Source organism: Typha latifolia, chromosome 14 (assembly GCF_019914945.1).
Source record: "Typha latifolia isolate L0001 chromosome 14, TyphaL0001v2, whole genome shotgun sequence".
Lineage (NCBI taxonomy): Eukaryota > Viridiplantae > Streptophyta > Magnoliopsida > Poales > Typhaceae > Typha > Typha latifolia.
In genome coordinates, this window is record NC_133099.1 from 4,113,275 (window position 1) to 4,185,363 (window position 72,089).

The 72,089-nt window shown below is 36.3% G+C and overlaps 2 protein-coding genes and 1 long non-coding RNA gene across 3 annotated transcripts; all 3 read right to left on the bottom strand.

The window, feature by feature from the left end:
* Positions 1-16,160: 16,160 nt before the first annotated feature.
* LOC140800648 (protein IQ-DOMAIN 17-like) lies at positions 16,161-17,988 on the bottom strand. Its single transcript, XM_073155410.1, has 5 exons — positions 17,865-17,988; positions 17,508-17,771; positions 17,180-17,422; positions 16,974-17,090; positions 16,161-16,879 (listed from the first exon to the last, which is right to left on the bottom strand). Exons 1-5 carry the CDS (start codon positions 17,955-17,957, stop codon positions 16,313-16,315), a joined length of 1,284 nt encoding a protein of 427 aa, XP_073011511.1. The 5' UTR covers positions 17,958-17,988; the 3' UTR covers positions 16,161-16,312.
* Positions 17,989-30,718: 12,730 nt separating this feature from the next.
* Positions 30,719-33,477, bottom strand: LOC140801364 (uncharacterized). The gene is made up of 3 exons (XR_012111417.1): positions 33,376-33,477; positions 32,127-32,228; positions 30,719-30,956 (listed from the first exon to the last, which is right to left on the bottom strand). It is a non-coding gene; the product is annotated as an uncharacterized lncRNA (long non-coding RNA).
* Positions 33,478-35,664: 2,187 nt separating this feature from the next.
* On the bottom strand, positions 35,665-36,641 carry LOC140801061 (uncharacterized). The gene has a single exon (XM_073156061.1). It carries the CDS (start codon positions 36,466-36,468, stop codon positions 35,803-35,805), a length of 666 nt encoding a protein of 221 aa, XP_073012162.1. The 5' UTR covers positions 36,469-36,641; the 3' UTR covers positions 35,665-35,802.
* Between the last annotated feature and the right edge of the window lie 35,448 nt (positions 36,642-72,089).

Here is a 72,089-nt window from a genome sequence, read left to right on the forward strand (position 1 = left end):
CTTCGTGTAGTAGATGTGAACTTCACCTTATATGATGGCGTGTCTAGAAGCCTATAAATATTTCTTATTTCTAGAAATGATATAATATACATTGATGAGGTTTGGACGAATAGATAGTTTTTTTCTCAATGACAAACAAAGAGGTTTTCTATGTTAATTAATAAAATAATCATGGCCGTGTTTTTCATGTTTACTTTTCATTTCTTTTCTCAGATTTATATTTTTTTGTTTTATTCAATGTGTAACATTATTTCGTTGGCAATTAAGTGAACAAAATCTTATATTAATTGTGTTGATATATTTATGTAAAGAGCATGATGTAAAAGATTAGTTTAAATAAATGTTTTGTTATGTGTTCTTGCATTCCGACATTTGAATGCTCTTGCCCGAGGACAGAAGCCAATGTTAGGCATTCGACCGACCCCTTAGGCATTCAAACGTGAAAGCTTGAGATTCTTAGGTGTTCAAACAATCTTTGGAGATGTTCGAATGCATTTCTGGAGAATAGTGGGCTTCCTTTGGCATTTGAAATAACCCTTTGGCACTTGAATGCGTTTCCCTAGGAACAAAATGACTTTTAGGCTTTTGAATGGTTTGGGATGTTGACTCCAATTTATTAAGGGTGTTCGATGGCACTTACGAAGCTGACTTACTGACTTAAAATAGGTTTCTAATTTATTTTGCAAATTTATATAACTCTATGAACCCTAGAAAAGGTTGACTTGATTGAAGAACAAGAATTGAAGCCCTAGCAAAAATTTTGTTGAGAGTTCTTCATTGATTAAGAATATAAAGGATTTGAGCGATAAAGATTCTTCTTAAATGCTTCATCATTAATCTTGATACAATTCATTATCTCGAGAGTTATTGAGACAAGTTTGTACGATCTCAAGCGTCAAAGAGATTGGTACAATCTGATACGATCTCCTCTTAGGCTAAAGTTCGATCTATCGCGCTTTTTATATTTGGACAAGATCTGGCATGAAATTTTAAAAATAGATCTCGGAAGATATAGTCGTCGGATTGATGTGAAATTTTGATATGTTGTAGCCCTAGAAAAGAGCTTTCCAAAAAATCTAGTGTTAGAGAAATCGGACGGTGGAATCTCAAGATATAATCTGAGAAGTAGATGAACGTCAGGGAGTTTGTCTATGGATCCGTGGATGGAGGCACGAGATCCTAGATGATGATGGATGGTGGTGGATCGGCGATAATAGGGTGACACCGGTGAGTAAGTGGAGATGGAAGGATAATGGAAAGGGGAGATCGTATCAAGAGTGGTATTAGAGCTACCGTTTCTTGGACACGCGCTTTCGATGACAACCACCAGAGTTATGGTTGCATAGCGAAACGAGGAGGAAGAGATCTCCCTAATAGAGGAGAGGGAGATGGCTACAAGAACTTTCACCCGCGGAACCGCCCAACCAAATCTAAATACCAAAGAGCCTAGCGTTCAAGCCATGATTGGGTCTCTTTCCGAGCAAATGGCTATCAATAACCAGATGATGATGGAGATGATGCGGGAAATACAGGCAACAAGAGAAGCCATGGCGAACGGAAATGCACCAACGACCTCACGACGCGAGTCCACCCTCATGAACTCGCCGCCACCGATTCAAAATTTGCACCAACAAGAACCTTTGCTGCCACCACCCTATGGGCAGAGGCAAGCAAAGATAGTTCCACTAGGCCCAATTGCATGTGAGCCCATCCGACGAGCGATCAAAGATATTTCGAAAGTGTATCCATGCTCGAGACGACATCGATGAAGTCCGAATCGTATCACAATCAACCACGTGAAGTAATTCACCCAGGATCCAGCGAACAAGAAATCTTCAAATATAGCTGTGGGATTTAGTGGGTAATTTGTAAACAGTTCTTGTACTTACTTTTTATTGGTGGTTAATTTGATCCTAGTGAAAAGGATCCGTGTTTTTACCATAGTTTGAGGATTTCCATGTAAATCTTGTATGTTTGCATTACTTACTATTTATTGTTCATTATTTATAGTCAAGTTTTCTCATAAGAGGTTGTACAGTTTAAATTAGGGGTTTGCCCTAGATTTTCCATGATTTTTTCTTTCTGAATTGAGCTCCATTTTCATAGTTTGAGTAGTATTCATACTTCTATGTCCTACGTGGTTCTAGTTCTTAAATTATGACTCTTTTAAAGTATTTTTCAGACCTAATAGGATTTTATTTTTGATCTTAGATTTGATTTTTGACTTTGACTTAAATTTTTACCTTTCATATCTCTAACTCTAGTAGAGCTTTTACATCACAAGATAATCAGTGAGCAAATTCAGCATAATTATAAAGTGTGTTACAAGATTGGTTTATTGAGATTACATGCCTAGTGAGTTTAAATATAAGAAGACTTCTCACCAAGAGAGATAGGGCATCATAGTCAATAGCTAGTAGAAGATAATGCTCAAGACTGGCCGTAGCCTCCTTCAAAGCCTAAGAAAGTTTGAGTGCATTTGTTTAAGGGATATAAAGATGAGATTTAATTACTTATCTCGTAGGCGTCACATAATTTCATATTTGGTACAAAACTAATAGACAAGATTAAGGATTGGGATCGAATGCTATATCTCTTTTAGAGAAAATAAAGCATCCTATAGGGTAGTATGATATATCCAAAGTGAAAGGATAATAATTTTATTACTATATTGCTCTTATATTAAGAAATAATAAATTTAGATATATAAATAATAAATTAACAGTCTTAATTACTCAAATTTTATTTTTATTTTTTTGTCTTTTTCTTAGTATTTTATATTTACATTTATCTTTTTATTAGAATTACTACAATACCCTTTATTTATCTTTTAATAATAGACTTTTTATTATTAAACATTTTCATATATACTCATTCTATTATTTGTATTATTTTTTGTTTTAATTCTGATTATTTTGAATTGAACATGATTAATTTTGATAATTAACATAATATAAGTTAATGATATTTAATGATATAATGTAAATTTGAGGTAGTCAACAATAATTTAAAATAGTAATTGACATTATTAATTTTCTTTACTGAGGATAATAATATGATTTTATTTAGTTATCCTATAAATAGTCTTGTATGAACCAAACGGTAGACTAAAATTATAATATGAGATTAGTAATCCCAAGAAATATGTAATCTTTGGAATAAGCCTAGGGATGACTTATCGCCTTTTATTCAATTCGAAAGGAAAGTGAGTTGCAACACTAGCCAATCGTGTTGGTACAGTGGGTTCCCATACCCACTAGTCAAAAAAAATAATAAAAAAAAAGCTTGCCAGAGCAGCTCAAACCTCCGATCAGGAAACAGGAGTGATAATTGGCCCTATGAGAGTGGGAAAATGCGAAAGCTTGCCATGACAAGGAAACTTATCAAGAGAACGAAGAAGCGAGCCAAACAAAAAGGAGTAAGGACTCATATAACTTGAAACCCTCATTTTGTATTGCTAAGACATACACATAACGAGAAATTACAATCGAATCCTGAATTTGAGACTTTCTACACTAAAACTATTCTTTTAATTTTGTAGTTGGATCACTCTAAGCCCAACTCACACGTAGTAAAGCAAGCGTACAATCAATCGGTGTATGGAAGTTTAATGAAACTATATGAAAACAGAGGATTGAGGGGCACAATTAATTCCTTGGCCCAGATCCACTATTGGAAGGAAGAAGGAAGTCTATGAACCGAAAATTCAAAGTTTGGGTCTTATACAACCGAACACACCCTAATCACTCCTACCTTTTATCTCGTCTCTTGCCACAAACATGCAAGATAGTAAAATATTTTAACCAAAAGTAGGACTACTAAGCTGGCCAGCTGGCTTGAAGACTTCTAATTTTTTTTCTCAAAAACTTAGATCAGACTAGGCCAAACCAATCCCTACTTAGAGCATAATCAATTGAGATTTTATTTACCATTTCTCATCCCAACATTCTTTGCATCTCTAAGGACAATAACAATGACCGACGAGTGTGGAGATAGCAAGGGCACCAGCAAACCAAAGCAATACAAATCCTACCCCTAAAACTTCTTATATGCTAGGGTTGGTGCCCCCTAGTCGCGTTCGAGATTCAAATTTACATTCTACATATCGAATAACCCTCGAGTTCAACATAGGCCTGACCTAGGCCCAAAATTGACTCGATTTTTCCCAACCTAAACTTGGGTTGGCTCATGAACACCCCTAATCAAAATAACAAATTGGATATATGTGTATATATACACATACATATATATGTAACATTATCCAGAGTCTATGCGTAGCTTTGGTTTGCTAAACTATGCTTTTGTTCTTGAACGAGATCTTCAATTCAAGGAAGTGTGTGCCCTATTCATGGAGTTATCTCTACTTCTACATGCTTGGAGAACTGGTATAACTTGGTCGAAGTTTTATCCACACAGCTGTAGAAATGTTGAAACAATATTCCAAAATGGTCTCTTGTTTGAACCATTTAAGCTACTAAATATTATTACAGATGACTAATTATGATTCAATCATTAATTAATCAATCATTTATGAGCATTTATATTTTGTAGATTAAATAGTTTACATCTTATAGCTAAGGAAGGAAAGGGGAATAAAAGAAATTATATTTTGCTCAGCTTAGCATATCAAAGAGACCTGGATGAACCCAAGATTTACTAACTTTTTCCAACTATTCGACTAGGGTTTCAATCCATTGACCACCGCAAGCATGTCCACCAACACGGATCCAACACTGACGGTGACCTTGTCTACTAGGAGACCACCATCAACCCCTATCCATGACGACTACCATCGATTGTTTCCGGGGCTTATCCATAGATTGATTTATCTCTTCCATCAACATAAGATTTTGGTTGATCAACGAGACCTCCGAGTTGCCTTCAACCAATGAGCAAAGTTTGAGGAGATCCACTGGGTGAGGGTTGTGGAGATGGAGAAGGCACAGGATTCCAACTCGGCTCGTTATGCCCCGCTCAAGCTCTACATTTCGAGGGCTAGTGGATAGTAGCAGATTGAAATATTCTAGTCTGGTGCAAATAATTAGTGGGTGAGCAAGCAAACAGAGGTGAAAAACACCTAGACACACGTATGTATCTATACCCTAAGCAATGATATCACTCCTTTGCTTAAGTAAAAAGGAAAAGAAATATTAAAAAACAAAAGCAAAGATGAACGCCAAGATTTTAATATAGAAAAACTCAAATGGGAAAACTCCACGAATCCAAACTCTGATCAAAATCAATCACTAGAATAATGGCAGTTACAAGACTGACTCACAAAATAACCCGTCAATCCCCATGACTTTGTTCCTCTTAGTCTTGCTCGCTAGAACCCACGATTCACCGCTTCTCGTGATTGATATCCAACCTCAGTAGCCTTCAAAATTGGTCTTTCATCTAGATAGCCATTAAGATGAAAGTGTAATGCCTTGTAGAAGAGTCAGACCTTGTTGGTTGAAGAAACAATTAAGCCTAAAAAATTCTCCTTTAATTTGTCTTGACCAACCACACTAGAGTTAGGGCATCACAATGCTTATATATGTACTCAAGATAGAGCCAAATCTAAGTCATCTCTAAACTCACGAAAGTCCAAAATTTGCATATTACGTAGGTGCATTCAAACGCGGCCCTAGTGCGTTTGAACGGCCTGACTTGTTCTCAAGTGCGTTCGAACGAGCCAAAGTGCGTTCGAACGCGGTGGCTTGATTTTCGCAGGTTGCGTTCAAACACACAAAAACACTCCTCTGTATGTGTGAACATGCTGTGAACATATGCAGGGTGTGTTCGAATGACCCTTGACTGCGTTCGAATGGAAGAAAACGTTCTCCTGTATGTGCGAACTCCTACACACGCGTTCGAACGGCCCGAACACGTTCTCTATATGTGTGAATGTCTGTGCTTGTGTTCGAACGACCTAAACGCATTCTCTATATATGTGAACTCCTGAGAGCGTGTTCGAACGCAGAGTTCGAACGCAGTGGTGAACGCGAAAACCTTTCTTCTTTGATCTTGCAATTCTTCAATCCAAATACTTTCTAGACTTGTATAAATGCTCATATACATGTATAAAAATACTAAGAATAGTTTATACACAATTGCCAACACTAAAAACCTAATAATCTCCCCCTTTGACAATTTGTGACAAAATATCTAGTTTACAAAAATTACAAGGAGTCCTAAATAAGCATTCAACAAGTCTAAAAGTTATAACACTTCAATCCCTGCAACTAAAAATAAACCAATCGAAGATCAAGTGAAAATAACTTGAAGTAAGTTCATACAAATTTAAAAACAATAAACGCATGTGATCTAAACTTCAAATATCTAAAAACCGCAAAGCAACACATGTTCAGTTTAAACAAAGCATTCAGCACATTACAGAATAATGCAAATAAGATCAGTACTAATGCAAGTCACTAAACAATTCAAATACAACTTACTCCCCCTAAACTCCTAAACTCACTCCTTACTCTCCCTAAACACACGATCTCTAAACTAACACTCCCTCTTTTTGACACAAATTACTAAAGGTTAAGCACTAGGAGGAAACCGATGATGGAGGATAGATAACACTGAGTCGAGCACTGTCCCCTGACGAGCTTGCTTAGCCCGTAAGTCATGCATGACCAACTGTAAGTCATGCACTTGAGTACTAAGCTGATTAAACTATTCAGTGATAAATAGAAACTCTCCCTCAGGTTGATATGATTCATCATCGGAGCTATCCTCAGAAGAGAGTTCTCGGTGTGATTGACGTTCAGCGACGGAAGAGGAGGTCGGCTTGTAAAGAGATGGTGGATCATGAGCTTGACTCCTCTTAATGGTGATCCGATCCAAGGGTTTCTAAGCTATAACCAAAGATTCTGTGGAGTCCACCTCACACCACTCTGCATGCACAGTTTGGTGATAAAGATCCCAAATGGCAAACCTTCACAAGGGACTTCCTTTTGTGCAGTTGTCATAATGGAATCATATATAACACCAGCCAAATCAATCAAAATGCCTGATAGCATCGCATGAAGAAAGAAGGCCCGGTCCTAACTAATACTAGAATGCCGAGTGAAAAACCCCTAGATGCAATTATGTATCTAAATACTAGGCAATGATATCACTTGTTCGCTTAAGTAAAACTCAGAAGAAATATTAAAAATGAAAGTAGAGATGAACGCCAAGATTTTAACGTGGAAAAACCCAAACGGGAAAAAAACCACGGATCCAAACTCGGATCAAAACCAATCACTAGAATAGTAGCAGTTACAAGAATGACTCACAAAACAACCCGTCGATCCAAACGACTTTGTTCCTCTTAGTCTTGCTCGCTAGAACCCATGATAAACTGCTTCTCGTGATTGAAGTCCAACCTCAGTAGCCCTCGAGATTGATCTTTCATCTAGATAGCCCTTAAAATGAAAGATAAAGTTTTATAGATGAGTAGAACCTTGTTAGTTGAAGAACCGATGTAGCCTCAAGAAGTCTCTTTCAATAATACTTCTTCAACACCCTTAGAGATAGGGCATCACAATCCTTATATATAATCTCCAAGATAAAGTCAAATCCAAGTCTTATCCGAACTCACGAGAATCCAATATTTTCAAACTTCGTTGGTGCGTTCGAACGCAGTCCGGGTGCGTTCGAACGGCATGACTTGATCTCAGGTGCGTTCGAACGGGCCCGAGTGCGTTCGAACGCGACAATTTGAATTCTTCAGTTTGCATTCGAACGCGTTTGTGAACGCAGCTCTCGATCTATATGAACACAAGTACCCGCGTTCGAACGCGTTAGTGAACGCAGCTCTCCATCTGTGTGAATGCAAGTACTTGCGTTCGAACGCGTTTGTGAACGCAGCTCTCGGTCTGTATGAACGCAAGTACCCGCGTTCGAACGCGTGTGTAAACGCACCGCGTTCGAATGCGTTTGTGAACGCGGTGTGAACTCAATAGCTTTTCTCCAATAATCTTGCAATTCTTCAAACGAGAGATATTCTAGACTTATATAAAGCTCATATACATGTAAAAATACACTTAGAATATTTTGTACACAATTGCTAACAATTAAAAGCCTAACACCGAGGAGTGATGTTGTATAGACAAATGAGATGTAACATGCGAGCCACATATGTCAGGTTCGCATGTGGCATCATGTTACCTATCCACTCTTTTCCCTGTATTAGGACATCACTTGCGGGAAGAGGCTCAAAAGAGGGATATTCAAAGTTGCCATCAAGAAGTTGTAATTCTGCACGGATGACGTCAGAGTCCAAGTACACGGATACATATCGGACTGTGGACCGTATACACCGATCCAAAATAGTGGCATTACTGTAAAACTCTCGGACAACCTCCACATATGCTGTCCCATCCATCCTACGCACTAACAGCCACCCTCGCTCAGTGAACATCTTTTCAATTCCCGAGGAGACAAAATTTGAGATAACTACAGGCCTCTCAAAAATTATCGGACGAGTTCCAAAGTTGTGTTTGTATCTACCTACAGCATTTGATGAAGAGAACTTTGGAGTAGAAGATGGTGAAGAAGGCGGCCTTGGCTTCTTGGAAAATGCAGCTTTTTTAGTCATTCTATAGAGAAAAACATATCTCAACATTCAACACATACCCAAGGCATAAAAAATATAACATGAAAACCAAAAATTCCTAGAAACCATAAAAACACTAAGTAAAATCCATCTTCCACTAGAAAAAGCAAGTTTGTCACGTTCAATCACTTAAGAAACATCAAGATGTAAACTCTATCGTGATCAAAACTTGAAAACGCACAAAATCAACCAAGATCAAGAGGATAATTTGAATAAAAAAATAAGAAAATATTCACAATCATACCTCACAAAAAGTGATGAAGAACTTGAAGATTCGACCAAAAAACACTAGATCCGGAGGAGAAATATCCTTTGAAAGAGTATGGAGTGAAAGATTTGGTGAAAAATGTGAAGATCTTAAAGATTTGGGGAGTTAAAAAGAAGGAGTTTTAGGGTTTGGAGGAAGATGAAACCCTGGGTTCGGATGCAATATTTAAAGAATCCCCGAGTACATTCGAACGCACCGGTCCGTGCGTTCGAACGCGCCAGTCACTGCGTTCGAACTCAAAAAGCCTGCGTTCGAACGCCATCATTTTTTTTTATTTTAAATCAGTAAAAAATATATAAAATATTTTTGGAGATGCACTTCTAAAAATTCATAATAGAATCAAGACATAGCATATGACAATCAAATGAAATAAGTCATACACAGATCAATCAAATCATCAAGAGCATATTATGATCAACTCTAATGTATTACTCAAATTATAAATTAATCTTGATTGATCATAACAATATGCATATGCAAGTTGACCATGGACAACATGAAATAATCTTTTTAAACAAACTCTCATATTTAAACAATGATGCAACACAATAGTCAAACCAACTTAGTATATAATTATGCACTTTTTGACTTATTCTCCAGAACTTGACAGGAATTTTTCTTGTATTTTTTTTTCACTGAAACCATATAGGTGTAATAATGGCTTTCACACATGAGTAGGTAGCCATTTTCTTATAGTACATATTGAACAATGTGTAAATAGATATTTAAATATATCACCTTTTTTTAAAAAAAATTTCAAATAATGTACTCTTTTATACTAACTTATTATAGCCATTTTTATTGATCTTTTATAAATACATGATGTCGAATATCAATGTGTTTTGTACGCAAGTGTTGAACATGATTTTTTGATATATTAGTAACACTTATATTGTCACAATAAAGCATCATAGTATCTTAGTCAATATCATAATCCTTGACCATCTGTTTCATCGACAATAACTGAGAGCAACAACTGCCCGCTGCAATGTATTCAGCCTCTACAGTAGATAAAAATATTGAGTTCTGTTTCTTACTGTGCCAAGTAACCAGATTATTTCCAACATAAAAATATCCACCTGATGTATTTTTTCTGTCATCACATTAACCTGCCCAATCAGAATTTGTGTATCCCGATATGATAACACCCGAGTCATAAGTAAACTAGATATCCAAATCAACTATGCCACTGACATATTTTATAATACCTTTCACGACAAACAAATGTATCTCCTTAGGTTCATACTAAAACCTAGCACACACACCCACGCTAAATGTAATGTCTAGTCTACTAGTAGTTAAGTACAAAAGACTATCAATCATGCTCCTAAATAGTGTCTGATCAACACTTTTTTCTTAAATGTCCTTTCCTAGTTTGGTAGTTGTACTCATAGATTCTAACCCGAATTGGTCATAAGATTCTTAGCATATACATCTTCATTCAAGATACCATTCAAGAAAGCACTTTTAACATCCATTTGAAATAATTTAAATTTTAAATAATAACCCAATGGTAAGTAGTATACAAATAGACTCTAATCTAGCAATAGAAACAAATGTCTCATCAAAATTTATACCATCAATATAAGTGTATTTCTATGCTACTAGTCTGGCTTTATTTCGAACTATATTGTCATGTTCATCACTTTTATTCTTATATATCTATTTTATTCCAATTACATTCACATTCTTAGGTCTAGGAACTAAATATCAAACATCATTCTTAGAAAATTGCTCTAGTTTCTCATCCATAAAATTGACCCATCTGACAATGCTTCCTTGACATTTTTATGTTTAAAAGTAGATGTATAGCAAGTAAATAATACCTCACTTTGGATTTGACGTCTTGTCTTCATAGGTTCGTTCATTCACGTCTCCAATCATTTGTGACAGTGGATGATTTAGTTTCACTCTGGCTGATGGTTCTAGTACATTGCGATCATCTTCGTTCATTTCTACCTTGTCCTCGTCCTGTTTTTTAATTGATAGATCAAGCTCATTTTCCATGTCTTTTTCATATGTACCTGTAGAAACAAGAATAGGAGTAACTTCAGTTTTGTCAGTAGTAGATTCATCTATAATAATATTAGCAGATTCTATAACAGTAGAAGTATCAAGATTGAATACTTTATAGGCTCTGCTATTATTAGAATATCCTAATAAGATGCCCTCACTACTTCTAGTGTCAAATTTAGTCAAGTGTTCTCGATCACGCAAGATATAGTATTTGCTACTAAATACTCAAAAATATTTAACATTAGGTTTCTTACCTTTTCAGATTTCATATGCAGTCATTTTTGTACCTAGTCTTAGATAAACACGATTTATTACATGTACCGCTGTATTGACCGCCTAAGCCCAAAACCTTTGAGGAACCTCTTTAGCATGAAGCATAACCCTAGTCATTTCTTGCACAACACAGTTTTTTCTTTCCACAATCTCATTCTGTTGTAGAATTATAAGAGCTGAAAATTCATGCTGAATACCAAGAGAGTCACAAAATATGGAAAAACTTTCATTTTCAAATTCTCTACCATGATCAGAAAGAATCCTAACTAAGGTAGTAGATTTTTCATTCTATAGTTTCAAACACAGTGATTACTTCAAAGATTTTAGACTTCTCACGTAAAAAGGCAACCCAAGTATATCGGAAGAAATAATCAACCATTAAGAATACATACCATTTACCTCCAAGACTTTCTATTTTTGTTGGACCCATTAAGTCCATGTGGACTAATTATAAAACACGGTCAGTGATAGCTGCATTTACTTTCTTGTGAGATATCCTAATTTGTTTTCCAATTTGACACGGACCGCACACACCTTTTGATATTTCCTTCATCTTAGGTATTTCCCTTACCACTTCTTATTTGGACAAATTAAATAATTCTTTGTGATTCACATGTCCAAGACGTTGATGCCAAAGATCTGTAATGTCAAATAAGCACTGTTACATTTCAGATTATGTGAAGTTCCAACAACATAATAATTATCAAATGTTCTAAATCTAAAACATATAACATTACCATCATGATCTAGAATAGTATAATTATTTTAGATAAACACGATTTATCACAGGTACCGCTATATTGACTGCCTAAGCCCAAAACCTTTGAGTAACCTTTTTAGCTTGAAGCATAACCCTAGCCATTTTTTGCACAACACGGTTCTTTCTCTCCACAATTCCATTCTGTTGTGGAGTTATAGGAGCTAAAAATTTATTCAGAATACCAAGAGAGTCACAAAATATGGAAGAACTTTCATTTTTAAATTCTCTACCATAATCAGAACAAATCCTAACTAAGATACCAAGAGAAGCACAGTGATTTAAAAACTTCAAAGGTTTTCAGACTTCTCACGTAAAAAGGCAACCCAGGTATATCTGGAGAAATCATCAATCATTAAGAATATATATACCGTTTACCTCCAAGACTTTTTATTTTTGTTGGACCCATTAAGTCCATGTGGATTAATTGTAACAAACGGCCAGTAGTAGCTGTATTTACTTTCTTATATGAGATCCTAATTTGTTTTCCAATTTAACATGGATCGCACACACCATTTGATATTTCCTTCATTTTAGGTATTTCCCTTACCACTTCTTATTTGGACAAATTAAATAATTCTTTCTGATTCACATGTCCAAGACGTTGATGCCAAAGATCTGTAATGTCAAAAGAAGCACTGTTATATTTCAGATTATGTGAAGTTTCAACAACATAATAATTATCAAATATTTTAGATCCAAAACATATAACATTACCATCATGATCTAGAATAGTATAATTATTTTTGGAGAATTACCTCATAATCTTCATCACAAAATTAACTGATGCTCAATAGATTTACTTTCAAGCTTTTAACATAAAGGACATTTTCAAAAATAGAAACACCTAGAGTACTTACCTTCCCCTTACCTATTACCTTGAATGAATTACTATCTCCAAATATTACAACTCTCCCTTCATGTTCTTTGAGATTAAAAAATAAAGATTTGTCGCCTGACATATGTCTTGAACAGCCAATGTCTAAATATCACAAGTCAGAATTTAAAGCTTTCAAGACAGTATGCACAATATAACATTTCAAATCACTTTTCTAAAACCATATGGCCTTCTTTTCACCCTATAAATGAAGGAACTCCTAGGTTTTTATAAAAATTTGCAATAAGGTCGAATATGCCCTAGAATGCCATAATGAAAGCATGTCAGAACAAACCTCTTTTTTCTCACCTTTTGTTGAGGAGTGTGTCTAAATTTACCTTTGGCGCCATTGAGATTTACTAGTTTGTTGATTCAACTTTTGTTTATAGACTTTCATCAAGGATTGATTTGTAAATATGGTTGATGTTCTCAAGTTTTCTTCCTTTTGTAGACCTACAAAAATAAAAACAGTTTTATTATTATTTGAATTACTAGTGTATCCAACTCCATACCTGTCTTTTCTAGAAATCTGAGCATTTAAAATCTCGTCACGTTTATTCTTTCCTTTTAGAAATGTTACTTCCTTTTGCAATCGCTCTAGTTCAATTTATCAGCCTTCATCTTATCTTTTGCATCATCAAGTTGTTGAATAAGGTTTTTGACACGTTCAAGTTCCAATTTATACTTCTCCTTAAATTGATATTTTTTTGGTTCAATTACCTTAAGTCGCTAAAGTAGTCTAAGATTGCTTTTCTTGAGTTTGAACGACTTCAGGTACAAATCATTATATGTATTTTATATTTTTGATTATTTTTCTTCAGGTGGTAATACTTCTTATTCATCTGTACTATCAGAATCAACAACAGAGTCAGTATTAAAAATAAAGGAGACAAAAGCTACAAAGTTATCTTGGTCTTTCTCAGAATCATTATTAGATTTATCTAAGTCATCTCAAATGACTTTCATAGCTTCACCCTTCCTCTTAAGACAATTAGGGCATTCTTGTGATTTGTGTCCAAAATTCAAACATTCAAAACATCAAACTTTATTATCAGAATTCTTATTTTTCTATTTCACATTGTTGTTACTGACCCCAGTATTCAAACTCACATGATTCTTATTTTCAACAAAAATTTTATTTTTCTCAAGTTTTTCAGCATTTAACTTGTTTGGCTTTTAAAAAAATTTATTGAACTTTTTAACAAACAATGCCAACATCTCAACATCTAAATCATTTTCATCATTAGATTCATCTAAATTTTGTTCAACGGTGGTTAAGGCCATACCTTTGGGCTTCCTAGGTTTTGAAAGACTAGACTCAAATATTTGTAGATTTCTACCAATTGTTCAACCTTCATAAAATCGATGTCCTTACTTTCCTCAATAGCTGTAACTTTCGCCTGAAACCATTCTGGGAGAGACCTAAGGATCTTACGAATAATTCTGTTTTCTGGAATTTTCTCTCCTAGGTTGAAACTAGAGTTTACTATATCATTTAGCTTTGCATAAAACTCATCAAATATCTCATTCTCCTCCATATATAGAGTTTCAAAACTAGTAGTCAACCTCTAAAGTTTTAAAAGTTTTATAGCTATGGTTCCTTTGTGAGTAGTTTTTAAAATCGACCAAGCTTCTTTTACTATCTCACAGTAGAAATTCTTCAAAATTCTTTCAAGAAAACACAACTAGAAATTGCATTTATTGCCTTGCTATTCCATCCAACTTTTTCATAATCTGCCCTATCACAAAACTCAATCATTATCTCAACAAGCTTATTATTCACCATGTACACCGGTGCACTCTAACCGTTCACAACGGCAATCCATACTTGCTCATCTATAGACTTTAGGTAAGCTCTCATTCTAGCTTTCCAATATCCATAATTTGATCCATCTAGAATAGGTCTAATAGACGATTTTTCATCTCTATGAAAATCTATGCCTATCTAATCTCTCTCTAAGGATGAGAGAACCTGCTCTGATACCAATTGAAAAACACCTAGACACACGTATGTATCTAAACCCTAGGCAATGATATCACTCATTTGCTTAAGTAAAAAGTGAAAGAAATATTAAAAAAATAAAAGCAAAGATGAACGCCAAGATTTGAACGTGGAAAAACCCAAATGGATAAATCCACGGATCCAAACTCGGATCAAAACCAATCACTAGAATAATGGCAGTTACAAGACTGACTCACAAAATAACCCATAGATCCCCACGACTTTGTTCCTCTCAGTCTTGCTCACTAGAACCCACGATTCACCGATTCTCATGATTGATATCCAACCTTAGTAGCCCTCGAGATTGATCTTTCGTCTAGATAGCTCTTAAGACGAAAGTTTAATACCTTGTAGAAGAGTCAGACCTTGCAGGTTGAAGAAACGATATAGCCTCAAGAATTCTCCTTTAATTTGCCATGACCAACCACACTAGAGTTAGGGCATCACAATGCTTATATATGTACTCAAGATAGAGTCAAATTCAAGTCATATCCAAACTCACGAAAGTCTAAAATTTGCATATTACGTAAGTGCGTTCGAACGCAGCCCAAGTGCGTTCGAACGACCTGACTTGTTTTCAAATGCGTTCAAACGGGTCGAAGTGCGTTCGAATGCGGTGGCTTGATTTTCACAGGTTGTGTTTGAACGCGTAAAAACACTCCTCTGTATGTGTGAACGTGCTATGAACGTATGCAAGGTGCATTCAAACGGCCCTTGAATACGTTCGAACGGAAGAAAAACGTTCTCTATATGTGCGAACTCTTGCACACACATTCGAATAGCCCGAACGCGTTCTCTATATGTGTGAACGACTACACATGCGTCGAACGGCCCGAACACGTTCTCTGTATGTGTGAACGCATGTGCTCGCGTTCGAACGGCCTGAACGCATTCTCTGTATATGTGAACTCCTGAGAGCGCGTTCGAACGTGTTATTCGAACGCGGTGTGAACGCGAAAACTTCTCCTTTGATCTTACAATTCTCCAATCCAAATACTTTCTACAGTTGTATAAGTGCTCATATACATATATAAAAACACTTAAAATATTTTGTACACAATTGCTAACACTAAAAACCGAACAAGAGGCACAAGCCCATTTGACCAATCTGATGATCATATCTCACAGATTATAATTGTACTTGGGACGGAAGCACTCTTAGAGCAACTCGTATAAATTCTGGCCTCAAATGTTAGTTAAGTATTTTGTAATTGGAGTGATTAATTTATCTAGTCCTTTTCTTTTTTTCGAAATATATACAGAAGTTGAGATGGGCTTTAGCTCTGAATTGTACGTCAAAGGATTCGCCCCCTTTCTATTTTAAATCCACTATTTGATTTGTATTACTTACTATTATACTCAGTTCAAGTCATATACTAAACTTTCAACTATATAACAAGTGACCAGGACCAACAAAATCTCCCACCAAATTCCAAACTGCAACAAAGTAAATGCTCCATTCACCGCCACCATTACCAACTCTGATAATAACAAAAATACTATGTATCACCATCTTCATTCCTTGCTCACCTAAGCCACCTCCTCAGCTCAGCCATCGACGACGACGGCGACGCGTCTCCACCGCCGCTCTCATTGCACAGGGACGGCATAGCCGACCTCTGCTCGGAGATGTACTCAATCACGCTCTTAAAGCTGGGACTCCTCAAGCTCTGCGAGTAGTCTTCGCAACGCCCTTGGGAGTCCATCTCTGGGAAAGATAGCCTCTTCTTCGCAGAGCCACTCTTCTCCCTCTCCGGCGTAGCCGGGCGCTGCCGTGGCGCGCTCTGCGAGCGGAGCCTCGCCTTCGCCGACTCCGTCGACGCCATGTAGTTCGGCAGGCGAGGGCTCGAAGAACGCACCTGCAAAGACGTGGACTTGGAAGGGGAGGGGGTTGCAGGGCAGCGGAGAGGAGAGTTTGGTTCTTGTTCTTGTTCTCGTTGTTGTCTTCTTCTTTGGTTGTCGACCTCCAAGGTTTTGATTTGGTCTCGATGGTCGGTGGAGATCCTTCTAATGGTGCTGCTCTTGTTGTCAAAAGACGACCTTGATACGATCCAAGCTTCCTCGTCAATCGAGGGAGATGGGTTTTTCCACATCTTTAGAATGGAACCAAAACTAAGTGTTAAAATGGAATAAAATAGAGGGGATAAGAGATTAAAGTTTTAAACTTTAATAAAGTAGATATTTTACCTGATGGGAGAATGCACAAGAGATAGCTTTCTCGCGTTTCAAGGTGGCATCTTTTCTTCTCTGTATCATAGCTTTGATCTCCTCGACTGCAAAGCTACTCACATCTCTTGACCGTTCCTTAAACAAAGAACCCAGCTTTTGAAATCAGAAGAGAAGAAAAAGTTCTCCTTGAGTATATTAAACAACTAAAGTAAAGGATTCCTTGCCATGGATCTCCTCTCCGCGAACTCCTCAATGTTCTTGGAATCACTGCTAATGGAATAATTGTTACTGCTACAAGAAGCGGCTTCTTGGTATAACCTCATACGTTGGCCCCGCACTCGAGCTTGGACTCTCACCAGAGAACGCATGCATCTCAATGTCATATCTGCTTGCTTCCTTACATTGTGGCCTCGAACAAGAGCTTGGAGCTTAACCAAACCTTTGAGAGCTCTCAATGCCCTCCTCGCCTTAATCCCCATCAACCAACAAGAAGCTATAGTTATGACCACTATTTCTAACTAGAAAAACCCAAATGGGTTCTTAGTTTCTTACCAAGTAGCCCCTAAAGGAAGTCTGGATCACAATGGCGGCGTAGTGTTCTCTAACGGAGGAAGAAGGCCGAGCGAGGCGGAGCATGTCCGCCGCCGCTTGCGCGGTGGCGACGGCGGCCTCAGCCGTGGCCGCCGTCGCCATGGCCAGGGCAATGGCGTGCCTCTGTTCTGGTGTAAGATGGGCGGCCGCCCTCGCTTGCTGCTCTTGTTGGTTCTCGTGGGAGGTAGACTTGCGGAATAGCCATCTCCTCTTATCTCTCTTGTGCTACGAACGCCATGGTTGGAAGAGGAGCAGAGAAGGTAAATTTAGCGAGAGAAGTAGAGGAGGTGGGGAAGAGGAGAGTGATCGACTTGATACCTTCTCGTCTTCTTCTTGGTTCGGCTCCTTGGTGGGAGATCTGAACACTCTTTTGACGGCGGTTAGCCATGAGCTCCCACCCTTCTTCCCCATGACCAAAACGACTTCTTGAACCCCTCCTTAGAGGCCCTCCATTCCAATACTTATTTGGAAAAGTTTGCGAATAAGACCTTACAGTTAACAATATTTACAGTTTGAAGAAGAATATTGTATATTATGCAAGTAAAATGAGCAAAGCACCTGGGTTATGTAACTACGTAAATAAAGTCAGCTATCACCTGACTAGATTTTATTTGGTAAAGTATGCGAATAACACCCTACATTTCACCTAATTTACAGCTTGAAGTAGAACATTTCACATAATGTATCACCTTTTCATCCTTATTTAGCTTAAGAAACCCTGGCGGAGTCTGGTGGTGTCGAATTCATCCTACATTGTATCGTTTCCAAACACATGTACCGTTTTGTAACTATAGTGACTAGCAATTAATAGTCATTTTTATTTAAAAAGAATTATTATCTTTTCAATGAGATAAATGATTCCTAAAAAAGACAAGCTAATAATATATATTATATTTTTAACACCTCGATCATGTGTGTATATATATATACTCTAGAAAACCACTTGACTTAAAAAAAAAACTCAAATTATTAGATAACAATATATATATTATGCTTTATATTTAACATTTTGAAATTAATATCTAAGATAAATAATTCAACACCTTTCTCCAATGCAAAAAAATTACATGATACTCCATAAGAATGATCAAAATAGATAATCCACTAACATTTGAAGAATAGAATAGTATATTATTTTCTTCCCTTATGTTGGTCACAAAAATCAAAGCAAACTTTAGAGCAAACTTTAGACTAATAATTTAGTACTTACCTCTAATATTTCATAAATCTAAGACTATTGCAGCCGTTCAAATTAGGTGACGGTCAATTGGTTAAGTGCTCCTTTATTTTAAGAGACCACAAAGGAAGAGAGAGAGAGAAAAAAAAGGAACAATCATGATAGAAAATAATGAAAATTAACACTAGTATATCTTATGTCTCTGGGGGTAACCGGTACTTCCGGTAATAATAAACGTACTCGTGCAATCTCGAGCATTGGATTAAAAGAAAAAAGAGAAACTAAAGGTAAATACTGAATCATTTGTCTCTAAATGAATGATTACTTATGACTATGGTGAACTTCCGTACAAAAAAGCAAAGGAATGGTGTATTGGCATGATTATGGAGGTAAAAATTATATTTTTATCCCAGTCGTTACGCATAAATTTATTTTACCTCAGTAGTTTTATTTGTATCACTTTATTATTTTTATAATTTAAACTAAATAAAATTATTATTTAAAAAAATAGTTATTAGATAAATTTTTCAATGCATCTAATATTCAGATTTTAAATGACAAAAAAATATGACAACTATATTACATAATATTTATTTTTTTGTTATTAGGAAGATTATTCAATCTTTGGCAAATTTATCTATTATTCCACCATTAATTGGCCAAATAGGATGGAAAATAGTGGAAAACTTCTTCAATTATTTATAATTTTGTGTTTCACGATAATTTATATTTAAATATAAATAGGTCAAATTTAGGGCTGACCACGAGGTTAAATGTAATTTTCTCGTCTGATGTAACTTTACTAAACAGTAGGGGTGATCTGCAAATAGTGAAACTAAGGGTTGAATTGCAAATTCGATCTAGTATTTGTTGTTTTATGTAAATTCGGCTGCTACCTATGAGCACGAGAGAGCGGGATCGAGGCGACGGTGACACTCCTTTTGGTACAGTCAACAGTAAATGGTTGGCTGACAGCTGGGCCCCACAAGAAGTACACGGTAATTGATGCAGATTGGCTATGGGCCGGGGTGGGGGGTGGTGGGTTTATATTATATATATCGAGCCTTCCTTTGGTTCTTTACTGCGAATAAATTAATTGGCCAGGAGATTTTTGTGACTAGTTAATACGACTAAGATGGAAATATTTTGGGAGTTTTTGACTTGAAAACTTAATACTATCTCAAAAAGGTGTATATTATAAAAAGAAATTAGTAAACTTATTAATATGTAACTAAAGCACTCGAATAAATTTTAGCGATTTTACTTGATATATATAGAAAAGAGAAGCACCTCCAAAGCAAAAGGTCAGAGGTCTGCTTTTAAAACGAGAGGTATGATTAAAAGATCAAATGAAGCTGACACACATTGAGAGGGGTTTGGAAGCGAGGAATAAATCAGTCTGACTGCACGTGATATCCCAGTGGCCTTAGGGTTTACTTCTTCTGTTTTCCGTCTTTAATGGTTTCCCTTTTCTATGTCAAGCCTTACTTAGATGGGTTGGTTCCTTACCCTCTATTTGTTTCACAAGAATGATACTGCCGTTTTTATTACTATTATTATTATTATTATTGATGAGTTCGAAAGCTAAATATGGGCAGGGCAAAGAGTTAACCCTCTCTAAAAACAGAGGCACTTAGATTCTACCAAACATTTAACTATTATAGTAAGTTGTCTAATTTAGGTTTTAAGCTATGTGCGTCACCGAATAATTGCTCCGAACCAAACGCCGTCGAACAATTGCCAAACACCGCTGAGCTACTTCTCTAAGCCAACCGCACTATTGAGTCATTAACCGAGTCGAGCCAAGTCACTAAACTACCAAACAATTTCTCTACAATATTGTTTGAAGTTAGAGTTAAATCTATGACCTCCTTAGTCATGGGAAGATACATATGTTATTGTTGTATTATTATTTTTTGTTTTCTTATATAAAAGAGCAATAACTGAGCTTTATCACCGTATTTATTTTGGATAAAGAGGTTTTACCTCCCCCCCTAAATAAATTGAACAAATTACACAAGATTGAATTGGAATATTAGACAAAAACACGAGATTATTAAACAAATTACACGATGAACCTTGTAATATTATGTAAGGTTTTAAGGTTTTAATTGGCAGATGTGATGAAAATATTTTATGGATTGATCTAGTGTTTCGATTTTGTGTAATGAGCATATACACAAGTTGGATGTAAGATTTATTGCAAGTTTTAAGTAGAAGATGAAATTCAAAGATTTTGTTCGAACACAATTTCGAATGTTTGCAAATACAAACACTTTTGTTGATGCAGGCGTTCACAAGTCATTTAAAAATTATGCAAATGTAATCGAGATTATGGGCTTTTATGAAAAAAAAAACATTCAAATGCAAGATAGCCTATCATCATTATCATTTGGAGAGACTTTGGAAAATCACTTGTGGCTTAAAACAAATATTGTAGATCACTATCTAGCTTTGGACAGGTGTTGAAATAATCTTCTGCACATTGTATCGACATCCAGTTTGGATAAATTTTATATCAAAGATCACTAAGACAAAAGTATCAATCTTGAATGTGACTTAAATTTAAAAATCGATCAAGGCAAGTGGCACATCATGAATTTTAATGAGATTAAGTCATGAAAATAGATAGGTGATTTGTTAGCTTTTTGTAATTGCTATTATTATTAGTGACAGGTTCTGACACGAATTTGGCTCCGTAGTTATTGGGATTTTTCAATGATATTGTCCAAGTCTGAATTGAGCCCGAGTCTGAGTGTGAATTAGCCTAAATCTCTGAATTAAAGAAATTTATAATTTGCAATTCAGAGAGAATAATCATAAAATATCTACATAATGTTTGAAAAATCTAAAACAAGATGGATTAGATCTATGATATCATGTTCTGTGCTTCTTTATGTTCCAATTTTCTTCAAATCTAGACTCTATTTGGGACGGTACGGTAATCCAGTAGTTTATTTCTTATGTAGTTTTATGATTCTTTGTTTTATTATCTACAAAACAGAACTAGTGATTTGTATCTTAAGCATGCAATTAATGATTGAATAAATTACTTAATTCTTCTATTTTTGTATATCTTTTAGCACTAGTCATCTCTTTTATTTCTGACTTGTCCATCTTGTATCTCTTTGTTTTAATCGTTTCAACCTCTTGGTATTATTATCATGATTATAGGCTAATGACAGTCTTTAGCTATCTATCGCATTTGTAAGCCACCACCATCTTCTACTACCAAGCCAACTCTATTAACCACTCAATCTTCACTCCATCATCATCCCCACCCTATGACTAGCCTCCATCACTAGTTGTATCATATTCTTGACTTTAGTCACATTCTATCATCACCCACATTTGTTTAGCTATTAATTTACCATATCCCAACCCTAGATCATCCCATCTCCTAATTAAGCCTTTCCATGACATTCCCTTCAATCCAAACATGACCCATGGGCCCCTACAATCCCTAAAAATCCAATCTAAAGTCTTATCTGCAATAGACCATCAAATTAGCCTCACTATACTTACCAATCTATATCGGTGCACAACCTCCGAAAATTGGTGCACACTACTTTTAAAAACTCATCGGCAATACGAGTGCTAGCCTAAGCTTGGTGCACACCGCATTTGGACAAGAACATGGGACCTTATTTATTGTCTATGGTAGATTTCATTGGTATCAGAGCTCAAGTACCCCCAAGTTGGTCTGCATTAAATGGTATCAAAGCAATGTTCACCGGCATGTCCACCACAAGCCATGTTCACAAGAAGAAATATGACTGATCCAGATATCAAGTCCTTAATTACCATGATGAGTTCAACCCTTGCTAAGTTGAAGGTAATCAATATGGAAAACACCCGTAGGAGAAGCAATGTGAAGAATGTCCTTAATTCAAAATGGGATGACGGAAAATTTTTTTATCCAAACACTAATTGGTCGTGTATTAGCAGACAATATATATATTGGCCCACTGCACATCACTGTAGGGTCGTGGTTCTATGGGACGAGATTGATCAAGTAAAAAAAAATCCAGTTGATTACGAGACTTGATGATAGAGGAGAGTTTCCTTCTCGCGGAACATCCTATGTTCAGACAGATGGAGCTTAACCCCTTAAGGGAGTGGGAGCTAGACTTTGACGGCGCTGAAAGAGGACTCGACGTGACATGAGCGTGAAAGAGGTTCAAGAATCAGTTCACACGTGAAAGTGCTTCGAAAGGTGTCAGCAGTGCGGCAGAATCAAATCCTGTTCCACAAGATCCTATATCAGCTATACATCCTCCTCGCATTTATGCCGGAGACGTCGCCAGATTGTCCAGTAGCCAGAACCCTATCTTGCTCGGTCTGACCTGACTTTGACCGCTTCCTGATCAAAGATTGACGTTCTTCCTATTTGACCCGAAACCACCTCCTCGAGTAAAGGCTTCTACAGCTGGTTGACCAAAATGAGGATCCCTTGCCATGTTGTGCACTCAATAGCGTCACTGTGCATCGCTTCCGGTCCAAATCCGAGTGCTTCTTTTGGTTGGCTTAGATCTAATTAGATGCACCCCTACATTAGGCTACATCAATCAATACCAAAGAGTATTAGATTGGGTGCACCCTTGTCATGGTATGATCCAAATCTTATAAAAGAGCTCCAATTGGCGTGAATTCCCCAAGTTCATGAGTGCACTAGCCTTGACTTCGACTTGCGATTGACATTTCTTAGTTGAGTTCAGTTACTTACTTTATCTAGGGCTCATAACCCTCTCATGTGACACTTTCATGGGAGGACTAAACCGTAACAAGATAATAAAGGAGAAACTAATTTGAAAATGATGACTATCATGAAAGACATCATGGATAGCTGCGATTAATAGCTAGGCATCGCTAGGCCATACACTACCATGATGGACAAGCATGATGTAGTTTTAACGCACCTAGTATGGCAAACACGTGCAAGTTGGTTCAACCACCTGTACATGGGTTAGTTCGACCACCTAAGTATTTTGTCATCTCTGCTAACGATGTTTGACTATTTATATTTACAATTTAGACAAAAGTAGAAGTGTACTAATACAAAACAAAGTTTGAGGGAGGAATATATAACTAAATCACCCTTAGGATAGAGAATTGAAATATTACTATAGACAACTAGGTAATTTTGGAAAAATTAGCAACCTAGTTGGTTTGCAAAATTCAGTCTGACTTGCATAGTTCATCGGTTTAAATCGATAGATTGCTTGTTTTTAATAGGTCAGTTTTTTTTTATTCTATAGCCAAATTGAATTCACTTGATAAACGATTCATTGATTTATTAGTCCGACCTCTGGTCTGATTTCGATAACTGTGGTTAAACCAATTACATATGTGACTTATAGGACCCTAAGAGGCTATTTGGTTGAGTAGAATAAGTAGATTATTTTAGAATAAACACCCTTTATTCTAAAAAATCTCGTACCAAACACGCGATAAGAAAATAGAATAAACCCTTATTATGATATCTTTCTCTTGGGTTTTATTTTGGATTTTTTTTTTGAAATATCTCAGGAACTTATTCCAAAACACAAATGGCTAATTTGCTCTCATTTATTTATATACTATTTATGTTGATATATTATGAGAGATTCTGGTTGAATATTATAAATATAATTATAATATGCTTTGTAATATATTAGAATATATTTTATAGTAAAACTATTTTGATATTTCATGTTCATTTGTGGTGCTATTTATAATGTGTAAATTATGATAAATTAAGCTAAATTATTTTCTAGCCAAGAATTGTAAAGATAATCATGAAAAGATACTATAATAATAGTAAAATAAAATTATAATTTATATTTAATTTTAAGCCCATTTCTTACCTTTCTCCAAAAGAATAATAAACAATTATTTACAATAAATTAGAAAATTTTAATCAAGCCATTTTGAATATTTTATCTCTTATTCAAAGTATCATAATTAAACACATCTTATTTCATATTTTTTTATTATATCACTTATCTCTTTTATTTTTTTAAAACCAAACACCTTAAGTCAAATTAAATTAAGTTATTTTATTCTAAAATGTATATTTATTTTATTTAAATTCAAATATAATAAAATTCTATATTTGTTACTAACAAGGTTAGATTCAGACTAGGCTCAAGAATTTGTTCACAGCTTGATCCCCGGTTACTTAGGCTAGGTCGGTACAAGCCAGCCTAGAATATTATAGCATATTATCGCTCATTAACCCATGAGATATGGCACTCGGGTCGGATCATAATGGACCAAGTATAATTTGCCTCCCACAAAAGCATTTTAATTAGTTTTCGTAGGAACATACTTACATAGTAGTATACAATTAACTAAATATTTGAGATGAGCCTAAAAATTCATAAGAAAAGGCGAGCATAATAGGTCAGGCCATTGGTAGGCATAACGGGCTAAACTGGACGAGCAAAAGCTTGTCCCATGCTGCCTATTACTATTTTGGACTCGGGCCGAACTTAAAATTAGGGCCTGAATGGGTCGACTAATGACCAAGTCTCCTGTGCGCTAGACAAGTAATTCCAAAGAGAAACATAGCATAAAAAGTAAAACAAGAAAAAAAAAAAAATATATATATATATATATAAGAGAAACGTAGGATTTGGGCTCTGTGTATTCTGTCACCTCTTTGTAGGGGTAATTGGGATTCGCTGTAGAGCTTCTGGTTTCTTTCCCTCCTCGGAAAACGTAACTTGGGTTAACTTCCCGAAGACCTTTGTTGTAGGCGGTCAGACCATAAAAAAGAAAGAGAAAAGAAAAAAAAATAAAGAAACAAAAAGTAGTCACACTCCCAGTTGCAGGTCGGCCGCAATAGAAGAGCTCGGGTTATTGTTTGGTCCGCGTTCCTCACTATAAGAAGAGCAATTAATTAGAGGTTTTCTTTTCTTTTTGCATTTATGCCCCTCTAAAATATATTATTTATATGTTATGCCTTTCAAAACACTCGATTTTTGCATGGATACCCTTAAAACCTTTTCTTTTCTTCACAGGTACTTATGAATAAAATATTAATTCATTTAATAGTAAACGGATAACAAAATATTCTATTGTTGTAATAATTCATATTAGTTAACTTAACCGTAAGTGTAAAAATGGCCAAAGTGTCCTCGCTATCAAGTCAGAAAAAATAAAATTAGGTCACGACTCAGGGTGTATTTAATGAGGAATAATTTAATTAGATATTTATGCTAGCACTTCTTACATTACTAGGAAAGTTCTCTGGGATGATTTAACTATTTTTTTGTAATGTTAGTTTACTGTGGCTTGTGGGTGACTTTAGTCTTTTTCTTAATGCTAATGATAAAATAGGAGGAAAATTCTTCATCCTAGATACTAAAAAATAAGGACTTTGCTAATTGTGTTGGCTCAGCAAATTTAGTGGACTTTGATCTTCAGGATCCTCCTTTTACCTGGTATAATAATCACCCTAATGAAGGTAGGATCTGACGTAGGCTTGATCGCGCCTTTGTTATCCTAATTAGTTAGATTCCTTTCAATATGCTATTGTGTCTTGTCTTAGTCGAGCAGCCTCTGATCAACGTGCCTCGTGCCTCTTCATATTGACGTTAACCTCAGTTTTGCTTCGTCAAAAGATTTATTAGATTTAAACATTTTTGGTTTAATTATCCTAAATAGAAAATATTATGAAAGTTGCCTTTGATTCCCGTACTATTTTTGGAACAAACATGACTTGGGTAAATTTGAATACCAGATTGACGCTTTGAATGACTACATTGTTCATCTTGGAAAGGTCGATACTGTGGTTCATACTATTCCTCCCTCAAACTCTAACCTTACTTTCCTCGACAACTGCCATGCTGCCCTCTTGAGGCAACTTGAAACTAAATGACACTCTAATAGTAGGGATTTGTGGGTTGAAAAGGGGGACCAAATTCTTATTATTTTCTTCTCCCTACTATGATCAAGAAACGAATGCAATAGGATTCTTTCCTTACTTCTTGAGTCTGGTGGAGGAATTTCTGATTTTGAAGCTATCAAGTATGGTTTTATTAACTTTTATGCTAATCTCTGGGCCATCCATAATGATGAACATGTTTCTAATCGGGGATGGAGAGGGATTACCTTCTATGCCTTCCCATTGTCATGATGATTTGATTGTGCCATTTTTGGATGATGAAATTAAAAGTGCTTTGTGGAGTATGCCTCTTGGCAAATCTTTAAGACTTGATAGATATCATGTGGAACCTTATAAAAGCAACTGGACCAATATTGATCCAATCCTCAGAAAGGCTTTGAGAGAATTTCAACTCATGGTATTCATTTGCTGCCACCATGGAACTAGACCTTAATTGTACTTATTCCTGAAAAGTCGAACCTGGCTAGAATCTCTTATTTTGCCCCATTTTTTGTGTAATTGTTACTGACCAGATCTGGATTGATACAAAAAATATAAAAATATAGATGGTGGTAGCTCGCAAGATAGGATTCTAGTGGCTCTAGTTTCACGTCAATTGGATCTCTGGATGAAAAAAAATATAACTAAAATAGTGGAGCAAGATTAGAACGGGGCAAAACGGTAAATATTCGACGTTACGACGGTCGTCGTAGGGTGGCGAACGGCCAAGGGTGGTAATGGATGGCTGTATAGTAGGGTGGCTGCTGGAGGTGATGGTGACTATAGGTTGAAGGTAGAATTTGGATTTCTAACTTAAATCTACTCCTAAGAAAATAAAGACAATCTAACGGCTATGATAAAAATAGCAAATACGAAAATAAAAAAATAACTAAACTCAATTAATTCGCAATACTTGACTACTTGGACGAATAAAGCCCAACCCTTATATATATATATATATATGTATATGTCGGGTATAATAAGTCCTACTCGAACTTAGCCCTATAGACTTAAACGACTCAAACTAGGACTTGCTTAGAGACTTACATAACTTAATTAAACTTGCCATAGTGGCTTACATGACTTAATTGAACTTGTCTTAGTGGCTTACATGACTTAATTAGGCTTACTTTAAGGGTTTACATAAGTATGAATCAATTAAAAAAATAAATAGGCTCGATCTATCGAGCCCAATGTCCTTATGATTCAATCTGATTAGACCCGGATCGTATCAATCCACCACGCTTCCGACACCTTGTCCTCAAGGTGACTAATCCCTGACGTCCTTGTACTCAGAGCTAATCATGCAAATTAGTAGACTTAAGTTCATCCTCTTCGTGATCGCCTAAGAACATGACATAGGCTAGTTGACGCTTGCATTTATGATCAGGGGAAAATCAGTCGTCACAATAAAAACGCAAGCCTTTCCTTCGGTGCTCCTCCAAGTCATTGGATACAAAGTGACCCGAGATCATCTAGCGGTTGGATTGAGTCGTCTACACAGGCTGAGTTGAGGTAGATGTAGTCTCTAGTGGGTTGTGAGCTTTGGCTGTCTTTCTTCTCTCCTCCTTACGGATTTGGTTCAACTGATCTAACTTGGACTCCATCAGAGTACCTAAGGAGAAGATCTCGTCAGATGTTCTGCAAAGACTCTAATGGTCGGACCCAACCGAGCATAAATCACATCTGCAAAGTCCTATGGTCGAGTCCACTCAGCCGACTCATACCACCTAATTGCTACACCCTCCAAGTGGAATGATGCTAGTTGGACCTTCTGGTGGTCGGGCGTGCCATGGTACATGAAAAACTGCTCCGCTAAATAGGTCTAGTCTAGCGAGTCTCTATATGAGAATTTTGGAAAATCAAGCTTGACGGTCAGAGCTTGGATCCCAAAATATGGCCTGTCATCGCGAGCCAAGTGACCTCGCGGTCGAAACTGGTCACGTGGGACATGGACTCACGGGTCTGACTCATGTCGCCTATGGGCTGCACACGAGTTCAGCTCAATTTGATGGCGCGAGCCCACCATTCATCTTCGAACTCGTACTCATGCTCAGGGTCATGTTCATGGGTTCCAAATTGGTTCGCATGAGGTGGTTAAACCGGTTCGCATAAATCTGGCCTACCTTGGAAATCATGTACTTCATTTTTTTCATGGACTTGCAATAGCCCTAACCCTAGTGCTGAAATTGAAATTTGGCCTAGGGCGCCGCTACAAGCCACTTTAGCCTCGGTGGTGGCTGGGCAGGATAGGTGGTCGGCGGTAGTCGCCATCCAACAAGTCCACGCGGCAACGGAAGGCCAAACTCGAGTTGGTGCAATGGCGACCATGGCGCATCGCCAGCGAGTCCCCCGTCCCCTGTGCCCCAATGGTTGCGGAAGAGACCCATGGCCCTACTACATGTAGTAGTTAGATCGTTGTTGTCTTTCTAGGAGTAACTCCAACCCATAGTCACCATCAACTCTAGTAGCCACCATATCCTACGGCAGTCCACCACCACCCTTGGCCGTCCGCCACCCTCCGATGACCGCCGCAACGTCGGATATTTACTATTCTACCCCGTTCTGATCTTGCTCCACTATTTTAATTATATCTTTCCATTCAGACATCCGATTAATGTGAAACCAAAGCCATTAGAACCCTATCTCGTGAGGCTACTACCAAATTTTCAAAATCATCCTATGGACGGATTGTTCCAAATTTTGTCCATAACACATGGTCGCTCCTTTCTCGTTCGTCTTGGATCACGTGTTAACCATCATCTGAGGAACGTCGACTCTGATACCAATTGTTACTGACCAGATCTGGATTGATCCGAACGTAAGAAAATTATAAAAATTTAGGTGGTGGTAGTCTCACAAGATAGGGTTCTGATAATCCTAGTTTCATATCAATCGGATGTTTGGATGAAAATGTATAACTAAAATAGTGGAGCAAAGTTAGAATGGGATAAAACGGTAAATATTCAATGTTGCGGTAGTCGTCGGAGGGTGGTGGACGACCAAGGGTGGTGGCGGATGGCCGTAGGGTAGGGTAGCTACTAGAGATGATGGTAGCCATGGGTTGGATGTAGAATTTGAATTTCTAACTTATATTTATTTCTAAGAAAATAAAGACAATCTAACGACTATGATAAAAATGGTAAATGCGAGAATAAGAAAATATATAAACTCAATTAATTCTCAATGCTTAGATGAATAAAGCTAGTTCCTCTATATAAAGAGGTTAGGTACAGTGCATTCTATTTGGACTTAGCCTTAAAGGCTTATACGACTCGAACTAGGACTTGTTTTAGAGACTTAAATGACTTAATTGAACTTGCCTTAGTGTCTTACATGACTTAATTAAATTTGCCTTATATATGACTTAATTGAATTTGCCTTAGTGGCATACATAACTTAACTAGACTTACTTTAAGAACTTACATAAGCATGAATCAATTAAAAGATAAATATGCTCAATCCATCGAGCCCAATGTTCTTATAATTTGATCTAATTAGACCCGGATCATATCAGCAATGTGACGTATCGTTTATTTACTAAGCTTCTAGTCACTAGACTTTTACCCTTTGCTTGCGCAAAACATTGCTCCAAAGTAGTCTACCTTTGTGCGGGATGATTTATAGAAGATAGTATCCTCCTGGCTAGTGAAATTGAGTATTCAGTTGGATAGGATAAATCTTTTGAACCTTATATGATAATTAAATTTGAATAAGGCTTCTAACTATTTGAATTAGCAGGCTACTTTATAAACTCTTAAGAAAATGAATTTGCTGAATTAAAGCTTGCATTACCATGGTAATGTATTCCTTCCTTATAAATGGTACCTATACCAACTGGATGGTTGGTCACTGCTGTAACACCCTCGCCTGGCATAGACATGTGCATGCCCACGTGCCCACACAGCACGCACGGCGCACGCGACAATACAAGCGGGGGCATGCACAGATACACTCATGTGCACATATAATCATGACATCAAATAATACCTACTAACATATTCATACTCACATAATCCAATACCAAATGAATCATATTATTAACCAAATAAATTTATTAATATATAAATATCTAAGTCCATAATAATATATACTAAACCACTACCTAATCTGGCAGAACCCACACAAGCCACAACAAATCATTAAGATACAACTAAACAATTGATACATGAGTGCACTATAATCTGACATGTACTATACAAATCATCATCTAATACAATAAAGTACAAATATAACAAACAACGATACAACTCAATATCTGGTTAAACTAGCTTCTATACCACCTCACGTCTATATCTCACCTCATCTTTGCTCTAAAATATCTCATCAGGATATCTCAAGTCGGTGTCACGTACTATAATATCTGTGGGGGTTAGAAAAGAAAATAAAGAGAGTCATGAGCAAACAACTCAGTGAATAGACCTTACTCCGAATTAGTGATGCCAAATAAAGAGTAAATCATGTACTGAATAATATGAATCAGAAAGCAACATGAAGCCATGTATGAGCATGTATATATGTATCATCAATGACATATATATGAATGAAATCAATTCTCATGAATGAGCATATTATATCCTCAACCAAAAATATATCACATGATAAAATTACCATATAACATCATCGAATATAACAACATATCATGTATAACAATTATGATCAAATGATACTAGTCATATTAATGATGATGCATGATGCATGCCAACCACTAGATAATCATATATATCGAGGGCAGATATAATCCACATATCTCTCACTATCATAATCATCCGTCTCAACTCTGAATATCATCCACTATGTTGGACTACAGTACCCGACCCCAAACTCGATATTCATCATGCCACAAGCTCATAGCATACCCTGTCATACGCTAAGAGTATCTCTGTAGATAAATCATACCCTGTCATACACTAAGGGTATCTCTGTAGATAAATCATACTTTGTCATACGCTAAAGGTATCTCAGAAGAAAGTAATCATATCCTATCATACGTTAAGGGTATATCAATGATAGTTGTACCCTGTCATACGCTAAGAGTACAACCATCACCATCAACTTATATTCGCCATACGCTAAGAGTATGTCTAGTACCAGTCCGGGACCAGATAATGTTTCAACCATCACATCATATCACATCACATCACATACATATGATAAATCATATGCATATATCTAGTACTACAACAGATCATGCAACTCAAGAATTTAGGTGGTAAAGAAGCCAAGAGAAAAATAATGTAATGCACACTCCAACCATGTATCTAACACATTCATACTCCTGCTAGTCCATCACATGCACACTCATGATAGAGATCATCCCAATATAAAATCATAACAGTATAATCATCTCTATATATATCACCAATGTACTCAAATCCCAAATTAGCTTAATCAAAATTAATGATAAAATATGCTTGACTGAAATCATCTCTATATAAAGTCATATAATCATGCTGGAGGCCAAAATATACATGTACATAATATATAATATATCCTAATTTGAGAAAGGCGTCTAAGAGATAAGACTACTCACCTCTAATCAGGAAACCCAGCACACGTATCTCTCACGTCCATCAATCAACCGTCACACATCACTAGCAAGGTCCATAGGGTCTCAAATAAGGGGGTTCGGAGTCTGAAAATGTTCAAGTAATATTAGTTAATCATTTATCCAATTAGAATTAGTTCAAGTAGAATATAAATGTTTATTAGGTTTAAAATCACTTCTTTTATTTTGTACATAACTAGATTCACATTATAGGTACGATTCAAATATTATAACATACTATTACCATAAAATGCTGGTTATAACATAAGGAGAAAGGTTTATTTCTTTTTATTTAAAATATTCTAAATATATAATTATAAAATAAAAGCTAAATAATTATAAATAAGATATATATATAGACAAGATCTGTTTTATATTAAATTTTATAATTCTTACTCTATCTTGATTAATCGGAAGTTATATAGTATTTACTTAATTATCCAAAATAATAAATAAATACATAAATTAATTAATAAGACTAGTATCTTATTCTACACACAATAGTATATAATAAATTGCTAAAATTATTTAAAATGCATATATTATGAATATCAGTACATAAATCTAATAATTGTAATTTACAAAACTATATATTAATCTAATAGAAATATAAATACATAATTAAATAAATATAAGTATTACCTATATATATGCATAATAATTTATAACCTAGTTAATCATTAATTATACTAATTATAATTAATAATCATCATGTTGAAGAATATACATTATTATTAAAATAATTAATGTCTAAATAAGTTATTAGCATTAATTAAGAAAGCAATACCTAACTAAATAATTAAACAAAATTAAAATAAATAAATAAATAAACAATGCCACCAATGCTCTTCTATAGTGCTAGGCCTGTGCAGAAAGAGGAAGAGTAGAGCTGAGGGAAAAGAAAGGAGAAAGGAAGAAGAAGAAGAAGAGAAGAGGAAGAGAAGAAAGAGAGAAGGTGAGGGAGGGGAGGGTTGCGGACCCGGGCCGGCGGGGGAGGGGGGGCACCGGCCGCTGGTGGCCATCCAGGGGCCGACCTCTCGTCGGCGGCTCGGCTCCGGTGAGCTCGAGCCCAAGGGTAAGAGAAAGAGAGCGAGAGAGAGAGAGAGAGAGAGAGAGAGAGAGAGAGAGAGAGAGAGAGAGAGAGAGAGAGAGAGAGAGAGAGAGAGAGAGAGAGAGAGAGAGAGAGAGAGAGAGAGAGAGAGAGAGAGAGAGAGAGAGAGAGAGAGAAACTTACCCTAGTGGCGGCAGACCAGCAGCGGTAAGCCAGCCTCGGTGAGAGATAGAGAGAGAGAGACCGAGAGAGAGAGAGATATAGAGGGAGAAAGAGAGGCGGCGGCGTCGAGGCCCGCCGCGGCCAATTGGCTACAGCCAGTTGGCTGTGGCAGCAGTGGTGGATGCGTGGCGCCTCACCACGCAAGCTGCTCATGCAGCTTGCATGGGCACGAGGCTAACCCTCGTGCCCAAATTTTTTTTTTTTGGGCAGGTTGTAAGAACTGCGGTATAAGACAAGGTGACTCATTGTCTTCCAACTTGTTTATTATTACTTCACACATTCTTTTTGTTATGCTGAATGCATGTATGGATGAGTGTCCTCTTACTGGTTTCCCTATTAGCTATGATTATAATATTTGCTATCTTATATATGCTGATAATTTTCTTATCCTTACTAAAGCCTCTTCTGCTAGCTGCGAGACTATTAAAAAGGTTTTTGACAGATATAGTAAAACAACCAATCAAAAGGTTAACTTAGACAAAGCTGCTTTTTATCTTCCTAGTTGGAGTGATCCAGGACTAGTAGGGATATTAAAATTTTCCTTGCTTATTAATTGTAGTAGCTTCCCTTTTCGGTTTTTCGGTGTTGAAATGTCTCTTTTTAAAATTCTTATGATAGACTGTTTGGGTGTTATTAATAAAGTTAATAGCAAGCCTAACTCTTGGAGAAGAAAGACCCTTTCTCACATGGGTAGATTCACTCTTATTAACTCTACTATTAATTTTTGCATACTTTTATGCTTAGTTATTCTGTGATCCCTTTTGGTATTCTTGATCCCTTTGGGAGCAAGGGGACAAAATGGGCTTCATTTAATTAATTGGAATACAGCATACCTTGCCTAAAAGTTTTGGTGGCCTTAGCATCAAAGACCTTAGGCGTGCTCATATTGCTTTCATGAATCTTAAGATTGATAGTATTATGGGTAATAAAGATAGCTTGTGGGTTAAGCTCATGAAGTATAAATATGGTAATTATAAAATTTGGGGCAAGAATATTAAAAAGAAAGGCGAGGTTCTATGTATAAGCACTTGCTCCCTACTAGTAGAGTGCATCGTGATGATTCCATTAAATACATTAGTGATGACAACACTACGTGAATGATCCTCGGATCTTTCCTATGTCTCTTTCTGTCAAGCCAACTTACCTGAAATATGAATATAAGTTTATAAGTTTTGGCAATAAGAAAATGACTTAATTAATGCATAAGGCATGTTTGAATTGGATAGACTGGATCTTTAGTTTGACTAGATTTTGAGTGCTCTCATTCAAGAAATTATGCTACCTACTATCCCACAATGGGACTCGTGTCTTGGCCAAACTTCTTAAGGGTAGCCACAGAAGCATGACTAATTAGGATTATCTTTGGCAGTTACCGATTGCCCCGAGAGTCCTTTCTTTCCTATGGAAGTTGATTTAAAATCAACTGTCAACCAAAGATAGATTTTTTACTCATAGGATGCAAATTCTCTCTTATGCGATATCTATAATCAAGATATTGAATCTGCTCAGCATATTTTCCTTGATTGTGAGATTGCTAAACAAATGTGGGATTTAAGCATGTCTGGTTTTGGTTCTCGATTCTCCTTCAATGAAGATTTCATTCAGGAATAGTGGTTTAAAGAAGTTAACAATTACCTTACTGATAAAAAAAACCTAATTTTAGCTATTATTGTAAATTCCTTTTGGCATCTTTAGATTTTCCGAAACAATTGTAAGTTTACCAAATCTAAGACTCTTGTTTATGTTAGTTAGAGAAATATGATTTTAATAACTATGGATTACTTGAAGATTAATACTAAAACAAGCATCCCAGGAAATCCAACTCCTTATCTTATATTGGATGGACCCCACCCGCTGGTAATTGGGTTAAGTTAAACGGTGATGGATCCTTTGACCTATCGACCAATAGGGGAGGAGGAGGTTAATTTTTCAGAGATTCTAACTCAGATATACTTCATGCAAATGGTGCTACTATTAGATGCAACAACGCTATGTTTGTGGAGACCTGGGCTTTGAGGGAGGTTCTATCCTAGGCAAGGCAATTAGGAATTCGAATGCTAAACATTGAAATTAATTTTCTAGCTCTACTACATACACTTAACAGTAGAGAAGCGCCACTAGTCTTTGAAGAACATGACCTTATCAGAGACACTGTTATTAACCACGTCTACTGAGAAGCTAACACTGTTGCAAACTGCTTACAAATCATTCTAGATTAAATTTTATAAATTTTTATAGAGAGACTTAGACTTCTATAAATTCACTTCAATCTTATATATCTTATATAAAGATGCCATCTACACCGGTTCCGACGTAGAAGTATTATGTAACATTTTCGGGCTTCTTGGCTTAGTTTCTAGGAATCTACTGTACTCACACTTTTTCTCATCAGTTGACGTTGCTCGTAATGTGGTAGACAGCAAACATCGCCGTCTCGCTCGCCCCCCGCATCAACTTCCTACTCGTCCTCTCCACCTCCACCACCTCGAACCCCTCCCTTCTCAAAACCTCCACGCAGTCCTCCACCCCATCCCTCACCTCGCTCGCCGCCCACCCCTTCGTCCTCCTCCCCCACACGCCCCTCATCGTCCTCCCCAACCCTACCATCTCCTCCTTATCGTACCACAAATCCGACATCAACACCAAATCCACCTCCTCCCCCTCAACCAAATCCCGACTCGTCTCCTCCGATCCCCACCTGAGCTCCCTCACCTCGATTCGATCGGCCAATCCATTGGCCTCCACGTTGGCGCAGAGGGCGGGGAGGAGCGGGGCCACGTCGGTGAGGACGACGCGGCGTGCGTTGAGGAAGGCGGCGGCGAAGAGTCCCGGGAGGCCGGTGGCGCCGGCGCCGAGCTCGAGCACGGCGGCGCCGGAGAGGTCGTGGTCAGGGTGGGAGGAAGAGGAGGAGGTGGCCATCCACTGGGCGAGGTGGAGAGCGGAGTCCCAGAGCCAGGAGCCGGTGAGGGCGCGGCCGGTGACGGGGTCATGGGTGTCGTCGCGCTCGTGGATGGTGAGGGAGCGACCGGAGATCTCTATCTCGCGGACGGCCATTTCTCATCTTGATTTGGTAACTCTCTCAATCTATCCTTATTCTTAATTTATTCGGTGGGTTTTGGGGGCATTTAGTGTGAGAAAGAATGGAAGAGATAAGAGGAGTTATTGGATTGGCTGTGGATGAGGCATCCGTATGGGCTTTTAATTTGTTTACCGGCAACTTGGATTTCATCAATGGTTAAAAATAAGGGGAAATTTGGTGGTCTTCTCGTGGGATTTGTAGGTAGTGACCAGAAGTGGGGTAATTAGATAAGCTGAGATTTCTGTTGACTTTATACTTTTAAATGCTTGAAATTGTGTCTAGAATTTAATTTTGCGTTGATCTTTGTATTAAATTTATGGAATGCATCAACCTTTTGCAGTCTCTGACTAAATTAAGTTAATAATTTAAGTATTAATTGAAATTTGTACTTAATGAGAGAGCATCAAGCAAGCAGCATGAGATGAGAGTTTCACATCCTTCTGCTTTTCGTTTGGTTAAAGTAAAATCATATGTCAGAGGTTCGTTAGTACCTTAGTATTTTTGGGTCAAATACTAAGGTACTAAATATTGGTTTCAGAATCAGGATCTGGTGCTTAGAAAAGATACGTATAGGTCATCCATTTGATCGATTTGGATTGGGGATTGGCTGATCCATTTGGGTGATATAGATGGGTCAATCCACGTCAAATACATTTATTCTCGAGTGATTTGTAACGACGAATAATACACTTGATTTTTAATTTTATCTTCTAGGCCTATTTTGATTTTTAGTTACAAGTTAGGTCTTTTTTCCTTTTCCTTCTTCTAAGTTTACCCATCTGTCACTTGAGTGTCTTATTAAATACTGATGAGATATTGTAGGATTAATGAAAAGAAGTATTGTGGTACTTTTCCTCTACTTCTATCTTTCACTCTTCTTTCTCCTTCTCTTCTTCTATCTTGTGCTCTTCTTTCACCTTCTCTTCTCCTTTCTTTCACTTCTCCTTCTTATCATCTTCTTTTCCTTTTCAACCTCCTAATGGCCAAGATAAGAAATATCAGAGGCCTCAAAGATGACAACAAAATTTGCTATCTAACCCTATGCTTAGGTAAAGACACTAGCAAGTAAAGCCTTGATTAAAAGGCCATGTGATTATCACAATATTGATGCATTGGTGCTTGGTGATGATATATACAAGAATGTTTTGGGTTTTAATCATAGGAATTTGGAATGATTCTTAAACCAAGCATGCAATAACTTTTATGTGGAAAACCCCTATTAAATAATAGTGAAAATCACCGATCTTCTCTAGTAATGATGCGAACCGAGTCAGATCGGATAATGCGATAGCATCATGAGAACATTGGGCTCGATGTATTGAGTCTGTTTATATTTTAATTGATTAATATTTATCTCTTATATAGGCCCTTAAGGCAAATCTAGCTATGTTATGTAAGCCCTTAATGTAAGTCTAGTTGAGTCATATAAGCTACTAAAATAAGTTTAATTAAGTTACATAAATCATTAAGACAAGTTCAATTAAGTTATGTAAGCCTCTAAGACAAGTTATAGATTGAGTCATATAAGTCTTTAGGCTAAGTCCGAATAGGACTCCTTGTAGTTCGAGTCGTATAAGCCTTTAGGGCTAAGTCCGAGTAGGACTCATTATACTTGACCTCTACATATAAAGGGGCTAAGTTTTTTTGTTTATTAATCTAAGTATTGAAAATTACTTGAATTTAGTTATTTTCTTATTGTTGCATTTATCATTTTATCATAGCCGTTAGATCATCTTTACCTTTCTAGGAATCCAATCATCCAATCATACAATGAAGAATTAAGAATTATGTTTTAGCTTTAGACTATCTTAGGAGTAGAACTAAATAATCAAAGTCGTTTATTTTCCTAGGAATAGATTTAACTTAGAACCCCGAAAAATCCCTAGACACAAGTATGTATCTAAATACTAGGCAATGATATCACTCGTTCGCTTAAGTAAAAGTCCGAAGTACTATTAAAAATGAAAGCAGAGATAAACACTAAGGTTTAACGTGGAAAAACCCAAACGGAAAAAAACCACGGATCCAAACGCGGAACAAAACCAATCATTAGTATAGTAAGTAGTTATAAGACTGACTCACAAAATAACCCGTCGATCCAAACGACTTTGTTCCTCTCTCGTCTTGCTCACTAGAATCCACGATTCACTTTTTCTCGTGATTGATATCCAACCTCGTAGCCCTCGAGATTGATCTTTCATCTAGATAGCGCTTAAGATGAAAGATTAAGCTTTTTAGAAGAGTAGGACCTTGTTAGTTGAAGAACCGATGTAGCCTCAAGAAATCTCCTTCAAAATTGCTTCTTTTTTCACCCTAGAGTTAGGGCATCACAATCCTTATATATGATCTCCAAGATAGAGCCAAATCTAAGTCTTATCCGAACTTACGAAAGTCCAAGAATTTCAAACTTCGTTGGTACGTTCGAACGCGGCCCGGGTGTGTTCGAACGGCCTGACTTGATCTCAGGTGCGTTCAAATGGGCCCAAGTGCGTTCGAACGCAATAGCCTGAATTTCTCAGGTTGCGTTCAAACGCATTTGTGAACGCAACTCTCGGTCTGTGTGAACGCATGTACCCGCTTTCGAACGCGCTTGTGAACGTAGCTCTCAGTCTGTGTGAACGCATGTACCCGCATTTGAACGTGTTTGTGAATGCAGCTCTCGATCTGTGTGAACGCGTGAGCCCGCGTTCGAACGCGCTTGTGAACGCAGCTCTCGGTCTATGTGAACGCGTGAGTCCGCGTTCGAACGCGCTTGTGAACGCAACTCTCGGTTTATGTGAACGCATGAGTTCGCGTTCGAACGCGCTTGTGAACGTAGCTCTTTGTCTGTGTGAACGCATGAGAACGTGGTGTGAACACGATGTGCACCCATAAGCTTTTTTCTAATAATCTTGCAATTCTTCAAATTAGAGATTTTCTAGACTTGTATAAAAGCTCATATACATGTATAAATACACTTAGAATATTTTGTATACAATTGCCAACAATTAAAAACCTAACAATCTCCCCATTTAGTAATTTGTGATTAAACATCTAGATTACAAAGATATTACAAAGAATTCAAAATGAACATTCAACAAGTCTAGAATATTTAGCACATCAATCCCTGCAATAAAAATATACCAATCCAAATTACCTTTCTTGCTAGTCCTCATGACAAATTATTCTTGTGCTATAGTTTGCTAGCTCAATTAGAAGCCATTGAGTTGAAATGCCTATTTTTCGGTACCTTTGAAGAGTTGATGTAGATAATCAAGTGTAGAACCTACAAGATGCTTACGTTATATTGTACAAAAAATAAAATTTCTATTTCTCAATAAAGCTCGTAGGGTTTTGATCATAGTTTCCAGTTTCGTACGGGTGGTCGCTAGTAGCCACCTACATACCGCGCGCGACAGCAGTAGCTAGAGAGAGACGGAGAGAGAGAGGGAAAGAGAGAGAGAGTGAGGGAGAGAGAGAGGAAAAAATGGAAGAGAGAATGAGGGAGAGAGGGGCAGCTGCTGCTGACAATAGCAGCTAGAGAGAGAGGGAGAGAGAGTGAGGGAGAGAGAAAGGGAGAGAGAGGGAAAAAGGAAGAAAGAGTGAGGGAGAGAGGGAAAGATAAAAAAAAAGGAGGGTGAGAGAGAGACAGGGAAAGATAGAAAAAAAAGAGAAAGTGTAGAAAAGAATAGATACTTCAGACTAATAGTTACAGGAATAAAAAAAAGAAAATGAGGAAGAGAGATTTTTACTTTTTTAGTTTTTAGGCTTTATATGTGAGTAATTATTATTTCTTATTTTCTTATAATTTTTTCTAAATTTTTAGAAATATTTTAACATTTTTAAATAATATTTAGAATTTTATTTAATTAAAATAATCCGATCTGATATGGGTGGCCGATACGGCTGATACGACCAATACGTATCATTTTTCCGGACGGCCGATCCCGATTCCGATATCGATTTTTGGAACCTTGATTTTGATGTGTTAGAGATCTTCAAAAGCATTACCAATAAAATATTATATAACTGTTAAAAAATATTTTTCAAACGAATTAACAAACCCTAAAATCCCCCTCGATCTTTTCAAATATGGCTTAAAAACTTGGAATTATGTGTATTTCATGATTTACTTTGAATTCATCTTCCCTTGGAATTAATTTGCATATCATGCTTTATTTTGAAGGTTAATGAAGTGAAGGGTCTGACTTCCTCATCTCTTAGCTCCCTTGACCATGAAATTTTTACTAGGTATTTTGTGATTTCCTTTTATGAGAAAATAATGTGCAAAGAATAGTGGATGTAGTGCTGTATATCATGTCAATTTATTAGCAGAGTCAATTAAACATAGACTATGTTAGTTTTTTAATTATTGGCAATTGTGTACAAAATATTCTAAGTGTATTTTTACATATATATGAGCTTTATACAAGTCTAGAATATCTCTCGGTTTGAAGAATTACAAAATTATTGGAGAAAATCTGTTGAGTTCTCACCGTGTTCAAAACGCGTTCGAACGCGGTGCGTTCACAAACGCGTTCGAACGCGGGTACTTGCGTTCACACGCATGCAGAGCTGCGTTCACAAACGCGTTCGAACGCGGCACCGCATTCACACGCACCGAGAGTTACGTTCACAAACGCGTTCGAACGCAACCCGAAGAATTCAAGTTGTCGCGTTCGAACGCACTCGGGCCCATTCGAACGCACCTGAGATCAAGTCATGTCGTTCGAACGCACCAACAAAGTTTGATAAAATTTGGACTTTCGTGAGTACGGATAAGACTTGGATTTGGCTCTATCTTGGAGATCATATATAAGGATTGTGATGCCTTATCTCTAGGGAGGTTGAAGAAGCAATATTGAAGGAGACTTCTTGAGGCTACATCGATTCTTCAACTAACAAGGTTCCAATCATCTACAAAAGTTAATCTTTCGTCTTAAGGGTTATCTAGACGAAAGATCAATCTCGAGGGTTACTGAGGTTGGACTTCAATCACGAGAAATAGTGAATCGTGGGTTCTAGCGAGCAAGACTGAGAGGAACAAAGTCGTTTGAATCGACGGGTTGTTTTGTGAGTTAGTCTTGTAACTACTATTATTCTAGTGATTGGTTTTGATCCGAGTTTGGATCCGTGGTTTTTTCCCGTTTGGGTTTTTCCACGTTAAAATTTTGGCGTTCATCTTTGCTTTTGTTTTTAATATTTCTACGGACTTTTGCTTAAGCGAACAGAGTGATATCATTGCCTAGTATTTAGATACATTCTTGTGTCTACGGGTTTTTCAATTGGTATCAGAGCAGGTTCTCTCACCTTTTGAGAGAGATCAGATAGGCATAGATTTTCATAGAGATGGACCATCATCTATTAGACCTCCTATCCTAGATGGATCAAATTATGGATATTGGAAAGCTAGGATGAGAGCTTACTTGAAGTCTATAGATGAACGAATATGGTTTGCCGTTGTGAACGGTTGGAGTCCACCAATGTACATGGTGGATGATAAACTTGCTGATAAACCGATAGAGTCATGGGATAGGTCAGACTATGAAAAAGTTGGATGGAATAGCAAGGCAATAAATGCAATTTTTAAGTGTGTTTCCTCGGAAGAATTTAGAAGAATTTATACTTGTGTGATAGCAAAAGAAGCTTGGATGATCTTAGAAACTACTCACGAAGGAACTATGGCTGTAAAACTTTCTAAACTTCAGAGGTTGACTACTAGTTTTGAAACTCTACGTATGGAGGAGAATGAGACATTTGATGAGTTCTATGCAAAGCTGAGTGACATAGTCAACTCCAGTTTCAACCTACGAGAGAAAATTTCTAAAAAAAGAATTGTCTGTAAGATCCTTAGGTCTTTTCTAGAGAGGTTTTAGGCGAAAGTTACAGCTATTGAGGAAAGTAAGGACATCGATTCTATGAAAGTTGAACAATTGGTAGGAAATCTACAAACATTTGAGTCTATCCTTTCGAGACCGAGGAAGTCCAAAGGGATTGCTCTATCCACAGTTGAACAAAATATAGAGGAGTCTGATGATGAAGGTGATTTAGATGTTGAGATGTTGGCCATGTTCGTCAAAAAGTTTAATAAATTCTTTCGGAAGCTAAACAAATTGAATGCTGAAAAACTTAAGAAAATCAAAGTCTTTGTAAAAAAGAAGAATACTGTGAGTTCGAATACAGGTGTGAGCAACAACAGTGTCAAATAGAAAAATAAGAATTCTGAGAATAAAGTTCGATGTTTTGAATGTTTGGATTTTGGACATATAGCACAAGAATACCCTAATCGCCTTAAGAAAAAGGGTAAAGCTATAAAAGTTATTTGGGATGACTTAGATGAATCTGATGATGATTCTGGAAAAGACGAAGAAAACTTTGTTGCTTTTGCCTCTTCTCTATTTAATATCGTTCTGTTGTTGATACTGATAGTACAGATGATCAGGATATGTTACCAGCTGAGGATGATGAATCTGAAATTCAAAAGGCATATAATGACCTGTACCCTGAGTCGTTTAAACTCAAGAAAAACAATCTTAGACTACTTCAACGACTTAAGATAATCAAACCAGAAAGAATTTAATTTGAGGAGAAGTACAAATTAGAACTTGAACGTGTCAAATACCTTTCGAACAACTTGACAATGCAAAAATAAAATGAAGGCTGATGAAATTGAACTAGAGCAATTGCATAAGGAAGTGACATTTCTTAAAGGGAAGAACAAACTTGACGAGATTCTAAAGGCTGAATCTTTGGAAAAGACAGGTATGGTGTTGGATAAACTAGTAATTCAAATAATAAGAAAATTATCTTCGTTTCTTCAGGTATACAAAAGGAAGAATATCTGAAGTCATCAACCGCATTTACAAAGCAATCTTGGATGAATGCTTCTAAACTGAAGTTGAATCTACAACCTAGTGAATCTTCAACGGCACCAAAGGTAAACTTTAGTCACACTCCTCGACAAAAGGTGAGTAGAAAAGGGTTTGTTCCGACATGCTATCATTGCGGCATTCTAGGGCATATTCGACCTCATTGCAAAAACTTAGAACTGCGTTCATTTATGTGATGAAAACAAATGCCATATGGGTCAAGAAAAGTGATTTGAAATGTTATGTTGTGCATACAACTTTGAAAGTTTTAAATTTTGATTTGTGGTATTTAGACAGTGGCTGTTCAAGACATATGTCGGGTGACAAGTCGTTATTTTCTAATCTTGAAAAACATGAAGGGGGAGTTGTGACATTCGGAGATGGTAATTCATCCAAGGTAATAGGTAAAGGAAAGGTAAGTTCTCCGGGGGTTCCTATTCTTGAAAATGTTCTTTATGTTAAGGGCTTGAAAGCAAATCTTCTGAGCATCAGTCAATTTTGTGATGAAGATTATGAGGTAAAATTCTCCAAAAATGATTATACTATTCTAGATCATGATGGTAATGTTATATGTTATGGATCTAGACCATATAATAATTGCTATGTTGTTGGAACGTCACATAAACTGAAATGTAACAGTGCCTCTTTCGACATTGCAGATCTTTGGCATCAACGTCTTGGACATGTGAATCACAAGGAATTATTTACTCTGTCCAAACAAGAAGTGGTAACAAGAATACCTAAGATGAAAGAAATGTTAAAAAGAGTGTGCGGTTTGTGTCAAATAGGAAAATAAATTCGGATCTCACACAAGAAGGTAAATGCAGCTTCCACCGACCATGTGCTTCAATTAGTTTACATGGACTTGATGGGTCCAACAAAAATGGAAAGTCTTGGAGGTAAACGCTATATATTCTTAATGGTCGATAATTATTCCAGATATACCTGAGTTGTCTTTCTACGTGAGAAGTCTGAAACCTTTGAAGTTTTTAAATCACTATGCTTAAAATTGCAGAATGAAAAATTTACAAGCCTAGTTAGGATTCGTTCTGATCATGGTAGAGAATTTGAAAATGAAAATTTTTCTATATTTTGCGATTCTCTTGGTATTCAACATGAGTTTTTAGCTCCTATAACTCCACAACAGAACGGAATTGTTGAAAGAAAGAACCGAGTTGTGCAGGAAATGGCTAGGGTTATGCTTCACGCTAAAAAGGTTATTCAAAGGTTTTGGGCAGAGGTGGTCAATATAGCGGTACATGTGATAAATCGTGTTTATCTAAGACCAGGTGTAAAAATGACTGCTTATGAAATCTGGAAAGGTAAGAAACCTAGTGTTAAATATTTTCGAGTTTTTAGTAGTAAATGTTACATCTTGTGTGATCGAAAATATTTGACTAAATTTGACACTAGAAGTAGCGAATGCATCTTCTTAGGGTATTCGAATAATAGTAGAGCCTACAGAGTATTTAATCTTGACACTTCTACTGTTATAGAATCTGCTAATGTTTTGATAGATGAATCCACGACTAATTTAAGTGAAGCTACTCCTATTTTTGTTTCTACAGATACATATGATGAAGAAATAGGAAATGAGCTTGATCTGGAAATTGAGAATCAGGACGAGGACAAAGTTGAAATGAACAAAGATGACTGCAACGTACCGGAACTATCTGCTAGAGTGAAATCAAATCATCCATTATCACAAGTGATCGGAGACGTGAATGAACCAATTAAGACAAGACGACAAATCTAAAGTGAGGTATCATTTACTTGTTATACATCTTCTTTTGAATATAAAAATGTGAAGGAAGCATTGTTAGACGATTCTTGGGTTAATGTTATGCATGAGGAATGAGAGCAATTTTCTAGGAATGATGTTTGGTATTTAGTTCCTAGACCTAAGAATGTGAATATCATTGGAACAAAATGAATTTACAAGAATAAAAGTGATGAACATGGCAATATAGTTCTAAATAAAGCTAGACTCGTAGCACAGGGATATACTCAGGTTGAGGGTATAGATTTTGATGAGATATTTGCTCCTGTTGTAGATTTGAATCTATTCGTATACTGCTTGCTATTGCTTGTCACTTAAAATTTAAATTGTTTCAAATGGATGTTAAAAGTGTTTTCTTGAATGGTACTCTGAATGAAGATGTTTATGTGGAACAACCGAAAGGGTTCGAAGATCAAAAATTTTCTTCTCATGTGTTTAAACTGAAAAAAGCCCTCTACGGGCTAAAACAAGCTCCAAGAGCTTGGTATGAGAAGTTGACCACTTTTTTAGTGGATGCGGGGTTCACTCAAGGGGGAGTGGATAAGACATTGTTCATTAGACGGTCGAACAAGAGTTTAGTTGTGGCACAAATATATGTGGATGACATTGTTTTTGAGGTAATGAGTCAATCGTTAGCTAAGGAGTTTGTAGATCTCATTCATAGTCATTTTGAGATGAGCATGATGGGTGAGTTGAAGTTTTTTTGGGACTTTAAATTACTCAATTGGAAAGAGGGATATTTATCGCTCAAACCAAGTATGCTAAGGATCTTGTGACTAAATTCGGTTTAGAAAATGCAAAACATGCTAGAACTCCTATGAGTACAACTACCAAACTAGGTAAGGATATTTTAGGAAAAAGTATTGATCAAACACTGTATAGGAGCATGATTGGTAGTCTTTTGTACTTAACTGCTAGTAGACCAGACATTGCATTTAATGTCAGCGTGTGTGCTAGGTTTTAGTCTGAACCTACGGAGACACATTTATTTGCTGTGAAACGTATCATAAAATATATCAGTGGCACAGTTGACTTAGGTATCTGGTTTCGTATGACTCGGGAGCTATCATATTTGGATACACGGATTCTGATTGGGCAGGTTCATGTGATGATAGAAAAAGTATCTCAGGTGGATGTTTTTATATTGAAAACAATCTGATTGCTTGGCACAGTAAGAAACAAAACTCGATATCTTTATCTACTGCGGAGGCCGAGTATATTGCAGCGGGAAGTTGTTGTTCTCAGTTACTATGGATGAAACAGATGGTCAAAGATTACGGCATTGAACAAGATACTATGGTGCTTTGTTGTGACAACATGAGTGCTATTAATACTTCTTTAGGGATTTGTGCTTTGGATTGATTTTTTTTTGTTTTGGTTTGCGTGGTTTGGTTTGCGTGTTTCTTTTTTATTATTTCTTTTCGTTTCTTTTTAGGTTTTGTTTACTCTGAACTTTTCTTTGGTTTTAGTTTCAGATTTGTCAAGAGTTTTTGTCATAAAAAAAAATTGATGCACTCCTAGATTCAATAATATACTCTTGACATATAAATATGATTTTTCTCTTGATTATGAGTTATTATAGTCAATTTTGTCATCTTGCAGTATATTGTATCATTTCTAATTTGTTCACTCTCTCGACTTCTATGATAATTAAATTTAATGCACTCATAACGTGTGTATATTCTTGAGTGAGCATGACATCATGAAATTTATTTTAAATAGCTCATTATTGACGTTGATTTGCACAGTTTGACCTCATGCTTAGTCATCACAACTGTGTTCATAAAAGATCAATGAAAATGACTACAATGAGTTAGTGTGAAAGTCATCTTGTTTAGAGTCCAGTTTGACTCAGTACATTGCTTGCAAATTAAATAAAATTATTTTTGATATTTGTGAATATCTTCTTGCACATTGTTTGATATGTACTATAAAAAAAAGGGCTACCTACTCATATATGAAAGCCATCATTGCACCTATATGGTTTATGTATAAAAAAAATATACAGGAAAAATTCCTATTCGGTTTTGGAGAATAAGTCGAAAAGTGCAAATTTAAATACTAAGTCGGTTTGACTACTGTGTTGTATTATTGTTTACATAGGAAAGTTTATTTAAGAAGAATGTTTCATATTATCTATGCTGACCTTGCATATGCATATTGTTATGATCAATCAAGATTAATTTAATTTTGAGTGATGCATTAGAATTGATTATAATATGCTTTTGATGATTTGATTGATCTGCGTATGACTTATTTCATTCGATTGTCATATTCTATGTCTTGAATCTATTTTGAATTTCTAGAAGTGCATCTCCAAAAAGATTGTTTTGATTTTTTCTTAGATTTTTTTTTACTTAAAAAAAAGGGCGTTCGAACGCAAATTTTTAAGTTCAAATGCGGTGATTGGCGCGTTCGAACGCGCAAACTGGTGCGTTCGAACGCACTCGAGGATTCTTTATATATTGCGTCCGAACCCAAGTGTTTTCATCTTCAATCTTCCAAACCCTAGAAACCCTTCATTTTCTCCCTCCCAAATCTTCAAGATCTTGCTCTTTTTCATCAAATTTCTCACAACAAACCCTTTTAAAGGGTAGTTCTCCTCCGGATCTAGCATCTTTCGGCCGAATTTCCTAGTTTTTCTTCACTTTTGCGAGGTATGATCATCCATCAATTTTCCTATTTTTTATTCAATTAAGTCTCTTGATCTTGACTGATTTTGTGCGTTTTCGAGTTTTGATCATGTTAAAGTTACAATCTTGATGTTTCTTATGTGATTGAACGTGATATCTTAGCGTTTTCAAGTGGATGATGGATTTCATTTAGGGCCTTCATGGTTTCTTAATTTTTTTTTATTTCTTACTATCGTTTTGTTTGTTTTGGGCATGTATTGAATCTTGCATCTTGTTTCTTTCTCAAGAATGCCTAGAAAAGTCATAGCTTTCAAGAAACTTAGGCCGCTTTCCTCACCTACTTCGGCTCCCAAGTTTTCGACATTTACGGCTGCGGGGCGTTACAAACACAATTTTGGCACTCGACTTGTTATTTGTGAACGGCCCGTGGTCATTTCTGATTTTTTTGCCTTGGGGATCGAACAGATCTTTACTGAGCGAGGATGGTTATCCGTGTGTCGGATGAGCGGGACTGCATATGTGGAAGTGGTTAGGGAATTTTTCAGTAATGCCACGGTTTTAGAACGCTGTATACGTTCTATTGTCCGTGGGGGTTTCGATCTACTTGGACTCCGATGTTATTCGTGTAGAACTCCAACTTCCTAATGGTGAGTTTCAGTATCCGTCGTCTGCTCCACTCCCTGATGTCAATGAATTTGCTGGTACTGTGTTAATTAAAGGGGAACGTTAGAAGGGCAATATGATGCCTCATGCGAAACTGACATCAGTGGCTCGCATGCTTCACTTGCTTTGTCTGTACAACGTCACCCCCAAGACTCACCATTCTAGTATTAGTCCTGATCGTGCCTTCCTCCTTCATGCGATGTTGTCGAAAGTTTCTGTTGATTTAGCTGCGGTGATCTACGATTCCATTCTAACAGCTGCACAAAAAGAAGCGTCTCGTGAAGAGTTGCCGTTTGGCATATTTATTACAAATTTGTGCACTCAGAGTGGGGTGCGTGTGGATGCCACAGAACCTTCTCTTATTTCGCAAAAACCGTTGGATCGAATTACTCTTAAGCGGAGTCAAGCTCATGATCAGTCGTCTCCTCTCAAGCCGTCCTCTTTCGTTATCACAGTTCTCTAACCGTTTCAATCAGCTTAGCACTCAGGTGCAGGACCTCCATTCGGTCGTGAATGATTTACGTGATGAGCAAGCACGTCAGGGGACCGTTCTTGACTCTATCTTGTCAATTCTTCATCGTCAGTTCCCTCCGAGTTCCTAGTCTTTGATATTTATGTGAAAAAGGGGGACAGTGGGTGTGAGTTTAGATGTGAGAGTTTAGGAGTTTACTGGTGTAGGGAGAGTAATGGCATAGGGGAGTTTACTAGGTTCTTCCCCGCTTCAATATCTTTGTGTGAATACTTGTGAACTTTGTTTGCTTGAGTACTTGTGAACCGCTTACTTGATAATTTTTGTTTGGAGTGTTATTCATTTCAAGTTATTTTCACTTGATCTTGGTTTGGTATATTTTTATTTGTAGGGATTGATGCGCTAAAAGTATTAGACTTGTTGAATGCTCATTTTTGAATTCTTTGTAATATCTTGTAAACTAGATGTTTTGTCACAAATTGCCAAAAGGGGAGATTGTTAATTTTTTAATTATTGGCAATTGTGTACAAAATATTCTAAGTATATTTTTACATGTATATGACCTTTATACAAGTCTAGAATATCTCTGGTTTGAAGAATTACAAAATTATTGGAGAAAAGCTGTTGAGTTCTCATCGCGTTCACAAACGCGTTCAAACGTTTGGGTTTTTCCACGTTTGGGTTTTTCCCGTTTGGATTTTTCCACGTTAAAATCTTGGCATTCATCTCTGCTTTCGTTCTTAATATTTCTACAGACTTTTACTTAAGCGAATGAGTGATATCATTGCCTAGTATTTAGATACATACTTGTGTCTAGGAATTTTTCAGACTAATCATGTCAATTTCTTATACAGAAGAATGAAATTTTAAATTATATTAATATTATAGCATTTGTAGGAATAATGCCAACTTTTGGTTTGTTCTTTGCGGAAATTCTGAAAATTTTGAAGAGAAATAGCTAATAATTTGGAAGTAGCCAAGGGCTAAAACTGAACACAAGTATGATTTTGGTTCACTTTGAAGGCTAATCTTAAACCTTGTTTATTATATTGTAAGCACGATTTTGATGCTTTATGATTATGTTAGCCTACTGTTGGTTTAACTAGAGTTTTTTTAATATTGACTATTGACATGATATTATTTATCTTATTCTTTCAATAGAATGTTAATAGCTCTAGAATGCATTTTATGTTTTTGTAGGATGATAGTTTCATTGTTATGGTAAGTTTCAGTTTCAGTTTCCTCCTTTACAATATTTGTTATGGCAAGTGGGTTTAGATATAAAGATTCTTCTGATTTCTTGTCCTTTACATTTGAATGTTCTTCAGTCATAGCGAAATCTATTTGTTGATGTTGTCTCCTTTTTAATTAGATCTACAATGCAATGATCAAAGATTTAACTGATAAGTATACCTCAACCTAGGTTTAGATTTGAAGTGGGTTTTGCTTCTTTTATTATGTATTGGACATATATGTCTTGTTGTGAAGGCATTTTTGTTATGTTTCTAGTTACAGTGAAAATTACAGTATGAGATATTGAATTAAGGAGAGACACTTTTATTATGTATTAGACATATTTGTTTATTCTGAGGACAAATTTTTGTTATATTTCTATTTAATTAAAGTTGTGAAAAATTAGAATTAAGAAATTGTCCAGTTATTTTGCCATTCTTTTAGATATTTTATTAATCTAGTAAATTAATTGAAGTATCAAATATTTATCTAATTAATATCTTTATTTTTACTAAATGAAAAAAGTTTTAAAATATTTTCTTAGTGTGTATATATGTTGGCCAAGCAACATATGCTAGATTCTAAAACAAACTTAGAATTTCCTTTGAGGATTTGTCTTACTATGAATTTTGAGTATTCCTCACTTCTATTCAGGGGACCTAGAGCCAGAAGATCAGACATCTATTCAGGTGAAAATTCAAGGTATTTCTAATCTCATTTTAGAAGAGTTTTCTAGGTCCATCGTTGAATAAAATTTCCTATCTAGTGTGAGAAAAGCTTCATCAAATGTCCGGTTCTTTGAGTTGTAATTATTGTAATTAAGAATGATCTAGAAGCATCGAAATATTTGTTGACCACCATCTATGCTTGAGTTGAGGATTGATCCGTAACTTGAGCACTTACAAAAGAGGCTTTTTACTTCATAAGGGTAAGTAATTAAGTGGTTCCTATACAGACGGTTGATAAACATTACAATATTGGAGTGTTGGATGGTGAAATAGATGGTTCGTGATTGTTTCCTCTCTACTCGGGAGAGGTTTTTCATATTAAACAATTTATTGTTGTGTGATTGTTGTGTTTATTTTTCTTATTTGTTATTGGCTTTTAGTTTCCTATCCATACCGCTGATTTGAGTTCTATTTCTATAGTTTTATTAGGATTTGGATTTTTATTTTCTTTCTTATGATGCGATCTGAGTCTAATTATCTTATTTATTCTGTTTATGTAGTTTAGTTAGAGTCTAAGTAGGTTAAAGTTTATTTAATTAGTTAAGTTTGTTAACTTTTACGTAGTTTTAGGAAAATATTCTGCAGATATTCGTCGCCTGACCGAATATTATGAGACCAATTAGAGAAGATCGAAGACGTCCCCGATCTACAACTTTTCTATTCAAGGTTTATCTAGATTAGGATTTATCTGTGGCATAATAAAGAAACATTCCAAAAAGGATAAGAAAGACTGATTTAGTCAAGTTATGTTTATCTTTAAATCATATTTATCTTTAAGATAAACTTTTATGACAAGTCTAATTAAGTCATGTAAGCCACTAAGGTAAGTCCTAGTTTGAGTCGTATAAGCTTCAAGCATTAAGAAATTATTTGTCTTGAGATTATCTTATAAGTAAGAGTAAGATAATTTAGGAATAAAAATAAGATAATCATAATCGTTTATTTTTCTAGGAATAGATTTAAGTTAGAAACTCAAATTTACCTTTAACCCATAGTTACCATCACCTCCAAGTGGCCATCCTACCCTATGGCTATCCACCACCATCCTTGGCCGTCCGTCACCTTTTGACGACCGTTACAACATCGGTTATCTACCGTTTTACCCTATTTTGATCTTGCTATACTATTTTAATTATATATTTTTATTCGGACATTCGATTGACTTGAAACTAGAGCCATTAGAACCTTATTCGTGAGGCTATCATTATCTAAATTTTTATAATTTTTTGACGTTCCGATCCGTCTCCAGCCAAGTAGAATTAGCTCTTAAACCGAATTGGTTTTGTGTGTTTTTACTTTTTGATTTTGACCTGGACTCTTATTTTCATTTTTCTAAACCAAGTAGATTTAAGAATCCTTCTCTCTCCCAAAAGTGTGCAGATACTACCGAAAAACATGTGTTTTGTTCATGCATTGCCAATTACAAATCGTAATCATAACATGAACTGTACACAAACATGGACTCGTACTATTATTGCAGAAAAAAACTTTATAAATTGCTAGACAACTATTTGATTGAAAAGGTACCCCTCGTGAGAACGACTGATAGATAATAAAATGTACAGCTCACCGTACCGCAATTAGGGGTATAATTAAGCTGAGCTTAAATTAATTTAATTTAAAATTGAGATAATTTCAAGCTCGAGTCAAAATGAGTCGATTAATTATATAATTGCAGACTCAAACCTAAATCTATCTTAGTCAAGAGTTCCAATTAGCTAGACTTAATTCAACCATCTCTGTGCAAATAATTTGAACTACAAAACCATTTAGATTACAAAAACCTAAACTATCAAGTAATAAATATAATTTTCCAATATTTTCTCTTATTGCAATCATAACATGGCTAAACAATATAGCCCTATAGTAACCAATATTGTGAGCCTTTATATCTTGGTCTAAAGGTTCATATTAATTATATATTTTAAAATATAATATTTTTCAGCTTTATTTAGTTGAGCTTGATCGATACAGCTCATGATCAAGCTCAATTTGAAATTAATTGCGCCTATTCAGCTAATCAAACTTGATTATTTTGATTGCCCCTAAGCACAATACTAAGAGTTAAGAAATAAAAATGGGCTATTGAAGTTCAAACCCAAAATTGCGAGAAAAATGAGCTCTAATGCCATATTAGATAATTAGTTAACTCGAAAATTTAAGTTATTAAGTAACAAACAAATTCTATATAGTATACATTTAACATAAATAGAGATGACAAAATAGTGTTTACTGACTAGGAATGGGCCATTGGCCTCATCACTATTTATATGCATTGGATATATATGAGTTATTCTAAAAATTAACTTAATGGGGGCATTGTCTTAGTGAAATATAATTAACTACTAACCTTTTAAGATTATAGAGAACAGAGTTTCTGATGGCTTGTTATCTTTATTAATCTTTGTATTAGTTTACCGTTTTACCGTCGTTCTACAAAAATGATAAAATTTCTTTATGAACTTTGACATAAATTTATATTTCCAAATATTAACAAAGTATTATGTGAATCACATAGGTGTTTTTATATGTTTTTATATAGTTGTTTTGTTCATCGAATGTTTGATTAAACTACATCTTTCAAATTCTTTTTGTTACAAAAATAGATTACTCCTCAAATTTAATACGGTAATATTTCATGTCTTTTCTAGCTGAATCTACCAACGATTCATCTGAAAATTTTCAAAATAAGCATCAAATTACTTCAAATTTTTATGTATATAAGCCTATATAAACATGTTTTAATGATAGTTACGATGAAATAAACTTTTTTTTTTTTACATAAAGCGGTCTCTTTCAATAAAAAGAAGTTTGAGACAAGTGGAGAACTCTCTATATATCAACCACCTTTGTCCTTAATTTAGAGTCCTCCTATAAACAAGTCCTATTCTGCTAAGACAGTAATTAATTAATATCAATTATTAATTAACAAAGCAATTATTTACTAACAATTTACGTAGACTCTACTATCGTTGATGTGCTTACATGAGTAGTTTGGTCGGAAAGAGATAATATAAAATATACAAAACACCTTAAGCTTTCAAAGCATTTGATGCAGTGGTCATGAATTCGTATAATAATATTAACTTCCACCCATTTAATATAAGTTTTAGTTTGAGCTCATTAAAATATTTCAACTCCATGAATAAGGGAGAGTGTTAGAATATAAATTATAAAGATGTTTACATAGTAGCCACTGAAATTATTCAACTATTTAAAAATTATCATTCTCTCGATTAGATTTAATTAATTATAGTTAAAACTAAACTTAGTTTAAGAGAAGATCGCATTGACGTAGTATCATTTATTTAAATCGGTTTAATACCTATGGAATATTACCCGATATTACAATACAAGAGACTTTTTGTTCTCTAAATTTAAAAAAGAGATATTTGCATGACGCCCTAATTTACGCTCTATATTTTTACTATTTATAAATTGAATCTTATGATTTAATACCCTAAGCTTCCGTTCATTTCAGGAATAACTTTTTTCTTATTCTATAATAGAATTCCTTATTTTAGAATAACAGTTAAACATTATAATAATTTCATTCTAAAATATAAATATTATTTAATATAATTACTAATTTATTCTTAAAAAAATCAAATATAATTTCATTAAAAACAAATTATTTTTTTCCATCTATTATTACACAATTTTTTCAAAATACAAGTAAACAACTAATCCTGACTTTAATTTAAAAATAACAAAAAATAAATACATATTTTAGAATTGATCTTATTTCTGGCAAGCGAACAAAAAAAAAATATCCCTAAAATCTAATATTATTATTATATATATATTTCAGTAGAAAGCGTGTCGGTCAAAAAGTCACAGTATTCCACTTGTGAGACCGGCCAATCTTTTTGTATTGCATGGGCTCCACGTGAAAGGCCCCGATGTACCAAACTGGAAGACTTCCACAACGTGAATGGTCCCAATAATAACCTTATAAAGTTTTAAAGCTTTATTACATACATACATACATACACACACACACACACACATCTATTTGTCACGTGAAATCTAATTAACATTTGATATGGCAGTGGACATACGCTGCGCATGTTACGAGTTGGATTTGGTGCTCACCAAACGACGATGGAGATGGATGGTGGGCTTGCAGCTCTCTCAGCTGAGACTCCTGTCGGTGGTTTCTATATCCTAATTCCTTTAACCAATTAGCAGAGGAGGATGAGGGGGGTCCCGGTGACCGGTTACAGCTAGCTGTTTGATTTGGTGAACAGGACTTGCAACTTTTGCCTGGAATTTTTTATATATATGAATAGTTGTTGTAGGACTATTTTTTAAAAGAGTTTTTGGCCCAAATTGGGGCCACAACAGCAGTGGTTGGTTCCTGTTTAACGGTTTTTTTTTAACAATAATTATATATATTTTTTGATAAACTTTGTATAAGATAAATTACGCGAATGCAAGATTCTTATTTACTCACCGGATGCCACTTAATTTATTCCTCGTAAATGTTAGGGTTAATATTGATAGATTGTTTTCACTGGAGCGGAATATACGCTGAGAGGATTGACTCAGTTGTGTAATTTATATGATTAGGAAAGTTAGAATCTTTCGACACTGTTTATTGCTTAACAATTACAATTAAATCTTGTAACAATTACAATTACAATTACAATTACAATTTATATACATGACGCTAATTGTTGAGAATTGTAAATGAGTTCAGGTCAAATTATCTTTCTTTTTTTCTTATTTTAGATTAGATAGTAAGCATCAAATTATCCTTATTTTAGGTTAAAATATTGATTCCAGTTATATGGATCCAAATATAATTTTACCCTTAATTTAACTAAAATTATTTTAACAATTCTCCCACCTCTCTCCTTCTGCCCATTTATCTTGTTCCATAACCAAAAATCTTTTTAAAAAGTTTCGCCCAATTTTTCCTCTCAATTTTCTTATTTCTTTTCTCCTACCACTCACATATTTTTTTATATACTCGCAGGTATGCATATCTACAAGTATGTATTACATACCTACAATAAGTAAGAAATACTTTAATTTAAATATATATGACAAATTAAGGGCATTTTAGTTAATTTGTACTTCTTATTTGTAATTTATTTCATTTTATGTCACCACAAAAATAACTATCAAACAACTATTCTAGATTATAAACAAATATAAGAATAGCTAAAGGTCGCATTTTAAGACTAAGAAATAAAAATAGCTATTCCAGATTGAGCTTTATTCTCAAAACAAACTGATTAGTAAATAATTTAAAAAAATTTGGAGGAGAGTTATAATAGTTTAGCCTTTTGCATGAAAAACCATAGTTAGTTTTCATTTTGTGCATTAACCTAATTTTAGTTTTCCTTTATAGAAGAACCCAATTGACTCTTTTAAGACTACAACACCCTTTAAGAGATTATAAGCTATAGGAGATCAGATCCATTACGCTTGCTTAATATAATTAATGAAAATATAAAATATTAAGCGTAGAAAGATAATTGGAAACACATATTCTTATATGAAAAACCCATTAAACATAGGATAAAAATCACAAATCTTATCCAGGATTAAGCAGATCACTAAAATAACTATATCAGCTACAACATAGACTTACAAATCGTTGTCGATACTCTTGATTATATATGTAAGATCTTGCTCGTTTGAACTTGTGATGTACTACTTCCGAAGATTGATTCTCAACTTCAGTGACCCATTAGATTGATGCTTCCATCTTAATGAAGATCAAACCTCTATCTAATAATTTCAATGCCAACTCGAGTTCAACTCATTAATGAGATGAAGTTGCAAGAAATATCATTACTGTGTGTATATGTATTGAGAGAGAGAGAGGGGGAGAGAGAGAAGTGAGTTTAGGGCAAATTTGTTTGGGTTCATCGGTTCGAGCATATCGCATTGATCTTATACATCCAATGCCGGCCGTGCTTGAAATATAACACAAAGATTCTACAAAATTAGAGTGGATATACAAGTCAACAAGAACAACAGTTCTCACAATTCTAATCCCCTTCAAAGTCCAAATTCTGCCCACCGCCGACCCTCGCCATTCAACAATACTCGAGCTCTCTCTTCTCCCACATTTATCATCCGCAGTGACAATGGAAAACACCTAACTGGGGAACCAATTGGTGCAAGACGAGCTCACAGCACACTAATAAAATATCAACTAAAGAGTGATTTGGTCTTCCACAAGATGTGAAGGTTCAACTGTAATTTAACAAAGTTAGGCTTTGCTTAGGTTTGATGCCACTCACCTACCTCGGTGATCAAAGCCGATCAACCTAAAGAGCCAACCAGATCCAAATAAGAGTCCAATATTCTATTCCTTGGACTTTGTATATCGATGCCTTGCTGTTTAGGGTATAACTTTCCTATCATTGTGTGAAGTTTTTCTTCGCAGGCTATCTTTTGGACATGGGATGGTGAACATCTTATTTCCTATTCTGTCACTGGCTTCACTATTTATCTGTACGTTTTAGAGTGCCTAACACCTTCTAATTAATTATTAGCTAGTACCTTGACTGTCAACAGTGTCATGACTATAGACAACCGTCGAACATCTTTTCAATAAATAGAAATAGAGTTAAATATATTTTACCTTTTTACTTATGCTAAAAGTTATTTTATTTATGTACCGTAAAAAGTTTCAAACGAGACTACTTACTTATCACTCAACTAAAATTATTAATTTTTCTGTCAAAGTTAACGGAGCACGCCTGAATGCCCAAAATGAACCTCTCGTTTCTATTAGGCAAAATAGATGGGCTTTTTTTTTATCTAGATCTTTTTAACCCCATATTTGTATTATTTCTAGATGTTATATAACTATTAAACTTCATAAAAATTAGGTTTAATAAATTTACTATATAGTAAGTATAATATAAAAAGTAAGAAGAAAATATATGGGTATTTCTTTAAAGAGAAAGAAATATTGCTATAAGAGGGGAATGATATTTTTGTCCATAAAATTTTTTGAAAATTTTTTAGAGCACTCATTTATTAACGGTCTCACTTTATAAATACATAGACTAATTTGAGATTTTTTTAAGTACAGAAAAGTATTAAATGTATTTAAATGTGAGAGTGATATTCAAACAAAAGGATAAAATGAGAAAAAGAAAGGAAAAGCCAAAGAGTAATTTTTATTCTCTTGTTCGACAAATAGGAATTTTAACATAATTGTTACCAAAGATATTTTAAATATTATAATTATCTATATATATATATATATAAACATTATAATCATAATTAAAGCTAAATTTATATTAAAAAGTAATAGTTTTGAACCTGTATGCCCTATATGAATTTCTTATTATAGTTCGAAAGCTATACGTAACGTGGTCCAAGAAGTAAATGTCATTTTTTTTTCATACAATACGAAATTTATTGATAAGTAGTTTATATTCTCAATTTAATGAAAGAAGGGTATTTTGTTATTTATATGAATTTGTTTACTTTAGCAATAGTCTATTAGGAATATTCTATAAATATCCTGTCAATTTTGAAATAGTAAAAAGAATTATCAGCAATTATGATATATTAAAGTGTTGGGCAGCAATTATAAAATTAAATCTAATTAATTAAGATTAAAACTGAACTTAGATTGAAAAACATCATTTAATCCTTGTATAAATAGTCTAACATTATCCAACATAATATTACAAGAAAATAAGATTATTTTCATGCAAGACAAAAATTAATTTTTTACCCTCTAAACTTAAAGAAAATTAAGATATTTTAGTTATTAATATGCATTTATTAACTTTAGCGACTACTGGTTAGAAATATTATATACATAATAAGTAAAAATTAAAAAAAAAATTAAAAACCAAAATATGATTATGACTATGACTATTTGGAAAGGTTTTTCGTGACAATGATAGAAGAGAAATTTCCTTTGAAATAATCAAAGATTAAATTCTTCATTTAATGCAGAGAAGACTTCCCTGGATAAGGACCAACTTGTGGATGAAGTGATTGGGTAGTGATTAAATAGGGTTCCTATTTAAAGCCTTATAGAGTACATAAATTTTTTTATGTGGTAATTCGAAGTAATAGATGTTATGTTTTGCTCTCTTTTTTTTTTAACAAGAGTTAGAGAAAAATCCAAAATTGGTGAATAAGAATTAGCCTTTTAAAGTACTGTCAGTGTTATGCTTTCTATAATTTTTTTATCCTCACAATAGTGTTTTATTTAAATTTAAATAGGATTTAGATGGAGAATTATTACTTTAACCTTGCTAGAAGTTGAGCTAAGTGGTCATTTTGAATTGTAGTAATTTTTGACCAGATCTGGTAATTCCATATGAATCCGACTCAATAACTCATAAACTTGTTGACTTGTTTAATCTATTATTAAACGAATTGTGTTTGTATTTGTTCCAATATTCTATTTAATTCAAAATTAATCTATTTAAATTAAATAAGTCATATTTGATCAATATAACTCAACCGGCTTGTCTCAAACCATTAGATCTTAATCTCATGACTTTAGAGAAATTTAAATTGGAAATAATCAAAGATCAACTTCATCACTTAAGGCAGAGAGGGGTTTTCTAATTCAAATTGGAAGTAGTTCATAAATTTCCATGAAATAGGACCAACTGGTATATAAAATAATTGGATGGTGATCCATCAAGGTTCCTGCTTAGAGGACACTAAAAAGAGCCAAAAGATCATTAAATTGAAGAAAAGAGATGGAAACCCCACATTTTCATTCCTGTTAGGAGAGCTCACACTTTTTCTTTTCTACTGAAGCAATGTGGTGAGCAAACAATTAGTAGGTATTCTTTTTATTTTTATTTTATATAAGTTCATTATTGATTATGCTTCTCTTATGCAATAGCAACATGATGGGAAATGTCGAGCATCTATAAGAGATTATGTAAAATTTAAGTTAAAAAGATTTGGTTGCGAACATCATTTTTATTTTATGTGGCAATGTAAAGTGATAGATGTTTTATTTCACTCTTTTTTTAATTCCAACAAGAGTTAGGAGAAATCTGAAAATAGAGAATAAGAGTTAGCTTTTACAGTACCGTTAAGTATTTTTTAACATTTGCTACAAGTTTAATACATATAACTTTAGTAACTTTTGACTAGAGCTGATAACTCGACACGAATCTGACTTGATAAATCATAAAAATATTGACATTTTTAATCTAGTATTAAACAAAAATTATGTGTGCGGTTGTTCCTCTAATTCATTTAATCTAAAATTAATTTTTTTAATTAAATAAGTCATGTTGTGTTAATTAATTTTGAAAAAACTTAAACACGCGTATGTATCTAAATCCTAGGTAATATTTCTACTCATTTACTTAAATAAATATGCAGAATATAAAACAAAAAGTATCGCAAAGATGAAAACTAAAAATTTTACATAAAAAATCCATACGGGAAAAATATCATAAATGCAATCTTGAATTAAAACTGATCACTAAATGTGTAGCAACTTATAAGACCGACTTACAAAATAACACGTCGATCCCTCCAACTTTGATACGATCAAGGTCTAATCGGATTGAATCATGAAGACATTGAGCTCGATAGATTGACTCTATTTATCTTTTATTTGATTCTTCTTTATCTTTTATATAAGCCCTTAAGGCAAGTCTACTTAAGTCATATAAACTATTAAAGCAAGTTCAATTAAGTCATGTAAGCTTCTAAGGCAAATTCAATTAAGTTATAAAAGTCTCTAAGACAAGTCTTAGTTCAAGTCGTATAAGTCTTTAGGGCTAAGTCCAAGTATGACTCATTGTACCTAACCTATATATATATATAGGGGTTGGGCTTTAAGCATTCAAGCATCAAAATATTGAGAATTAATTGAATTTAGTTACTATCTTCTTATCGCATTTACTATTTTTATCTTAGCTATTAGATCGTCTTTATCGTCATAGGAGTAGATCGTAATCGTATAACCCTCCCAAGCACCCAAACCTAGCCACCCTACTATAGAGTCGTCCACCACCACCCTTGGCCGTCCGCCACTCTCTAACAACTGTTGCAATGTCGGATATTTACCGTTCTATCATATTTTGACCTTACTCCACTATTTTGATTATATCTTTTCCAGACATCCAATTTTATGTGAAACTAAAGCCATTATAACCCTATCTCATGAGGCTACCACCACCTAAATTTTTATAATTTGCTTAATGTCCGGATAGGTTCAGATCTAGTCTGTAACACACTTTGTTTAACTAAGTATTACTCGCTAGATCCCGCGATTTACTACTTGCCATGATTAATCTCCAATCTTAATAACCCTCAAGATTAATCCTTCATCTAAATGATCCTTAAAACGATAGCTTGATGCGTCAAAAATGAGATGAACCATGTTGGTGGAAGAACGTTATATCTTCAAGAACTCCTTTTCAAAAGTAATAACTAATGTCCCTAGGTTAGGGCATCTGAACCCTTATGGCAGTTAACAAACCCTAGCCACCACCTTCTTCCAGCAGCCACCCTACTATACGGCCGTCCACCACCACGTCAGATATTTACTGTTCTCTATTATTTTATTAATATCTTTTCATCCAAACCTTCAATTTAGTTTAATTTTCATTTAGACATTCATAAATAGCTTTAGTTTTACCTAAATTAGAGATCTAAACGAAAAGATATAAATAAAATAATGGAGTAAGGTAAGAACGGGGCATAATAGTAAATATTTGACATTGCGGTGATTGTCGGAGAGTGGAGGATGGCCAAGGGTGGTGGTAGGGTAGGGTCGCTGCTAGTTGAGAAAGGTGGCTAAGATTTAGAAAATTGGAATACTTCTACGGCTATGATCTATTCTTAAAATGACAAAGACGATCTAATGGCTATAGTAAAAGATAAAGATAAAAAGAATAATTTGGCTAAATTTAGATTATTTGATACATTTAGTTAGGATCTTTTCTTACTGAATTAGTTGTTTATTTTTATTAAAATAAAATTCATGTAAGTCGCGTTCGAACGTAAGGAGTCGCTGAAAATCCTTGCGAACACCTACATTAGGTTCGCAAATACAGAGAACACGAAAAGCGTGTTCGAATGTGGTTGGGTGCATTCGAACGCCGCATTCGAACGCCTACATTGTTAGAATGCAATAGGGTGTGTTCGAACACGATCGGGTGCGTTTGAACGTGATTGGCTGGATTGCACTAGGATTAGGGTTAGTTATTGTTATTAAAGCTTGTTGGCTAGCCTCTATAAAGGTGTGGATGGCAGCCAAATTCATAATGCTATTGGATTATTAATTTCTTGCCTCATATTTGCTCTCTATTCTCTCTCCCTCTTCCCTCTTCACCAACCTTCCATCTCAACCGTTGGCAAGGTCTCTCATAACTTCTAATCTCCCTCGTTTATCGAGTCCTCCCTCTTTTTTGGGATCTTGACCACTTCTTCCTCTTCGTCTATATCCCTTAACCATATCCACCATCCACCTTCATCTCCATAATTATCCATAACCCTAACATCCACTCCACTTATCACCACCACCATCACCCGCGTTCTTCCATGTTTTCATCCCGCCTGCGCTTTGAATCTATGAAGGGTGTAAATAAAAGAAAACTGTAGATTAGGAGTTACGGATCTAACACAATTAGTTCGTAATTTTCTAACTACGTAAGAATATTTGGTGAATATTTTCCCACAGCTACACTGACGATTCCCGTAATAAATTCAGATCTTGAAGAAATCATTTCATAGCCGATCTTTTGATACCGTAATCTCACCAAATTTGGTATCAGAGCCAGCGAATCTTAGACCCTATTAATGGTTAAAACAAGGAAAATGACATCAATAAGGAGACTAATGGAGAGCACACCGACAAGGGAAGACTCAACCCACGATAACCCTAATCGTGAGGCCGATTCGTTTAGAGTGACTCTAAGCAGACCGAGTCAACCAACGTCCATAGGTGTGAATATGGGCTTTGCGGATGAACTTAGAGACATGTTCTAAATATTATTGCATAGAATTGATGCAATGCAGAAGGACCATAATGATTTAAAGAAATTTGCCATGAATCGATTAGCTTCGTCATCTCCTCGACGACGATCGGTGACTCAAGAAGGACCAGCGGTGGGACCACACCGAATTGATACCTCATAGGTCCAGGTGTGACATGTTAGTGTCAATAATTCTCTTTACCTATGCCTTCACATCATCCCCCACCTCTATTACAAAATCCAAGACTGGCGGTAGTGGAACCCAAGAGGCGAGCGCCACTAGTGTGCTTCGTCGATGAGGAGGATTGACACTTTGAGGATGAGGTTGATCTCTTCGAGATAGTTATGGACGTGCTCGAGGATTTAGAGAAAGAGATCAACATGCACAAAGGTTCAGACCTGAGCCAAATATCTTTTGCGAACCCGACAATGCTATTCAAGGGAGAACTACACACTTGGACTTTCCAAAATTCTAAGGCAGTGATCCAACAGATTGAGCGTTTCAAGTTAAACAATACTTTGATTATTAAGGGATAGCGGAGGACCAAAGGTCAAGATGGCAAGCTTTTACCTCCATGGAACAGCATTGCATTAGTATAGATCAGTTATTCGTTGTGAAGAATTTACTGGTTGGGCTGACTTTTGTAAGAGGATTACATGCAGATTTGGAACAACGGCATATGAAGATTTTGCTGCCACATTAAGCAAGATGGTTCAGAGGACGACCGTATTGGAGTACTAAGCTGAATTTGAAAGAGTTAGTAGTCGATGTGAGCAACCTTGGCCCGAACCGACATTGATGAGCACATTTATTTTAGGGCTGCGAGAGGAGATACAAGCGGATGTTCGTGCTCTATGTCCAACCACTCTTGAGGAGGCCTTTGAGAAGGTCGTATGATACACTTAATTAAGATCTTTTCTTATTGCATTAGTTATTTATTTTTATTAAAATAAAATTTCTGTAAGTCGCATTCGAACGCCCTTGCGAATGCCTGCATCAAGTTCGCAAATACATGGACTGCGAAAAGTGCGTTCGAACATGGTTGGGCGAGTTCGAACGCCCGTGTTTGAACGCCTACATCGCATTCGTAGATACAGAGAACGTCTTTTGTGCGTTCGAACGCGATCAGTGGAAATCTTCTGGAATTAGGGTTACTTATTATTTTAGGACTTATTGGCTAGCCTCTATAAATATGTGAATGGCAGCCAAATTCATTATGCTATTGGATTATTGATTTCTTGCCTCCTATCTTCTCTCTAGACTCTCTCTCTCCTCCCTCTTCACCATCCTTCCACCTCTACTGTTGGCAAGGTTTCTCCTAGATTCTAATCTCCCTCGACTATCGAGCCACCCCTCTTCTTTGGGATCTCGACCACTTCGTTCTCTTCGTCTATATCCCTTAATCACATCCTCTATCCACCTTCATCTCCATACCCATTCATAACCCTAACATCCACTCCACTCGTCACCACCACCATCACCCACATTTTTTCGTATTTTTTTCCTAGTTGTAGTTCGAATTTGCGAAGGGCATAAATACGAAAGTTATAGATCAGAAAGTTACAAACCTAACCCACTTAGTTTCGTAATTGTCTGACTACAGGAGAATATTTGAAGAATAATTTCTCACGATTGCACGGACTGCTTCCTACAATAAATTCAGATCTTAAAGAATTGTTCCATAGCTGACCTTTTGATACAAGATCCCATCATAGTAAGGAAGGAGAAAATATATAAGGCTCTCAAGATGGCAGCAAAAATAAGTTGGGGCAACTGAAATGGGTGGTTTGCACCTAGAACGCTAGTTGAAAATTTTGCGAGTTCAAAGAAAGCGGCCCCTAGTACTAGACTACGACAAACTTTTGAGACCTTCTTTGATGTTTGAGGAGGCACAAAAACCTCATTCGAACTCTCACGCCTACCCAGGTGGAGAAGCGAAGAGTGAAGAGCCTTAGCTTTTGATGCGATGAACGTTTCACCCTCGGTCATCGGTGTTCCAAATTGATCGAGAGTGTGATGCTCATCGACGGTCTCGATGAGGATGATGAGGTTGTTGATGATGGTGAGTATTCAGAGGAGATTCATAAGGAGGCCGTTGAGGAGGGTGCGGAGGAAGATATCTAAGCTGAAATATCGATGCATGCATATTCGGGTACTTTTAGGACAAGGACGTTACGGGTAGACAAACTCGTTAGAAAGCATTGTGTGCACATCCTCATCGATTTCAGGAGTACACACAACTTTCTAGACGAGAGGTTAGTGAGGAGATTGGGTTTGGATGCTAAACCAACCATGGGGTTTGATGTTGCTATTGGAGACGGCGAAGCTTAAGACGGAGAGCCTGTGTTGCTCGATAGGTATACGAGTGCAAGGACACGACATCATTGTGGACTTGTATTCGATGGCTCTACGAGGAGCGAACATCGTCCTTGGCACTCAATGGTTACAAAGCTTAGGACTCGTCACTTTTGATTTCCGGAGCATGTGGAAGAAATTTAAGGAAGGAAGCAAAGATGTGCGACTTGATGGCGTTTGATCTCCGCCGGTTCTTGCGATGCAGCTAATGGTGGGGCTGTCTGATACGATTTCCCCTTTAAGCTAAGGTTCGATCTCTTTCGATTTTTAGATTTGGACTAAATTTGGAACGAAACTTTAGAAATAGATCCCGAAATATTCATTGTCAGATCGATCTGAAATTTTGATATATTGTAGCCCCGGAAAAGAGCTTTCCAACAAATCAAATTTCATGAATCGGATGTAGGGATCTTGATATATCGTCCAATTAGTGGACGAACATCAGATGGTCTAATCAGGATTCGTGGATGGAGGCACGAGATCCTAGATGATGGTGGTTGGTGGTGGACCGACATTAATGGGGTGGCACAGGTGAAAAGTGGTGGAGTGCCCCAACTGTGTGTCTCCACGCAGCCCTCACGTCGGCTTGTATGTCTCCCCGCAGCCCGGAGATGAAGTTGCTGATCCGTCCATGGGAGTTGACATCGGCTACTTATCCTCTCAAACTCTTCTTGGAATGCTTTTGCACCATCTTTGAGAGGAGAGCATCAAAGTCTTCATACCCCGACGCTCCAAATCGCCACGTGATATCGACACAAAATTCAACCCAAGTTTCAATAGCCTCATTAGCATTGGCTGCTCGAAACCAATGAAGCGCCACATCTTTAAGGTGGAAGCTCGCAAGCGTCACCTTGTATTCTTTCGCCGTACCTTGGTATGTGAAAAATTGCTCCGTCCTATACAACCAATCGATCGGATCACCATCTTTGAACTTGGGAAATTCAAGATGCATAATTTGTCCACGGATGTCGTTGTCTCGTTCCGAATTATGTCCAAGTCCTTGTCTAACCGGAGGAGGGTGGAAGTCCCCACAACTATTTCCTCCTCCTCTATTGGGAGAATCTCTTCTTCATCATCTCGCCGTGCAGCCATGGCTCTAGTTGTCGTCATAAGAAGCGCGTGTCCAAGGAACGGTGGCTCTGATACCAGCTTAATACGATCTCCCCTTTAGGCTAAGGTTCAATCTCTTCTGATTTTCAGATCTGGACTGGATCTAGCATGGAATTTTAGAAATAGATCCCGAAAGATGGTGCCATCGGATTAATTGTAGCCCCAGAAAAGAGCTTTCCAACAAATCAAATTTCAGGCGAATCGGATGTAGGGATCTTGATATATCGTCCGATTAGTGGACGAACGTCAGGGGGTCTGATTAGGATCCGTGGATGGAGGCACGAGATCCTAGATGATGGTGGTTGGTGGTGGACCAACGTTAATGGGGTGGCACTGATGAAAAGTGGTGGTGGGAGGGTTATGGTTGATGGAAAGGTTAGGGCAAGTGTTGGATAGATTGGAAAAAGGGAGAGGAGAGGGCCACCCGTAAGGAACTAGGGTGATTGGCCGGTTGAGGGAGGTTAGAAGCGGCGTCACCGGGAATTGAGAGAACGGGAACGAAGAAGACAAAGGAGGCAAGGCAAAAACTCAGTTCATCAATAATGACTCCATGGTTGCCATCCACACCTTTAGAGGCTAACCAACAATTCAAAATTAACCCTAAATAGTGCATTTTTGCCGACCGCGTTCAAACGCACTTATTCTCACTTCTCTGAATTTGCGAATGCGATGCAAGTGTTCGCAGGCGCGTTCGAACGCAAGTGTTCACAAACGCGTTCGAACTCACAATTCACACTCTCTGGATGTGCGAACGTGATGCAGGCGTTCATAAGCACATTCGAACGCACTCCACCCGCGTTCAAACGCGAGATATAGAAAACTTATTTTTTTAAGAATTAAACACTAAAACAAGAGAGAAAGACACCCCTAAAGTGTATCCATGCTCGAGACGACATCGGTGAAGTTCAAATCTTATCACTGTCATGTGCGAGTGATTTGGCCTATCTTCTTCAGTTAGGACTAATAGGAGATAAGCCTCAAATGAGTCTAGACATTATCATCAAGTTGTCTAATTTATTAGACAAATTTGCTGGATTGTTTGAGGAACCATAAGAGTTGTCACCAAGGATGACGGCGGACCATCGCATAGAGATTGTGCTCGGGGCTGCACCGACGAATGTGAGGCCATATCGGTATCTACATGTGCAAAAGGAAGTTATCTCTAAGATGGTAGTCGAGATGTTGGAACAAGGCCTCATTCAACCAAGTCATAGCTCTTACACATCGCTCGTGCTATTACTGTGAAAAAAGGACAAGACATGGTGATTTTGTGTCGACTATCATGCACTAAACGCTATTACCGTCAAAGACTGATATCCCATTCTGGTTATAGAGGAGATTATAGACGAGCTTGCAGGGGCGACTATATTCAACAAGCTTGGCTTGAGGGCCGGGTATCATCAAATTAGAGTTCACCCGACGGATGTGCATAAGACTACATTTCGGACTCCGGACGGGCATTACGAGTTCTGGGTGGTGCCTTTTGGTCTCACCAATGCTCTAGCTACTTTTTAAGGTCTCATGAATGATATATTTCGGCCTCTATTGCGAATGTATGTCTTGGTATTTTTTGACGATATTTTGGTGTATAGTAGGAATGAATTAGAGCATTGGCGACATTTGGAGGATGTGCTGAATTTGTTGAAGCAAAACCAATTGAAGATCAAGAAGTCCAAGTGCGTATGGGGAGTACCACAAGTGGAGTATTTATGCTACATCGTCTCAACAGAAGGTGTAGCGGCGGATCCTCAAAAGGTAATATGCATGATCGCTTGACCTATTCCTACTACCACCACCGAATTATGAGGATTTTGGGGGCTGACCGAATATTACCGCCACTTCATCGCCTGGTATGGCAAGATTGCTGCTCCTCTCACTTCTTTAATGAAGAAGGACTCTTTTAGATGGACGGATGAAGCCGCTACAGCTTTTGAAAAACTGAAAAAAAGAATGACGACGGCGCCCATTTTAGCGCTACCAGACTTCACCGAAGAGTTTATTATGGAATGTGATGCGTCAGGAGTTGGCATAAGAGCTATACTAACGTACGGAGGAATTATTGACAAAGTGAAAGATGGCAATTATTGACTTATGAGAGAGAAAGATGGCAATTCTCATATGCGGTGACAAAGTGAAAGCCTTATTTGATCGGTAGGCGATTCATTATTCGAACCAATCAAAAGAGCCTTCCATATTTTATGATACTGCATATACACACTTCGGTACAACAGAGATGGGTCACAAAATTACTGGGATATGATTATGAAATTCAATACAAGAAAAGAACGAAAAATAGAGCGATGAATGCATTATCACGCTAACCCGATACCATCGAGCTTGCAACCTATTTTTCTCCCACTTTTCCCTTCCTTGACGAGATGAAGTATGCATGTACATCTGACCTAGATGTTTTGAGATTGTTACAGGAGGTGTTGAATGATCCGGAACGTCATCCAAAGTTGGAGAATCGAGGCGGTTTGTTGCTGGACCACGGATGCATTCGGGTGCCCGCAAATGATGGATTGCGGCAGAAATTGTTGGAACACTTCCACCAAACTCCAAAGGCTGGTCATGAGGGTGTCTTGAGGACTTATAGCAGGATATCTCAGAGTTGCACCTGGCTAGGATTGAGGCGGTGTGTGAGGAGTTTTGTCCGTGCTTGCGAAGTCTATCAAATGGCGAAGGCAACCACATTGAAACCGGTCGAATTACTATAGCCTTTACCTATACCATACCGTATTTGGGAAGACATTTCTATGAATTTCATAGAGGGTCTTTCGCTGGTATGTGGTTATTCTATTATATTTGTGGTGGTTGACAGATTGAGCAAGTATGCGCACCTTTCGGCATTGTCACATCCATTTTCAGCTAAGTCAGGTGGCTGAAATTTTTGTGAGAGATGTTACTTGGTTACATGGTATGCCACGCACAATTGTCTCAGATCGTGATCGTGTATTTATGAATGACTTTTGGATAGAGTTTTTCAGATTGTAGGGGACTCGATTGAACTTCAGTTCGGCCTACCATCCACAGACGGATGACCAAACTGAGGTGATCAATCGAGGCATTGAGCAGTATTTGAGGTGCTTTGTTGGGGAGATGCCGAGATGATGGTTGGAGTTCTTACCATAGGCGGAGTGGTCTTACAACACCGCCTACCATAGCAGCCTTGGCATGACTCCATTTGAGGTCGTGTATGGATGTACGACTCCAACATTATGCACTTATGATCCAGTGGCATCTGCAGATCGGACAGAGGTGGACTTCGCTTTGATGGATAGAGACGCCACATTGAGGAGGTTGCGTGCCTATCTTAAACTTGCTCAAAACCGCATAAAGCAAGTTTATGATCGTAACCATCAGGAGCAGGAGTTCTACATCGGCAGTTAGGTGTTTGTGAGAGTACAACCGTATCAATAGGTGATCTTGTGTCCGATGCAAAATCAGAAGTTAGCACATCTCTACTTTGGTCTGTTTCAGGTGTTGGAGCGTATTAGTCCGGTTGCATATCATTTGGAGCTGCAGAGGGGTCGAGAGTGCATTCCGTCTTTCATATTTTATTGCTGAGGGAGCGGATTGGAGATCATGAGGTCGTTGGATCAGTTCTACTACAGCCATTGGAGGATAGAGATTGTAGAGCTAGTTCGTGTACTTGCTAGGCGCCGATGACGACATGGTACCAGATTAGCGATGGAGATTCTAGTCGAGTGACAAGGCATGCCATCCGATGAGGCGACATGGGAGTTGGAGACTGATATTTTGGAGCGTTTTCTTGACTTTTCACTTTGAGGACAAGGTGGGGGAAGCGTGGTGAGCTAATATATTTAGCTAGGAATTTTTCTTACTCGATTAGTTGTTTATTTTTATTAAAATAAAATTCCTGTAAGTCGCGTTCAAACACAGAAGGGGTCGCGTTCGAACGACCTTGTGAACGCCTACATCAGGTTCGCAAATACAAGGGACACGAAAAGCGCGTTCAAATGTGGTCGGGTGCATTTGAACGCCTCCATCACGTTCACACATACAGAGAATGCCTTTTGTGCGTTCGAACGCAATCGGGCGCGTTCAAACGCGATCGACGAGATTGCACTAGGATTAGGGGTAGTTATTGTTATTAGGGCTTGTTGGCTAGTCTTTATAAAGGTGTGGATGGCAGCCAAATTCATAATGCTATTGAATTATTAGTTTTTTGTCTCCTATCTTCTCTCTATTCTCTCTCCCTCCTCCCTCTTCACCAACCTTCCACCTCATCATTGGAAAGGTCTCTCCTAACTTCTAATCTCCCTCGTCTGTTGAGTCCTCCCACTTCTTTGGGATCTTGACCACTTCTTCCCCTTCGTCTATATACCTTAACCACATCCACCATTCACCTTTATCTCCATTATCATCCATAACCCTAACATTCACTCCACCCGTCACCACCACCATCACCGGCATTCTTTTGTATTTTCGTCCTAGTTGTAATTTGAATCTACAAAGGGCATAAATACGAAAAATGTAGATCAGGGAGCTATGGATCTAATATAATTTTCGTAATTGTCTGACTATAGGAGAATATTTGATAAATATTTTCCCATAGTTGCACGGACTGATTCCTGTAAGAAATCTAGATCTTGAAAGAATCATTTCGTAGCCGATCTTTTAGTACCATAATCCCACCATTATTTTTCAATGATCAATAATAATCAACATATGATCACTCATATTTATAGGAGTAAAAATCCAACGGATCAGATCCACATGCGAATTATACGATTTATTTGAAATTCAAAATAATAAGATAAAGCTAACTAACTAACTCAAATTGACTCGACTTGACTCGACTTGACTCAATCGACTCGATTAACCTAACCCACATGATCAAATTATAACATTATTACTTGATTTAGTAGTGTATCCAAGTCCATATATGTGTTTTCCAGAAATTAGAGCTTTTAAAATTTCGTCCAGTTTATTCTTCCATTTTAAAAATGTCACATCCTTCAATAATCACTCTAATTCAGTCTCCACGGTCTTCATCTTATCTTTAGTTTCGTCCAATTGTTGTGTGAGGATTTTGACACGTTTATGTTTTTCTTTATATTTCTCAAATTGATTTCTTTTAAGTTTAATTACTTTGAGTCATTGAAGGTTGCTTTTCTTGAGATTGAACGACTCTAGGTACAACTCATTATTTCCTTTTTTGTAACTCAGATTCCTTTTCTCCTTAAGATAGTAACACTTTCTACTAATATGTACTATTAGAATCAACAAAATAGTCAGTGCGAGTGAGAGAGGTGGTGAAGGCTATATAGTTCTCTTAGTACTTCTCAGAATCATCATTTGACTCATTTGAGTCATGCCAAGAGACTTTCGTAGCCATACCCTTTTTATTGTGTATATTAAGACATTTCTGTGCAATATGTCTAAAACCAAAACATTCATAGCAACGAATTTTACTATCATGATTTATATTTAAAATTATTATTACGCACCACAACATTTGAACTCGCAGAATTCTTGTTTTTCTCAAAATTTTTATTTTTCTCAAGCTTCATAGCATTAAACTTGTTTGGCTTCTTAAAAATTTCTGAAAACTTTTTGATAAACATAGCCAACATCTCAATATCTATTTCACTATCATCATGCAACTCTCCTAAATTTTTCTTGAGAGTTGTTAAGACCATACATTTGAACTTCTTAGGTTTAGAAAGAGTGGACTCACATGTTTATAGGTTACCTACCAATTGTTCAACCTGTATTGTATCGATGTCATTACTTTCCTCAGTGGTAATAATTTTAGCCAAAAACATTGAGATAAATACCTAAGAATCTTTCAAACAATTATA

Coding starts and splice junctions, on each gene's coding strand:
- LOC140800648 (XM_073155410.1), bottom strand. CDS start 17,957: ATGGGGAAGAAGGGTGGGAGCTCATGGCTAACCGCCGTCAAAAGAGTG. Junction 17,772..17,864: donor ACCAAGAAGAAGACGAGAAG/GTATCAAGTCGA, acceptor TGGCGTTCGTAG/CACAAGAGAGATAAGAGGAG. Junction 16,880..16,973: donor CTTGTGCATTCTCCCATCAG/GTAAAATATCTA, acceptor TCCATTCTAAAG/ATGTGGAAAAACCCATCTCC.
- LOC140801061 (XM_073156061.1), bottom strand. CDS start 36,468: ATGGCCGTCCGCGAGATAGAGATCTCCGGTCGCTCCCTCACCATCCAC.